This window comes from Oncorhynchus gorbuscha, linkage group LG01 (assembly GCF_021184085.1).
Source record: "Oncorhynchus gorbuscha isolate QuinsamMale2020 ecotype Even-year linkage group LG01, OgorEven_v1.0, whole genome shotgun sequence".
Taxonomy (NCBI): domain Eukaryota; kingdom Metazoa; phylum Chordata; class Actinopteri; order Salmoniformes; family Salmonidae; genus Oncorhynchus; species Oncorhynchus gorbuscha.
The window spans coordinates 3,127,615-3,185,115 of record NC_060173.1 but is presented as its reverse complement, the minus strand read 5'-3'; the positions used below and the strand labels follow the sequence as shown (position 1 = coordinate 3,185,115).

Below are 57,501 nucleotides of genomic sequence, written 5' to 3'. Positions count from 1 at the left end.
CGGTTCTATCACCCCTTTCACCAACAGATTATCTCTGTTCCTACGGTTCTATCACCCCTTTCACCAACAGATTATCTCTGTTCCTACGGCTCTATCACCCTCTTTCCGCAACAGATTATCTTTGTTCCTACGGTTCTATCACCCCCTCCCCAACAGATTATCTCTGTTCCTACGGTTCTATAACCCCTCCCCCAACAGATTATCTCTGCTCCTACGGTTCTATCACCCCCTTTCTCCAACAGATTATCTCTGCTCCTACGGTTCTATCACCCCCTCCCCAACAGATTATCTCTGTTCCTACGGTTCTATTCCCCAACAGATTATCTCTGCTCCTACGGTTCTATCACCCCCTTTCTCCAACATATTATCTCTGTTCCTACAGTTCCATCACCCTCTTTCCCCAACAGATTCTCTGTTCCTACGGTTCTATATCCCCTCCCCAACAGATTATCTCTGTTCCTACGGTTCTATAACCCCTCCCCCAACAGATTATCTCTGTTCCTACGGTTCTATTCCCCAACAGATTATCTCTGCTCCTACGGTTCTATCACCCCCTCCCCAACAGATTATCTCTGTTCCTACGGTTCTATAACCCTCTTTCCCCAACAGATTCTCTTTTCATACGGTTCTATTCCCCAACAGATTATCTCTGTTCCTACAGTTCTATCACCCACTTTCACCAACAGATTATCTCTGTTCCTACGGTTCTATCACCCCCTTTCTCCAACATATTATCTCTGTTCCTACAGTTCCATCACCCTCTTTCCCCAACAGATTCTCTGTTCCTACGGTTCTATAACCCCTCCCCAACAGATTATCTCTGTTCCTACGGTTCTATAACCCCTCCCCCAACAGATTATCTCTGTTCCTACGGTTCTATTCCCCAACAGATTATCTCTGCTCCTACGGTTCTATCACCCCCTCCCCAACAGATTATCTCTGTTCCTACGGTTCTATAACCCTCTTTCCCCAACAGATTCTCTTTTCATACGGTTCTATTCCCCAACAGATTATCTCTGTTCCTACGGTTCTATCACCCACTTTCACCAACAGATTATCTCTGTTCCTACGGTTCTATCACCCCCTTTCCCCGGCAGATTATCTCTGTTCCTACGGTTCTATCACCCCTTTCCCAAACAATTCTCTGTTCCTACGGTTCTATTCCCCAACAGATCTCTGTTCCTACGGTTCTATTCCCCAACAGATTATCTCTGTTCCTACGGTTCTATCACCCCCTTTCCCCGACAGATTATCTCTGTTCCCACGGTTCTATCACCCCTTTCCCAAACAGATTATCTCTGTTCCTACAGTTCTATAACACCTCTCCCAACATATTCTCTGTTCCTACGGTTCTATAACCCCTCCCCCAACAGATTATCTCTGTTCCTATGGTTCTATTCCCCAACAGATTATCTCTGCTCCTACGGTTCTATCACCCCCTTTCTCCAACAGATTATCTCTGTTCCTACAGTTCCATCACCCTCTTTCCCCAACAGATTATCTCTGTTCCTAAGGTTCTATCACCCCCTCCCCAACAGATTCTCTGTTCCTACGGTTCTATAACCCCTCCCCCAACAGATTATCTCTGCTCCTACGGTTCTATCACCCCCTTTCCCCAACAGATTATCTCTGTTCCTACGGTTCTATAACCCTCTTTCCCCAACAGATTCTCTTTTCATACGGTTCTATTCCCCAACAGATTATCTCTGTTCCTACGGTTCTATCACCCACTTTCCCCAACAGATTATCTCTGTTCCTACGGTTCTATCACCCCCCTTTCTCCAACAAATTATCTATGTTCCTACGGTTCTATCACCCCTTTCACCAACAGATTATCTCTGTTCCCCTTTCACCAACAGATTATCTCTGTTCCTACGGCTCTATCACCCTCTTTCCCCAACAGATTATCTCTGTTCCTACGGCTCTATCACCCCCCTTTCTCCAACAAATTATCTCTGTTCCTACGGTTCTATCACCCCTTTCACCAATAGATTATCTCTGTTCCTACGGTTCTATCACCCCTTTCCCCAACAGATTCTCTGTTCCTATGGTTCTATCACCCCCCTTTCTCCAACAGATTATCTCTGTTCCTACGGTTCTATCACCCACTTTCCCCAACAGATTATCTCTGTTCCTATGGTTCTATCACCCCCCTTTCTCCAACAGATTATCTCTGTTCCTACGGTTCTATCACCCCTTTCCCCAACAGATTATCTCTGTTCCTACGGTTCTATCACCCACTTTCCCGAAAAGATTATCACTTATGTCAGCCAGACGAAACCGAGTTAGTCTTTACATAGTAAAGTTGCACTGTCATTTTCACATAATAATAATACTTATTAGCCTTTTGGACTGTTTGCACCTGTGAAATAAAAAAAATCCTTTCATTATACTTTCTGAGATAAAGTTAGGATTTAAATACTGTTTGTCCACATAGGAGACCAAAACACACCAAAACAAAGTGCAATATAATGATTTCTTAAACACACCAGTCATGTCTTTGCTGTTGATCACTAAACCAAGGCATTACAACGACCAGATTTGCTATTACAAAGCGGTCAGTTGAAAACCTTCAACTGTGTTGTTTAAACAAATTCCACTTTAGGGCTAACTTCCTGATAGAAATGTCACACACACATTTAGCCTATCAAGTATCAACACAAGATTGCAGTTGAACAACAATGTGTATATCTTTCTTATTCAATGTCATGGTTGTAGGTGTAAAATACCAATTAGCAACAGTAGGCCTATATTTTCCAACCAACATTTTTTTTTTTTTTTTTAAACTCTCAGCATGTGAGGGCACTTAATAGGTGAAGCAACCTACTGTAAATAAAATCATAGCCAGAACACTGTCACTTCATCATAGTGGAAAAGTGCCTCTAATTTACTGAATCATACCAGGGGGAATTTGTTTAAACGAACATGAAAGACTAGTCCGTGTAGTCGTTCAGCTGTCAGTCAAATCAATAATCGGTAGTACAACATCTGAAAGCTTAGGCAGGCAAGGCAGTATAACAAAAAAAAAATGCATAATGGATATCAATTCAAAAAAGTTGAAAATACAAAGAGTACAAAACATTAGGAACACCTTCCTAATACTACTCTCAGAACAGCCTCAATTCTTCAGGGCACGACGCACTCTACAAGGTGTCGAAAGTGTTCCACAGGGATGCTGGCCCATGTTGACTCCAATGATTCCCACTGTTGTGTCCAGTTGGCTGGATGTCCTTTGGACCACTCTTGACACACAGGGGAAACTGATGAGCGTGAAAAACCCAGAAGCGTTGCAGTTCTTAACACAAACTGGTGCGCCTGGAACCTACTACCATACCCCTGTTCAAAGGCACTTCAATATTTTATCCACAGAATGGCACACACACACACAATCCTCTCCTTCATCTACACTGATTGAAGTGGATTTAACAAGTGACATCAATAAGGGATCGTAGCTCTCACCTGGATTCACCTGGTCAGTCTGTCATAGAAAGAGCAGGTGTTCCTAATGTTTTGTCCAAGCAGTGTGATTGGTTGTAAAAGCATAATTTGGTATCCCTTTTAGCTTGCAGGTATTATGTTTTATTACTTGTTATAAAGCATGTATATATATCTTTAATGTCTTATTATAAGGTTTATAATATGCTATGTTTCTGTGTAAAATGTACAACCCCACCTTTAAAATGGCTCTAAAATGACTGTTATTTGGTCACAATGAGATGATACGGAGACAACGCTGTATTAAGTCTTATAATTCATTATACCTGCAGGCTTTAAGTCAAGGGTTATTCCCCAGTTTACATCATTTGTAATATTAAATATGGTAATTACTGTTATTAAGGGACCAACATGTTTATCAAACCAACTACAAAAACACACTGCCTACTGACTGACAGCTTACGGAGATGTCGATGTGCTTCCTGACAGAACACAGCTGGACCAATGGCTGCCAATGGAACTCACTGAGCACAATGGGAGGAAACTATGGTGTCCAACATGGACCAAACAACAGGGTCATGTTCATTAGGCAGCAAAACGGAAGTAAACGGACTGAAACAAGGGAGGGACTTCTTGAAATTAATCCAATAAGTAACACGTTTTTAAAACGTTTTTGAAACTTTTTCCGTTCCACCTCCTAATGAATACGACCCAGCAGTAATCCTTTATAACAATCATTAACCCAAACAAAACAGGAAACTATTGTGGTCTGTTTTTTGTGAAACTCGAACAGTGTTTGGTTTGAACAGTGTACATTCTGTGTGTCTAGTTATTTGCAGGGTGTTCGTTCCCTTCAGTGACCGTTTCAACTGGTTTGTTATTTAGGGATTTCTGTGTATTTTTTCCTGAAAAGTTCTGAAACAGTTCAGAGTCAGAGTGTACATTTAAATAGTGAAAAAATAAAATAAACATTTTAAAACACACACGATTATTTTTCAATGAGTGTTGATTTATTTTTTGAAGAAAGTCAAAGATAGTAATTCATTGGTCTATCTACATTTTATGTCGTCTTTTTACAGTCATTTTTCCATCACAATTTCATATTTCAGTGAGATCAATGTTTTCAGGCTGCCGCCCAATCCCATATCATATATTTCTTTGCATAGATAAACATACACGACGATATTGTAATATATTCTGCAAACTGTACGATCGCTTATCAGAATGCACAGACAGACAGACACCATCAGAGGTGTCAAGGGCCATTCAAATTGGAAACATTTAAACGAGAGAGGATTTGACAGAACACCTGCAGTATTTCAATGTAAACATAACCCCATAACATACAGTGAAGACATGTAACGTTCATCCTTATATCACCTCTTATACATGGCCTTCAAACATCAGTAATTATGACAAATATGACCCCTATAACCTTTAAATGGGACTGGTACACATATAGCATTCTACGGGGCCAGCGGATACTGTATAACAGCATAGCCTGAACGTGTGTCCCAAATGGCACCCTACTCCCTATATAGTGCACTACTATAGACCAGAGCCCTATAGAACCCTATTCCATATATAGTGCACTACTATAGACCAGAGCCCTATAGAACCCTATTCCCTATATAGTGCACTACTATAGACCAGAACCCTATAGAACCCTATTCCCTCTATATAGTGCACTACTTTAGACCAGAGCCCTATAGAACCCTATTCCATATATAGTGCACTACTTTAGACCAGAGCCCTATGGAACCCTATTCCCTATATAGTGCACTACTTTTGACCAGAACCCTATAGAACTTTAGACCAGGGCCCTATAGAACCCTATTCCCTCTATATAGTGCACTACTTTAGACCAGAGCCCTATAGAACCTTATTCCATATATAGTGCACTACTTTAGACCAGAGCCCTATAGAACCCTATTCCATATATAGTGCACTACTTTAGACCAGAGCCCTATGGAACCCTATTCCCTATATAGTGCACTACTTTTGACCAGAATCCTATAGAACCCTATTCCCTCTATATAGTTCACTACTTTTGACCAGAACCCTATTCCTTAAAAAGTACACTCCTTTTGACCAGAGCCCGATGAGACATGTGCCCTACAAAAGGGAATTAGGGACGCCATTTGGGACACAGAGGTGAGTGAGGAAGTCCAGGAGATTTGAGTGCTTTCTGTCAGTCAAGATCACTGCAATAAAAAAGGGGGTCAGTGACAGACTTGGAGAGATGGAACTACAGCACTGGCCTAGCATATACTTCAGGCCATCAATAGCCATGTTAATCAATGGGAATCTACACTGGCATGACAAGAGGAGAGGGAAGGGCCAAGAGGGGATATATATATAAATAGGGCCCTAGGCATGGACCTATGTATCCTGTGAATCAATCAGGAAGACAAACTGGGAAAGGACCAGTCAAAACTTTGAACTACTCACTATGTTGTGGAATAATAGTGAAGACATCAAAACTGAAATAACACATATGGAATCATGGGGAGGCAGGGTGGCCTCGTGGTTGGAGCGTTGGACTAGTAACCGAAAGGTTGCAAGTTCAAATCCCCGAGCTGACAAGGTACAAATCTGTCGTTCTGCCCGTTCCTAGGCCGTCGTTGAAAATAAGAATTTGTTCTTAACTGACTTGCCTAGTTAGATAAAATAAAAAATGTAGCGCAGTTGCAATAACCATTAAGCGCTATGATGAAACTGGCTCTCATGAGGACCACCACAGGAAAGGAAGACCCAGAGTTACCCAGAGACCCAGAGTTACCTCTGCTGCAGAGGATAAGTTCATTAGAGTTAACTGCACCTCAGATTGCGGCACAAATAAATGCTTCAGAGTTTAAGTAAAAGACACATCTCAACATCAACTGTTCAGAGAAGACTGTGTGAATCAGGCCTTCATGGCTGAATTGCTGCAAAGAAACCACTACTAAAAGGACAACAATAATAATAATAATATGCCATTTAGCAGACGCTTTTATCCAAAGCGACTTACAGTCATGTGTGCATACATTCTACATATGGGTGGTCCCGGGAATCGAACCCACTACCCTGGCGTTACAAGCGCCATGCTCTACCAACTGAGCTACAGAAGGACCATAAGAAGAGACTTGCTTGGGCCAAGAAACATGAGTGGAAATCTGTCAATCTGTCATCATGAAGCTGAGAGAGAGAATGTCAAGAGTGTGCAAAGCTGTCATTAAGGCAAAGGGTAGCTACTTTGAAAAATCTAAAATAATATATTTTGTTTTAACACTTTTTTGGTTACTACATGATTCCATATGTGTTATTTCATAGTTGTGATGTCTTTACAAATTATGCTACAATGTAGAAAATAATAAAAAAAATATAGAAAAACCCTTGAATGAGTAGTAGGTGCACCCAAACTTTTGACTGTACTTTATGTCTTGGGACATAGGCATCATGTATAGACTAACAGACTTGTGTATCCATCTCCCTGACCCTCAATCCTATCTGGACTGGGCTCGAGGAATGACAGCCTCTGTCCCTGATCAAACATAACTCACCCGTCTCTAACGCCAGAAACAATATTTATTTTGCCGTCTCACAATTTGAATACAGACCTGGGGCCGTATGTAGCAAGTGTGTGCTGATCTAGGATCGGTTTCGTCTTTTAAAATGACTACAAGAATATGATTACACGGACTGTATGTTTAGGGTCAATTCCAATTTTTAATTCCAGTAAATTCAGGATGTGCATTGAAATTTCAATTCAAATTCAATGCTTTTCAGGTAGGAACATTTGGAAATGGGGTTTACATTCTGAATGGATTAGAATAGAAATAGAATTGATCCTAGATCAGCCCCTCCTACTCTGACAGGCTTCTTGGAACCAAAAATGGCACTGTGTCATAGATGGAAATAAAAAGACATTACGAAGACAGTTAGAATGTACCGGTCATTACTGAACTTACACGTGTCTTACTTTGGCCAACAACAAAGCAATCATAACAGGGTCTGGCTATTTTGCTCAGACAAGACACACCCACATACTTTACAACCTTCAGAATGTCCTCCTCCCAGATTTTCCCCGGAGGCTCATTCCCCATAGACTGGGTGATCATGATTCATACCCTATCATGTTACTCTCACGCCCCACAGTGAGCCGGGTGTCCTCTGCCATAGAGATAAAACGATAAGACATTGAGCTTCAAATCAGCGACACAAGCGGTCCGCGATCTTACCCAGATACAGTCCTGATAAGTTAGCTCAAAACATGCTAGTTTCAAACTATAGTGTAGCTTGTTCTATCTCCATGTCCTCTGTAGACTCCTCTTCACCTGTCCTCACAGCACACAGTGCCATAGAGTGGCCAGTGCCACTGCCAATCCAAGAGGCCGGAGGGCAGGAATGGGCTGTGGTTCGCTGACATCTGTCTCGGAACCGTCCCCACACATCCCATGAGTGGCCAGTGCCACAGCCAATCAAGATAGCACTAAAGAGGCTGAGAGAAGACGGAGGGCAGGAATGGGCTGTGGTTGAGAAAAGAAAACACAAACTGCTGACATCTGTCTGGTGTGACCAGGCGGAACCGTCCCCACAAACATCCCATGTGATCTGGTGTCCACCCCCAAGAGAGCAGGCGACCCCCTGGAGAGGAGAGATGAGGAGAGGAGGGTAGAGGACACTGGTCAGTTAGAGATAACAAACAGCAGATTACGACCCTGATCCCAGATCTGTACATGTTTGGCATGACAATGACCATAGGAGTTGGCAAGATAGCACTAACTGATCTGGTGTGACCAGGCTGAGAGAAGACAGCACAAACTGATCTGGTGTGACCAGGCTGAGAGAAGAAAACACAAACTGATCTGGTGTGACCAGGCTGAGAGAAGAAAACACAAACTGACCTGACATCATAGACTGGTCAGTTAGACCTGACATCATAGACTGGTCAGTTAGACCTGATATATACAGGACAACTAGCCTGACATGACATCGACTATAGGAGTTGGTTATACAACACAAGTATGTAGTAGGTAATACAACACATTGGTTATACAGCACTAGTTGGTAGTTGGTTAGTTGGTTATACAGCACTACGTTATAGCATTAGTTGTAGCTCAGTTGGTAGAGCATGGCGTTTGTTAACGCACAGGGTAGTGGGTTCACTAGTTGGATACCACTAGTTGGGACCACCTAGTTGGTAGTTGGTTATACATACTAGTTGGTTAGAATGTATGCACACATGACTGTAAGTCGCTTTGGATAAAAGCGTCTGCTAAATGGCATATATTATTATTATTATTATTATTATTATTATATTATTATTATTATATTACATCACTAGTTGGTAGTTGGTTATACAGCACTAGTTGGCAGTTGGTTAGACATCACTAGTTGGTAGTTGGTTAGACATCACTAGTTGGTAGTTGGTTATACAGCACTAGTTGGTTATACAACACTAGTTGGTTATACATCACTAGTTGGTTTTACAGCACTAGTTGGTTATACAACACTAGTTAGTTATATAGCACTAGTTGGTAGTTGGTTATACATCACTAGTTGGTTATACATCACTAGTTGGTTATACAGCACTAGTTGGTTATACAGCACTAGTTAGTTATATAGCACTAGTTGGTAGTTGGTTATACATCACTAGTTAGTTATATAGCACTAGTTGGTTATACATCACTAGTTAGTTATATAGCACTAGTTGGTAGTTGGTTATACAGCACTAGTTGGTAGCTGGTTATACATCACTAGTTGGTTAGACATCACTAGTTGGTTATACATCACTAGTTGGTTATACATCACTAGTTGGTAGTTGGTTATACATCACTAGTTGGTTATACAGCACGAGTTGGTAGTTGGTTATACATCACTAGTTGGTTATACATCACTAGTTGGTTATACATCACTAGTTATACATCACTAGTTGGTTATACATCACTAGTTGGTTATACAGCACTAGTTGGTAGTTGGTTATACAGCACTAGTTGGTAGTTGGTTATACATCACTAGTTGGTTATACATCACTAGTTGGTAGTTGGTTATACAGCACTAGTTGGTTATACATCACTAGTTGGTTATACATCACTAGTCGGTAGTTGGTTATACAGCACTAGTTGGTTATACATCACTAGTTGGTTATACATCACTAGTTGGTTATACAGCACTAGTTGGTTATACATCACTAGTTGGTAGTTGGTTATACAGCACTAGTTGGTAGTTGGTTATACATCACTAGTTGGTCATTGGTCAGACATCACTAGTTGGTTATACATCACTAGTTGGTAGTTGGTTATACATCACTAGTTGGTAGTTGGTTATACAGCACTAGTTGGTAGTTGGTTAGACTGCACTAGTTGGTTTTACAGCACTAGTTGGTAGTTGGTTATACAGCACTAGTTGGTTTTACAGCACTAGTTGGTTATACAACACTAGTTGGTTTTACAGCACTAACTAGTTGGTTATACAGCACTAGTTGGTTATACAGCACTAGTTGGTAGTTGGTTATACAACACTTGTTGGTTTTACAGCACTAACTAGTTGGTTATACAACACTAGTTGGTTATACAACACTAGTTGGTTTTACAGCATTAGTTGGTAGTTGGTTATACATTACTAGCTGGTTATACATCACTAGTTGGTTATACAGCATTAGTTGGTAGTTGGTTATACATCACTAGTTGGTTATACAACACTAGTTGGTTATACAGCATTAGTTGGTAGTTGGTTATACATCACTAGTTGGTTATACAACACTAGTTGGTAATACAACACTCGTTGGTAGTTGGTTATACATTACTAGTTGGTTATACAGCACTAGTTGGTAGTTGGTTATACATCACTAGTTGGTTATACATCACTAGTTGGTTATACAGCACTAGTTGGTTAGACATCACTAGTTGGTAGTTGGTTATACATCACTAGTTGGTTAGACATCACTAGTTGGTAGTTGGTTATACATCACTAGTTGGTTATACAACACTAGTTGGTAATACAACACTCGTTGGTAGTTGGTTATACATTACTAGTTGGTTATACAGCACTAGTTGGTAGTTGGTTATACATCACTAGTTGGTTATACATCACTAGTTGGTAGTTGGTTAGACATCACTAGTTGGTAGTTGGTTATACATCACTAGTTGGTAGTTGGTTATACATCACTAGTTGGTTAGACATCACTAGTTGGTAGTTGGTTAGACATCACTAGTTGGTTATACATCACTAGTTGGTTATACATCACTAGTTGGTAGTTGGTTAGACATCACTAGTTGGTAGTTGGTTAGACATCACTAGTTGGTAGTTGGTTATACATCACTAGTTGGTTATACATCACTAGTTGGTAGTTGGTTATACAGCACTAGTTGGTAGTTGGTTAGACTTCACTAGTTGGTAGTCGGTTATACATCACTAGTTGGTTATACAGCACTAGTTGGTAGTTGGTTAGACAGCACTAGTTGGTAGTTGGTTAGACATCACTAGTTGGTAGTTGGTTAGACATCACTAGTTGGTAGTTGGTTATACATCACTAGTTGGTTATACATCACTAGTTGGTTATACATCACTAGTTGGTAGTTGGTTATACATCACTAGTTGGTAGTTGGTTATACATCACTAGTTGGTTTTACAGCACTAGTTGGTAGTTGGTTATACATCACTAGTTGTTTATACATCACTAGTTGGTTATACATTACTAGTTGGTTATACATCACTAGTTGGTTATACATCACTAGTTGGTAGTTGGTTATACATCACTAGTTGGTTTATCACTAGTTGGTAGTTGGTTATCACTAGTTGGTTATACATCACTAGTTGGTTATACATCACTAGTTGGTTATACATCACTAGTTGGTAGTTGGTTATACATCACTAGTTGGTTATACATCACTAGTTGGTTATACATCACTAGTTGGTTATACATCACTAGTTGGTTATACATCACTAGTTGGTTATACATCACTAGTTGGTAGTTGGTTATACAACACTAGTTGGTTATACATCACTAGTTGGTTATACATCACTAGTTGGTTATACAGCACTAGTTGGTAGTTGGTTATACATCACTAGTTGGTTATACATCACTAGTTGGTTATACATCACTAGTTGGTTATACATCACTAGTTGGTTATACATCACTAGTTGGTTATACATCACTAGTTGGTTATACATCACTAGTTGGTAGTTGGTTATACATCACTAGTTGGTTATACATCACTAGTTGGTTATACATCACTAGTTGGTTATACATCACTAGTTGGTTATACATCACTAGTTGGTTATACATCACTAGTTATACATACACTAGTTGGTTATACATCACTAGTTGGTAGTTGGTTATACATCACTAGTTGGTTATACATCACTAGTTGGTTATATACATCACTAGTTGGTAGTTGGTTATACATCACTAGTTGGTTACATCACTAGTTGGTTATACATCACTAGTTTATACATCACTAGTTAGTTGGTTATACATCACTAGTTGGTAGTTGGTTATACAGTTGGTTATACATACATCACTAGTTGGTTATACATCACTAGTTGGTTATACATCACTAGTTGGTAGTTGGTTATACAACACTATTTGGTAGTTGGTTATACATCACTAGTTGGTTATACAGCACTAGTTGGTTATACAGCACTAGTTGGTAGCTGGTTATACATCACTAGTTGGTTATACAGCACTAGTTGGTAGCTGGTTATACAGCACTAGTTGGTAGTTGGTTATACAGCACTAGTTGGTTATACATCACTAGTTGGTTATACATCACTAGTTGGTTATACAGCACTAGTTGGTTATACATCACTAGTTGGTTATACAGCACTAGTTGGTTATACAGCACTAGTTGGTAGTTGGTTATACAGCACTAGTTGGTTATACATCACTAGTTGGTTATACATCACTAGTTGGTTATACATCACTAGTTGGTTATACATCACTAACTAGTTGGGAATACATCAGTCGTTTCTCAGATGTTGCATGGCCAGGCAATGAGGATTACACATTTACTCAACTAGAATAGGAAAAATGGTTGGGTATAAAACATTTTAAAAAATCAGATGACTTCAAAGTAGTCTGTGTAGATTCAAATAGGCGAACACACACACACACACACACACACACACACACACACACACACACACACACACACACACACACACACACACACACACACACACACACACACACACACACACACACACACACACACACACACACACACACACACCCCTTGGGGGCTCAACAAAAGTTAAACACACACTGCCATTCAGCTCCAGACAGTCTCTGCACCTTTCCTCTTCTTCTCTGTTCCCTCTCAGACAGCTGGTAAAGGAGCTTGTTGGTTTAGTGGGTGTGGTCCGGACAGGGCTGCATCACCGTGGAGACACGTGCCATGGCAACACAGTTCGGTTAACTAATAGGCCCCGTTGTCATGGCAACACAGCTCACATCTTCAAGCGTTCATTCTACCCATCCCAATGTTCTGTCTGTTTTCTGTTTCTTCCCCCATTTCTCTCTCCCTCCTTTCATCGACTGAATCCCTTTATCTCTCCATCTCCCTCTTATTTATTCTGACCAATGGATCAAAAGCCTCTGGGTTCTGTGTCAGCAGAGAGACAGATAAAACAAGTTGTCTCGGTCTCCCAGACCAAGATGTCTCCCAGGCCAAGATGTCTCCCAGACCAACATGTCTCCCAGGCCAAGATGTCTCCCAGACCAACATGTCTCCCAGGCCAAGATGTCTCCCAGGCCAAGATGTCTCCCAGGCCAAGATGTCTCCCAGGCCAAGATGTCTCCCAGGCCAATATGTCTCCCAGACCAAGATGTCTCCCAGACCAAGATGTCTCCCAGACCAAGATGTCTCCCAGGCCAAGATGTCTCCCAGGCCAAGATGTCTCCCAGGCCAAGATGTCTCCCAGACCAAGATGTCTCCCAGACCAAGATGTCTCCCAGACCAAGATGTCTCCCAGCAGGCAGCTTATGCCAGTGTGATATGACAACTAGGGCTGAGACCTCACCGTACCATATAACCATATATCGAATAATGTAGTGACTAAAAAAATCTATATTTTATATTTGAGATTCTTCAAAGTAGCCACCCTTTGCCTTGATGACAGCTTTGCACAGTCTTGGTATTCTCTCAGCCCGCTTCACGAGGAATGCTTTTCCAACAGTCTTGAAGGAGTTCCCACATATGCTGAGCGCTTGTTGGCTGCTTTTCCTTCCCTCTTGTGGTCCAACTCATCCCAAACCATCTCAGTTGAGTTGAGGTTGGGGGATTGCAGAGGCCAGGTCATCTGATAAAGCACTCCATCAATCTCCTCCTTGGTCAAATAGCCCTTACACAGCCTGGAGGTGTGTTGGGTCATTGTCCTGTTAAAAACAAATGATAGTGGGATTAAGTGCAAACCAGATGGGATGGCGTATCGCTGCAGAATGTGGTGTGCCTTGAATACTAAATAAATCGCAGACAGTGTCACCAGCAAAGCTTGTGTCCTTCAGTAGTGGTTTCTTTGCAGCAATTTGACCATGAAGGCCTGATTCACGCAGTCTCCTCTGAACAGTTGATGTTGAGATGTGTCTGTTACTTAAACTCTGTGATGCATTTATTTGGGCTGCAATTTCTGAGGCTGGTAACTCTAATGAACTTATCCTCTGCAGTAGAGGTAACTCTGGGTCTTCCATTCTTGTGGCGGACCTCATGAGAGCCAGTTTCATCATAGCGCTTGATGGTTTTTGCAACTGCACAAATGTTCCAGATTGACGGACCTTCATGTCTTAAAGTAATGATGGACTGTCGTTTCTCTTTGCTTATTTGAGCTGTTCTTGCCATAATATGGACTTGGTCTCTTACCAAATAGGGCTGTCTTCTGTAAACCACCCCAACCTTGTCACAACACAACTGATTGGCTCAAACGCCTTAAGGAAAGAAATTCCACAAATTAAAAACTTTTAACAAAGCACACCTGTTAATTGAAATGCATTCCAGGTGACTACCTCATGAAGCTGGTTGAGAGAATGCCAAAAGTGCGCAAAGCTGTCATCAAGGCAGCTACTTAGAAGAATCTCAAATAATAAAATATATTTTTGATTTGTTTAACACTTATTTGGTTATACAACACCTGCTTAAAACTCAAACACCTAGATATCCTAAATGCAGCTCACACTAACTCACACTCTCAAACACATAGATCCCCTTAAAACTTCTTGCGACTCTCAAACCCGGATCCGGGAGCGTAATCATCGCTTCAAACTAATTAGCATAACGCAGCGGACATAAATCTTCCTAGAAAATCTTCCTATTCATGAAAATCACAAATGAAATATATTGAGACACAGCTTAGCCTTTTGTTAATCACACTGTCATCTCAGATTTTCAAAATATGCTTTACAGCCAATGCTAGACAAGCATTCTCAAACACCTAGATCCCCTGAATGCAGTTCACTCTCCAGATCCCAATCACCTGAATTCTGATCACCTGTATGTCATTATCACACACTATTTAGTTCAGTTCTTTGCACCCCGTCATTGTGAGGTCTTGTTTGTTTTCTTACACATTCTATTCGGAGCTCTGTTGATTCCCATATTAGTCCTCCCGTGTATCATAGTGTTTGGTCATTCTCAATAACAACATTTTCTGCTTATCAGATTTCCTGTCATCAACCTCTTGGCACATCTCCCAGACTATGTTATTAGCCTTTTCCCCTGCCTGCACTGTTATCTTTTTGGATTCCCGGTGTATGACCTTCTGCCTGCCCCTGGACCCAGCTACCTGCCTCCTCCTGTGTATGACCTTCTTTCTGCCTGCCCCTGGACCCAGCTACCTGCCTCCTCCTGTGTATGACCTTCTGCCTGCCCCTGGACCCAGCCTCCTCCTGTGTATGACCTTCTGCCTCCTCCTGTGTATGACATTCTGCCTCCTCCTGTGTATGACCTTCTGCCTCCTCCTGGAACCAGCTACCTGCCTCCTCCTGTGTATGACCTTCTGCCTCCTCCTGGACCCAGCTACCTGCCTCCTCCTGTGGTCTTTTACAATAAACACCTGCTGCGCCCTGCGCTTGAAACCAGCTCTCTGTCTCCCCTCGTGTTCATTACAAGTTACTACATAATTCCATATGGGTTATTTCATAGTTTTGAAAATAGAAAATAGTTTTAAAAAATAAAGAAAAACCCTTGAATGAGTGCGTTGAAATGTGTACTGTATATGTTTTGCGATTCGATATTTTATTGAGATTTAATGCATAAACATATCACTATATGTCTGCTACTGCAGAGAGAAAATGAGTTTTGATCATGTAAAAACATGGCTCACTATTTAAAAAGAGTTTTCGTGCAGATACAGCCGACTAGCGCTAGCTGACGCAATTATTATTATTAAATACATTAGCTAGTATCTATAATATCGTCCAAAATAATATTTCGATCGACACCCCCCCTCCATCAATAATGATAACCTGTCAGGATTCTATGCCAACATGGCCACTGCTGTGCACACATCCAGTACATAGTGTACTCACATCTGTAGCCATTAAGTGCTTTGAAAGGCTGGTCATGGCTCACAATCAACACCATTATCCCAGAAACCCTAGACCCACTCCAATTTGCATACCACCCCAACAGTTCCACAGATGATGCATTCTCTATTGCACTCAACACTGCCCTTTCCCACCTGGACAAAAAGGACACCTGACCTGACTGCCCTCGACCAGCACGAAAACTTCCTGTGGCGGACTGCAATAGCATCGAATAGTCCCCACGATATGCAACTGTTCAGGGAAGTCAGGAACCAATACACACAGTTAGTCAGGAAAGCAAAGGCCAGCTTTTTCAAGCAGAAATTTGCAGCCTGTAGCTCTAACTCCAAAAAGTTCTGGGACACTAAAGTCCATGGAGAACAAGAGCACCTCCTCCCAGCTGCCCACTGCACTGAGGCTATGTAACACGGTCACCACCGATAAATCCATGATTATCGAAAACTTCAACAAGCATTTCTCAAAGGCTGGCTATGCCTTCCTCCTGGCTACTCCAACCTCGGCCAACAGCTCCCCCCCCCCCCCCCCGCAGCTACTCGCCCAAGCCTCTCCAGGTTCTCCTTTACACAAATACAGATAGCAGATGTTCTGAAAGAGCTGCAAAACCTGGACCCGTACAAATCAGCTGGGCTTGACAATCTGGACCCTCTCAATTCTAAAACTATCCGCCGGCATTGTCGCAACACCTATTACCAGCCTGTTCAACCTCTCTTTCATATCGTCTGAGATCCCCAAGGATTGGAAAGCTGCCGCAGTCATCCCCCCTCTTCAAAGGGGGAGACACCCTGGACCCAAACTGTTACAGACCTATATCCATCCTGCCCTGCCTATCTAAGGTCTTCGAAAGCCAAGTCAACAAACAGGTCACTGACCATCTCGAATCCCACCGTACCTTCTCTGCTGTGCAATCTGGTTTCCGAGCCGGTCACGGGTGCACCTCAGCCACGCTCAAGGTACTAAACGATATCATAACCGCCATCGATAAAAGACAGTACTGTGCAGCCGTCTTCATCGACCTTGCCAAGGCTTTCGACTCTGTCAATCACCATATTCTTATCGGCAGACTCAGTAGCCTCGGTTTTTCTGATGACTGCCTACTTTGCAGACAGAGTTCAGTGTGTCAAATCGGAGGGCATGCTGTCCGGTCCTCTCGCAGTCTCTATGGGGGTGCCACAGGGTTCAATTCTCAGGCCGACTCTTTTCTCTGTATATATCAATGATGTTGCTCTTGCTGCGGGTGATTCCCTGATCCACCTCTAGGCAGACGACACCATTCTCTACACTTTCGGCCCGTCATTGGACACTGTGCTATCTAACCTCCAAACCAGCTTCAATGCCATACAACACTCCTTCCGTGGCCTCCAACTGCTCTTAAATGCTAGTAAAACCAAATGCATGCTTTTCAACCGTTCGCTGCCTGCACCCGCACGCCCGACTAGCATCACCATCCTGGATGGTTCCGACCTAGAATATGTGGACATCTATAAGTACCTAGGTGACTGGCTAGACTGTAAACTCTCCTTCCAGACTCATATCAAACATCTCCAATCTAAAATCAAATCTAGAGTCGGCTTTCTATTCCGCAACAAAGCCTTCTTCACTCACGCCGCCAAACTTACCCTAGTAAAACTGACTATCCTACCGATCCTCGACTTCGGCGATGTCATCTACAAAATGGCTTCCAACACTCTACTCAGAAAACTGGATGCAGTTTATCACAGTGCCATCCGTTTTGTCACTAAAGCACCTTATACCACGCACCACTGCAACCTGTATGCTCTAGTCGGCTGGCCTTCGCTACATATTCGTCGCCAGATCCACTGGTTCCAGGTCATCTACAAGTCCATGCTAGGTAAAGCTCCGCCTTATCTCAGTTCACTGGTCACGATGGCAACACCCACCCGTAGCACGCGCTACAGCAGGTGTATCTCACTGATCATCCCTAAAGCCAACACCTCATTTGGCCACCTTCCGTTCCAGTTCTCTGCTGCCTGTGAACGAACGAATCGCAAAAATCGCTGAAGTTGGACACTTATCTCCCTCACCAACTTCAAACATCTGCTATCTGAGCAGCTAACCGATCGCTGTAGGTGTACATAGTCTATCGGTAAATAGCCCACCCAATTTTACCTACCTCATCCCCATACTGTTTATATTTATTTACTTTTCTGCTCTTTTGCACACCAATATATCTACCTGTACATGACCATCTGATCATTTATCACTCCAGTGTTAATCTGCAAAAGTGTAATTATTTGCCTACCTCATGCCTTTTGCACACAATGTATATAGACTCTCTTTTGCTACTGTGTTATTGACTTGTTAATTGTTTACTCCATGTGTAACTCTGTGTTGTCTGTTCACACTGCTATGCTTTATCTTGGCCAGGTCGCAGTTGCAAATGAGAACTTGTTCTCAACTAGACTACCTGGTTAAATAAAGGTGAAAAAAAAAAAAAAAAAAAAAAAAAAAAACCACCTATGTGAGAATGCTGTTCATTGACAACAGCTCAGCGTTCAACACCATAGTGCCCTCAAAGCTCATCACTAAGCTAAGGACTCTGGGACTAAACACCTCCCTCTGCAACTGGATCCTGGACTTCCTGATGGGCCGCCCCCCAAGTGGTAAGAGTAGGTAACAACACATCCGCCACGCTGATCTGGTGGAGGTGGTGTCAACGGTACGGGATGGTGACGGTGGTGTCAACGGAAAGGGCTGGTGGAAGTGGTGTCAACGGGTACGGGCTGGTGGAGGTGGTGTCAACGGAAAGGGCTGGTGGAGGTGGTGTCAACGGTAAGGGCTGGTGGAGGTGGTGTCAAGGGAAAGGGCTGGTGGAGGTGAAATGTTATTGTAGTTTCCTCTCTAATCCTTGTTCTTCTAGTTTCCTCTGTAATCCCTGTTCTTCTTCTAGTTTCCTCTCTAATCCCTGTTCTTCTTCTAGTTTCTGCTCTAATCCCTGTTCTTCTTCTAGTTTCCTCTCTAATCCCTGTTCTTCTTCTAGTTTCTGCTCTAATCCCTGTTCTTCTTCTAGTTTCCTCTCTAATCCCTGTTCTTCTTCTAGTTTCCTCTCTAATCCCTGTTCTTCTTCTAGTTTCTGCTCTAATCCCTGTTCTTCTAGTTTCCTCTCTAATCCCTGTTCTTCTTCTAGTTTACATTTACATTACATTTAAATCATTTAGCAGACGCTCTTATCCAGAGCGACTTCTCTAATCGCTGGCAGTGACAGTGTTTCTAAAGCATTTAACCCTTATTTTACCAGATAAATGTAACTAACTAGCTAACGTCGGTTTGCCTGAGGCTGATTCCGTGCAGATGTTTTTACAGCTAACGTCGGTTTGCCTGAGGCTGATTCCGTGCAGGTGTTTTTACAGCTAACGTCGGTTTGCCTGAGGCTGATTCCGTGCAGGTGTTTTTACAGCTAATGTTGGTTTGCCTGAGGCTGATGCCGTGCAGGTGTTTTTACAGCCAACGTCGGTTTGCCTGAGGCTGATTCCGTGCAGGTGTTTTTACAGCTAACGTCGGTTTGCCTGAGGCTGATGCCGTGCAGGGGTTTGTACACATGTATATACACACACACACTCTCATTCAAATAAACACAAACAAGAACACACACATACATGTAATAGTGCCAGACATGCACACAAACATATATAGTAGGCTGTTATGATTTTAGTTGTCCTTGATGTCCTGTTTTTTTTAATGCATTGTTGTTTTGCTGTTTTCTTCTGTCTGTCTTTTTTCTCTTTCGTTCATTCTGTTGTTGGTGCATTGTGGGGGGGGGGGGGGGTCTTGGGGGTGGGGAATGGAATACAGTTGGTCCCCTAAAAATCGGGAAACTATTTACAAAAAAGTGCTGTAATTTCCTAACAGTTCACCCAACATGGATGAAAATACCCTCAAATTAAAGCTGACAGTCTGCACATTAACCTTATAAGTACTGCTGGAGTACAGAGCCAAAACAACAGGTGTATCTGAACATGATATTAAAGTGGAACTGACAGCATTTTTAGCAGCATTCAATCTTATTCAAATCTGTTCATATACATGAAGAATGATACTTTTGTTTATGACAAGCGAGCACTTAGATATGTTCATTTTCACGTTTTCATGAATTCTTAATGTTTGGGAATTACGTATATTAACACGCTGACCACAACATTCTCGTCACGTGCGTTGCAAAATAAATATACACATACATGTTATTCAACCACACTGATCGCGCGAGCCAATGAGCGTCTGCGTTGCCAGCCGCTAAAATAGAAGTTTCTACTATTTATTGCACAGAACACGCTGCAAGTCCTGCCTCTCTCATCTCCTCATTGGCTTTTAGAAGCATTTGCCCACGTGCCATCTCCTCATTGGTTATATCCACGTGGGTGATTGAAAGATTAACTGAGGTTGTGATGGTAATACACCTTATGAAAGTTAGTTGCCAATCGCAATATAAAAGTCCAAAGAAGAAAAGGCCTGGAAGGAGGAGAGATGACTAGAAACGACTCAGTTGACTTGTGTGTGGATTAATTGTCGGAGTAGAGGACCTTGTGCATTTCAGGTAAAGTAACATATCCCGGGACAAATTAGCTAGCAACTACAAGCTAACTAGCTAAATTGCCATAAATGTTTAATGCTTTTCAACCGGTCCCCAAATTTAAATAATTGGTTCAGAGTTTGTTTTGATATTTCAACCTGAGCGTCGTGATCGCGTTTGGTGTGTGGGGTCAAAATCAATTTACGCGCGCCCGGTTTGGGCGTAAGGCGTTTGTGAAAATAGACACCGCAGTAAATTCATTAAACCTAAAAAACATCTGTCTCTTCCATGACTGCTCCATAGCCAATCATAACTACAGCAGGCCTTTAAGCAAATAAGGCATCTGCCACAGGAATGTTCTCTTGATCCATGCCAGATCGGAGGCAGTAGGGATGACCGGGGAAGTTCTCTTGATACATGCCAGATCGGAGGCAGTAGGGATGACCGGGGAAGTTCTCTTGATACATGCCAGGTCAGAGGCAGTAGGGATGACCAGGGAAGTCCTCTTGATACATGCCAGATCGGAGGCAGTAGGGATGACCAGGGAAGTTCTCTTGATACATGCCAGATCGGAGGCAGTAGGGATGACCGGGGAAGTTCTCTTGATACATGCCAGATCAGAGGCAGTAGGGATGACCAGGGAAGTTCTTGATACATGGACGTGTGTGAATTGGACCATTTTCTTGTCCTGCTAAGCATTCAAAATGTAACGACTACTTTTGGGTGTCATACATTTTATGGAGTAAAAAGTACATTATTTTGGGGGGGAAAGATAATGTAAAGTAAAACTAAAAGTTGTCAAACATATAAATAGTAAAGTACAGATACCCCCAAAACACTACTTAAGTAGTACTTTGAAGTATTTTTACACCACTGCACAAGAGATGGATAACAGTCGTTCAAGTTCTGCATAACTAGCTAGCAAAGCGATTTACATTTCCTGCTAACCAAACGACACCTGCGTCTAGCTGTAGCCATTGAAAAAAATGATTCAATGTTGCCATGACATCCTCCCAGCAGCTAGCTAGCTTACGTTAGGCTCGGTTTGTTTTAGCTTGCTCCATAAATAGCTTCATAAATAAATAAGTTAGCCTATTAGCCACATTGTCAACAACGCACCCACTGCCAGCTAGCCTACTTCAGCAGTACTGTATCATTTTAATCATTCTAGTCAATAAGATTCTTGATACGTAAGCTTAACTTTCTGAACATTCGAGACGTGTAGTCCACTTGTTATTCCAATCTCCTTTGCATTAGCGTAGCCTCTTCTGTAGCCTGTCAACTATGTGTCTGTCTATCCCTGTTCTCTCCTCTCTGCACAGACCATACAAACGCTCCACACCGCGTGGCCGCGGCCACCCTAATCTGGTGGTCCCTGCGCGCACGACCCACGTGGAGTTCCAGGTCTCCGGTAGCCTCTGGAACTGCCGATCTGCGGCCAACAAGGCAGAGTTCATCTCAGCCTATGCCTCCCTCCAGTCCCTCGACTTCTTGGCACTGACGGAAACATGGATCACCACAGACAACACTGCTACTCCTACTGCTCTCTCTTCGTCCGCCCACATGTTCTCGCACACCCCGAGAGCTTCTGGTCAGCGGGGTGGTGGCACCGGGATCCTCAGCTCTCCCAAGTGGTCATTCTCTCTTTCTCCCCTTACCCATCTGTCTATCGCCTCCTTTGAATTCCATGCTGTCACAGTTACCAGCCCTTTCAAGCTTAACATCCTTATCATTTATCGCCCTCCAGGTTCCCTCGGAGAGTTCATCAATGAGCTTGATGCCTTGATAAGCTCCTTTCCTGAGGACGGCTCACCTCTCACAGTTCTGGGCGACTTTAACCTCCCCACGTCTACCTTTGACTCATTCCTCTCTGCCTCCTTCTTTCCACTCCTCTCCTCTTTTGACCTCACCCTCTCACCTTCCCCTCCTACTCACAAGGCAGGCAATACGCTCGACCTCATCTTTACTAGATGCTGTTCTTCCACTAACCTCATTGCAACTCCCCTCCAAGTCTCCGACCACTACCTTGTATCCTTTTCCCTCTCGCTCTCATCCAACATTTCCCACACTGCCCCTACTCGGATGGTATCGCGCCGTCCCAACCTTCGCTCTCTCTCCCCCGCTACGCTCTCCTCTTCCATCCTATCATCTCTTCCCTCTGCTCAAACCTTCTCCAACCCATCTCCTGATTCTGCCTCCTCAACCCTCCTCTCCTCCCTCTCTGCATCCTTTGACTCTCTATGTCCCCTATCTTCCAGGCCGGCTCGGTCCTCCCCTCCCGCTCCGTGGCTTGATGACTCATTGCGAGCTCACAGAACAGGTCTCCGGGCAGCCGAGCGGAAATGGAGGAAAACTCGCCTCCCTGCGGACCTGGCATCCTTTCACTCCCTCCTCTCTACATTGTCCTCCGCTGTCTCTGCTGCTAAAGCCACTTTCTACCACTCTAAATTCCAAGCATCTGCCTCTAACCCTGGGAAGCCCTTTGCCACCACCTTCTCCCTCCTGAATCCTCCTCCCCCTCCCCCCCTCTGCAGATGACTTCGTCAACCATTTTGAAAAGAAGGTCGACGACATCCGATCCTCGTTTGCTAAGTCAAACGACACCGCTGGTTCTGCTCACACTGCCCTACCCTGTGCTCTGACCTCTTTCTCCCCTCTCTCTCCAGATGAAATCTCGCGTCTTGTGACGGCCGGCCGCCCAACAACCTGCCCGCTTGACCCGATCCCCTCCTCTCTTCTCCAGACCATTTCCGGAGACCTTCTCCCTTACCTCACCTCGCTCATCAACTCATCCCTGACCGCTGGCTACGTCCCTTCCGTCTTCAAGAGAGCGAGAGTTGCACCCCTTCTGAAAAAACCTACACACGATCCCTCCAATGTCAACAATTACAGACCAGTATCCCTTCTTTCTTTTCTCTCCAAAACTCTTGAACGTGCCGTCCTTGGCCAGCTCTCCCGCTATCTCTCTCTGAATGACCTTCTTGATCCAAATCAGTCAGGTTTCAAGACTAGTCATTCAACTGAGACTGCTCTCCTATGTATCACGGAGGCGCTCCGCACTGCTAAAGCTAACTCTCTCTCCTCTGCTCTCATCCTTCTAGATCTATCGGCTGCCTTCGATACTGTGAACCATCAGATCCTCCTCTCCACCCTCTCCGAGTTGGGCATCTCCGGCGCGGCCCACGCTTGGATTGCGTCCTACCTGACAGGTTGCTCCTACCAGGTGGCGTGGCAAGAATCTGTCTCCTCACTACGCCCTCTCACCACTGGTGTCCCCCAGGGCTCTGTTCTAGGCCCTCTCCTATTCTCGCTATACACCAAGTCACTTGGCTCTGTCATAACCTCACATGGTCTCTCCTATCATTGCTATGCAGACGACACACAATTCATCTTCTCCTTTCCCCCTTCTGATGACCAGGTGGCGAATCGCATCTCTGCATGTCTGGCAGACATATCAGTGTGGATGACGGATCACCACCTCAAGCTGAACCTCGGCAAGACGGAGCTGCTCTTCCTCCCGGGGAAGGACTGCCCGTTCCATGATCTCGCCATCACGGTTGACAACTCCATTGTGTCCTCCTCCCAAAGCGCTAAGAACCTTGGCGTGATCCTGGACAACACCCTGTCGTTCTCAACCAACATCAAGGCGGTGGCCCGTTCCTGTAGGTTCATGCTCTACAACATCCGCAGAGTACGAACCTGCCTCACACAGGAAGCGGCGCAGGTCCTAATCCAGGCACTTGTCATCTCCCGTCTGGATTACTGCAACTCGCTGTTGGCTGGGCTCCCTGCCTGTGCCATTAAACCCCTTCAACTCATCCAGAACGCCACAGCCCGTCTGGTGTTCAACCTTCCCAAGTTCTCTCACGTCACCCCGCTCCTCCGTTCTCTCCACTGGCTTCCAGTTGAAGCTCGCATCCGCTACAAGACCATGGTGCTTGCCTACGGAGCTGTGAGGGGAACGGCACCTCAGTACCTCCAGGCTCTGATCAGGCCCTACACCCAAACAAGGGCACTGCGTTCATCCACCTCTGGCCTGCTCGCCTCCCTACCACTGAGGAAGTACAGCTCCCGCTCAGCCCAGTCAAAACTGTTCGCTGCTCTGGCCCCCCAATGGTGGAACAAACTCCCTCACGACGCCAGGACAGCGGAGTCAATCACCACCTTCCGGAGACACCTGAAACCCCACCTCTTTAAGGAATACCTAGGATAGGATAAGTAATCCCTCTCACCCCCTCCCCCCCTTTAAGATTTAGATGCACTATTGTAAAGTGACTGTTCCACTGGATGTCATAAGGTGAATGCACCAATTTGTAAGTCACTCTGGATAAGAGCGTCTGCTAAATGACTTAAATGTAAATGTAATGACTGACTTGTGATCATTTTTTGGGGGGGACTACCAAGAAATGTATTGGTGAATTATAGTTATAATGCATTGAACTGCATCCATCTATTCGGCCAACAATGCCTTACTTCACGTAACGGAATTGTGAGTCGAATATAACTTATAATTAAAACCTCTTATAAAGTTGTTGCATAAACTGAGAATTTGACATTTAACTAATATTATGATTGTCTTTTGCATATCTGTAAAGTAGTTAAAATGCTGTAAAGGCTCTACTGTAAACAATCTATTTACATTCAACAAACTCTATTCAACCTGTATTTAAACTCTACTCAAACTCTATTCAGCCTGTATTTAAACTCTATTCAGCCTGTATTTAAACTCTACTCAGCCTGTATTTAAACTCTACTCAGCCTGTATTTAAACTCTACTCAGCCTGTATTTAAACTCTACTCAGCCTGTATTTAAACTCTACTCAGCCTGTATTTAAACTCTACTCAGCCTGTATTTAAACTCTACTCAGCCTGTATTTAAACTCTACTCAGCCTGTATTTAAACTCTACTCAGCCTGGATTTAAACTCTACTCAGCCTGTATTTAAACTCTACTCAGCCTGTATTTAAACTCTACTCAGCCTGTATTTAAACTCTACTCAGCCTGTATTTAAACTCTACTCAGCCTGTATTTAAACTCTACTCAAACTCTATTCACACACTGTACAGGTCTGCGTCCCAAATGGCACTCTGTGTACTATATAGTACACTACTTTGGAGTAGGACCCACTGGGCTCTGGTCAAAAGTAGTGCACTATATAGGGAATAGGGTTCTATAGGGCTCTGGTCTAAAGTAGTGCACTATATAGGGAATAGGGTTCTATAGGGTTCTGGTCTAAAGTTAAAACTTCCGTGTGATTGTTCTTGTGTTTGACTCTTCTCATTAACACAGAGCAGCTTGGTTAATTAACCCCGTCAGTGACACATATTCTGCTTATCATATACTGTGTGTGTGTGAGTGATTAGACTCGGCCAGTGATACTCGTCTTCCCTATAAGTAATTACTTCCTGTCGACAAAGATTATAATTCCTATAGGGCGACACAGTTATAATCCAAACCCTTGAATTGGCCTCAAGCGTCAACAAAATAATTAACATTTCACCCTGATGTTAAACTGTAAAGCATTATATCTCTCTCTCTCTCGGGCGGTGGCCCGTTCCTGTAGGTTCATGCTCTACAACATCCGCAGAGTACGACCCTGCCTCACACAGGAAGCGGCGCAGGTCCTAATCCAGGCACTTGTCATCTCCCGTCTGGATTACTGCAACTCGCTGTTGGCTGGGCTCCCTGCCTGTGCCATTAAACCCCTACAACTCATCCAGAACGCCGCAGCCCGTCTGGTGTTCAACCTTCCCAAGTTCTCTCACGTCACCCCACTCCTCCGCTCTCTCCACTGGCTTCCAGTTGAAGCTCGCATCCGCTACAAGACCATGGTGCTTGCCTACGGAGCTGTGAGGGGAACAGCACCTCAGTACCTCCAGGCTCTGATCAGGCCCTACACCCAAACAAGGGCACTGCGTTCATCCACCTCTGGCCTGCTTGCCTCCCTACCACTGAGGAAGTACAGTTCCCGCTCAGCCCAGTCAAAACTGTTCGCTGCTCTGGCCCCCCGATGGTGGAACAAACTCCCTCATGACGCCAGGACAGCGGAGTCAATCACCACCTTCCGGAGACACCTGAAACCCCACCTCTTTAAGGAATACCTAGGATAGGATAAAGTAATCCTTCTCACCCCCCCTTAAAATATTTAGATGCACTATTGTAAAGTGGCTGTTCCACTGGATGTCATAAGGTGAATGCACCAATTTGTAAGTCGCTCTGGATAAGAGAGTCTGCTAAATGACTTAAATGTAAATGTAATGTTACTAATTCTTTAAAAAGGTCCTGTCTGTCACGCCCTGGTCTTAGTATTCTGTGTTCTCTTTATTATGTTGGTTAGGCCAGGGTGTGACATGGGTGATTTATGTGGTTTGTGTTGTCTTGGGGTTTTGTAGTTTATGGGATTGTGTTTAGTATAGTATTCTAGGTAAGTCTATGGTTGCCTGGAGTGTTTCTCAATCAGCGGCAGGTGTTTATCGTTGTCTCTGATTGGGAACCATATTTAGGCAGCCATATTCTTTGAGTATTTTCGAGGGTGATTGTTCCTGTCTCTGCGTTTGTTGCACCAGATAGGGCTGTTTTTCGGTTTTTCACATTTCTTTTGTTTTGTAAAGTGTTCGTATTTTCATCTTTATTAAAGATGTTTATAAATAACCACGCTGCATTTTGGTCCTCCTCTCTTTCACCGGAAGAAAACCGTAACACTGTCCAATCAAACATGTCTATTGAATTCTATGCATATAATTCTATTCATCAATTCCATTCCATATTTGGACATGTGTCACATCAACTGTAATTAACCTCACCAACATTTGGATAAAAATGTTTAAAAAAAGGGGGTTTCATAGCTAACTAATTATTTAAATTTCAATACATTTCTTAAGGTATTTAACATTGTATTGAGGCAGAATGGAAATCGGAAGGGGAGACAGGTAGTGGAAGAAACAGTGGGGAGGATGCAGGGATTGATGCTCAGTCTCCAGCAGGCAATTTGTACGTGACTTACCCCTCAACCACTAATTATTTCAACATTCCACCCAGAGGATTGTCATTTTGCATTAGACGGGAGAATCCTTCACTTATTGAAGAAGAAGAAGGCGAGGAAAACCCCATCAAATATTCATTTTTCCCCATAATGCCACATTAAGCCTTGCACGTATTTTTGTATTCTGGTTGGTTCCCCAAACCAGGAAGGAAGAGCACAGTGTACTGTAGTAACTAAACATGAGTCACGCATAAGAGCCAGCTGCAATCCATAGGGCTCTGGTCAACAGTAGTGCACTATATAGGGCATAGTGTCTCATTTGGGACACGTCCCATTTCAGTCACTTGCACTTAGTGTAGTGAAAACAACATGCTTTAAAAAAAACTGACCCATTTTCCAAACTCCCCTGTCCCCTCCTCTCCCCTAGCTTCCTCTTAGTGGGTTGACAGAGTACATTTTAACATTCATTCATCATCCAATTATTTTGTGGAAAGTCTATTTATAGCCAAATACAGTAGAATAACACCACAAATAATTTGTAGTTTCAATGACTGCGTTGAACAATATATAAATACATACCTACTATGGCAAGGTTATGTTCAGATCCACAGGCAATCTGTGGAGAGAAATGAAAGATCTGATGAAGTCTTTACATCATATGAATTGGTTGAATGTCAACCTGTCTATTCCTCACATGGTCATGTAGGCTAGACAGGAAACGCACTCTCCCCAAGGACAGTCAACATTCCGATTTGTCCGTCAGACTGCCAGATGAAACGCGAGTCATCACTCCAGAAAACGCGTTTCCACTGCTCCAATGTCGGTGTACTTTACACTGCAGCCGGCGATTGGCATTGAGCATTGAGAAGTTAGGCTTGTGCGCAGCTGCCCGGCCATGGAAACCCATGAAGCTCCCGACGAACAGTTCATGTGCTGACGTTGCTTCCAGAGGCAGTTTGGAACTCGGTAGGCGGTCCCGTTCTGTGAAGCTTGTGTGGCCTACCACTTCGCGACTGAGCCGTTGTTGCTCCTAGACATTTCCACCTCACAATATCAGCACTTACAGTTGACCAGGGCAGCTCTAGCAGGACAGAAATTGAACAAACTTACTTGTTGGAATGGTGGCATCCTATGACGGTGCCACATTGAAAGTCACTGAGCATTTCAGTACGGGCCATTTTACTGCCAATGTTTGTCTATGGAGATTGCATGGCTGTGTGCTCGATTTTATACACCTGTCAGCAACAGTGTGTAAATCTGTCGTTCTGCCCCTGAACAAGGCAGTTAACCCACAGTTCCCTGGTAGGCCGTCATTGTAAATAAGAATTTGCAGGTAACTAACTTGCCTAGTTAAATAAAAGACTGATGATACAGGTGTGGGTCTCTGGCGTGTTTTCATTCGCTATAAATCTGTCCAGTGTTCCCAGATTTGACCAATAATATAATAAGGTAACAACCAACGCACCAGTACAACAACCTGACATCAAGACAGTGATACAGGTACCAACCAACGCACCAGTACAACAACCTGACATCAAGACAGTGGTGCAGGTACCAACCAACGCACCAGTACATCAAGACGTTTACTCTGTGGAAAACCACCTTTATATCCAGGGACTCCGTGTTTTAGTTTCTGCTGCCCTCTGCTGCTGGACTGGGGCCGAAGTTCTCTTCAAGAGGTTTGTGAAATCATTGATCATTCATTTCTGTAGCGCGACTGCTGTTAACACGACCACTGTTGCAAACACACCCGTGACCCGTCTCGCCCGTGACCCAAGACCAGTCTCTCCCGTGACCAGTCTCTCCCGTGACCCGAGACGCCCGTGACCCGTCTCTCCCGTGACCTGTCTCGCCCGTGACCTGTCTCGCCCGTGACCTGTTTCGCCCGTGACCTGTCTCGCCCGTGACCTGTCTCGCCCGTGACCTGTCTCGCCCGTGACCCAAGACGCCCGTGACCCAAGACGCCCGTGACCCAAGACGCCCGTGACCCGTCTCGCCCGTGACCAGTCTCACCTGTGAGGCTCCACAGAGGATCTTGACTTCTGCAGGGACACATGTCCATTGGCTGGCAGCTCCTCTCAATGCACTACTTGACTGCTGATCTGTACTCTGATTGGTCAGTTCTGTCCTCCCCAGCTGTCCATAATTGCCTCTGCCCCAAGTGAAGACACGGCCGCTCTCTGGAAGAGAGTTGCGGATCATTATAAACTGGTAGTAAGACACTAACAGGGTCCTACTGTATATAGACACTAACAGGGTCCTACTGTATATAGACACTAACAGGGTCCTACTGTATATAGACACTAACAGGGTCCTACTGTATATAGGTCCTACTGGTATATAGACACTAACAGGGTCCTACTGTATATAGACACTAACAGGGTCCTACTGTATATAGACACTAACAGGGTCCTACTGTATATAGACACTAACAGGGTCCTACTGTATATAGACACTAACAGGGTCCTACTGTATATAGACACTAACAGGGTCCTACTGTATATAGACACTAACAGGGTCCTACTGTATATAGACACTAACAGGGTCCTACTGTATATAGACACTAACAGGGTCCTACTGTATATAGACACTAACAGGGTCCTACTGTATATAGACACTAACAGGGTCCTACTGTATATAGACACTAACAGGGTCCTACTGTATATAGACACTAACAGGGTCCTACTGTATATAGACACTAACAGGGTCCTACTGTATATAGACACTAACAGGGTCCTACTGTATATAGACACTAACAGGGTCCTACTGTATATAGACACTAACAGGGTCCTACTGTATATAGACACTAACAGGGTCCTACTGTATATAGACACTAACAGGGTCCTACTGTATATAGACACTAACAGGGTCCTACTGTATATAGACACTAACAGGGTCCTACTGTATATAGACACTAACAGGGTCCTACTGTATATAGACACTAACAGGGTCCTACTGTATATAGACACTAACAGGGTCCTACTGTATATAGACACTAACACACTGTATATAGACACTAACAGGGTCCTACTGTATATAGACACTAACAGGGTCCTACTGTATATAGACACTAACAGGGTCCTACTGTATATAGACACTAACAGGGTCCTACTGTATATAGACACTAACAGGGTCCTACTGTATATAGACACTAACAGGGTCCTACTGTATATAGACACTAACAGGGTCCTACTGTATATAGACACTAACAGGGTCCTACTGTATATAGACACTAACAGGGTCCTACTGTATATAGACACTAACAGGGTCCTACTGTATATAGACACTAACAGGGTCCTACTGTATATAGACACTAACAGGGTCCTACTGTATATAGACACTAACAGGGTCCTACTGTATATAGACACTAACAGGGTCCTACTGTATATAGACACTAACAGGGTCCTACTGTATATAGACACTAACAGGGTCCTACTGTATATAGACACTAACAGGGTCCTACTGTATATAGACACTAACAGGGTCCTACTGTATATAGACACTAACAGGGTCCTACTGTATATAGACACTAACAGGGTCCTACTAGACACTAACAGGGTCCTACTGTATATAGACACTAACAGGGTCCTACTGTATATAGACACTAACAGGGTCCTACTGTATATAGACACTAACAGGGTCCTACTGTATATAGACACTAACAGGGTCCTACTGTATATAGACACTAACAGGGTCCTACTGTATATAGACACTAACAGGGTCCTACTGTATATAGACACTAACAGGGGTATATAGACACTGTCCTACTGTATATAGACACTAACAGGGTCCTACTGTATATAGACACTAACAGGGTCCTACTGTATATAGACACTAACAGGGTCCTACTGTATATAGACACTAACAGGGTCCTACTGTATATAGACACTAACAGGGTCCTACTGTATATAGACACTAACAGGGTCCTACTGGACACTAACCTACTGTATATAGACACTAACAGGGTCCTACTGTATATAGACACTAACAGGGTCCTACTGTATATAGACACTAACAGGGTCCTACTGTATATAGACACTAACAGGGTCCTACTGTATATAGACACTAACAGGGTCCTACTGTATATAGACACTAACAGGGTCCTACTGTATATAGACACTAACAGGGTCCTACTGTATATAGACACTAACAGGGTCCTACTGTATATAGACACTAACAGGGTCCTACTGTATATAGACACTAACAGGGTCCTACTGTATATAGACACTAACAGGGTCCTACTGTATATAGACACTAACAGGGTCCTACTGTATATAGACACTAACAGGGTCCTACTGTATATAGACACTAACAGGGTCCTACTAGACACTAACAGGGTCCTACTGTATATAGACACTAACAGGGTCCTACTGTATATAGACACTAACAGGGTCCTACTGTATATAGACACTAACAGGGTCCTACTGTATATAGACACTAACAGGGTCCTACTGTATATAGACACTAACAGGGTCCTACTGTATATAGACACTAACAGGGTCCTACTGTATATAGACACTAACAGGGTCCTACTGTATATAGACACTAACAGGGTCCTACTGTATATAGACACTAACAGGGTCCTACTGTATATAGACACTAACAGGGTCCTACTGTATATAGACACTAACAGGGTCCTAGACACTAACAGGGTCCTATATAGACACTAACAGGGTCCTACTGTATATAGACACTAACAGGGTCCTACTGTATATAGACACTAACAGGGTCCTACTGTATATAGACACTAACAGGGTCCTACTGTATATAGACACTAACAGGGTCCTACTGTATATAGACACTAACAGGGTCCTACTGTATATAGACACTAACAGGGTCCTACTGTATATAGACACTAACAGGGTCCTACTGTATATAGACACTAACAGGGTCCTACTGTATATAGACACTAACAGGGTCCTACTGTATAGAGACAGTAGACACTAACACGGTCATATTGTATCTTACTTCAGGATTTAGGATCTCTTTCAACAGTATCATCCACAGCACCATTAATACTGATATTTAAACTCTAGTTAAGAGTCGATGCCCCCCCCAAAATATTGATTGTGTGTTCCATAAGGCACACCGATTTGAACAATTTTGCTACTGAAAACAATCTCTTCTTATTAGACACGTTCAGGTAATCCCTGCCCATTCCAAAACATTTTCTCCCTACTAAAAACAGGTCTTTGTGTCTCTCTCTCTCTCACCTGTTTGGGCCACCAGGTGTGTCCAGCCACTGTGAACGTGGGTAACCTTCTCTCCACCCAGTGGTGAGCGGTCTAGGAGGACAGGTCTGGGTAGGAAGGAGTCTGTACTGCTACTGGTCAGCTGGCCGTGCTTATTACTGCCCCACAGGAACACATCTCCCTCAGCTAGAACAGAATACAGATAGACTGGTGTTACTCACTATCCTAGACACGACCCCCTGTTATAACACAAGACATGATCCCCTGCTATAATACAACACACGACCCCCTGCTATAACACATGACCCCCTGTTATAACACATGACCCCCTGTTATAACACAACACATGACCCCCTGTTATAACACATGACCCCCTGCTATAACACAACACATGACCCCCTGCTATAACACATGACCCCCTGTTATAACACAACACATGACCCCCTGCTATAACACAACACATGACCCCTGTTATAACACAACACATGACCCCCTGCTATAACACATGACCCCCTGTTATAACACAACACATGACCCCCTGTTATAACACAACACATGACCCCCTGTTATAACACAACACATGACCCCTGTTATAACACAACACATGACCCCCTGTTATAACACAACACATGACCCCCTGTTACAACACATGACCCCCTGCTATAACACATGACCCCCTGCTATAACACATGACCCCTGCTATAACACATGACCCCCTGCTATAACACAACACATGACCCCCTGTTATAACACAACACATGACCCCCTGCTATAACACATGACCCCCTGCTATAACACATGACCCCCTGTTATAACACAACACATGACCCCCTGTTATAACACAACACATGACCCCCTGTTATAACACATGACCCCCTGCTATAACACAACACATGACCCCCTGCTATAACACATGACCCCCTGCTATAACACATGACCCCCTGCTATAACACATGACCCCCTGCTATAACACATGACCCCCTGTTATAATACAACACATGACCCCCTTCTATAACACATGACCCCCTTCTATAACACAAGACATGACCCCTGCTATAACACATGACCCCTTCTATAACACAAGACATGACCCCTGTTATAATACAACACATGACCCCCTTCTATAACACAAGACATGACCCCCTGCTATAACACATGACCCCCTGTTATAACACATGACCCCCTGCTATAACACATGACCCCCTGTTATAACACAAGACATGACCCCCTGCTATAACACGACACATGACCCCCTGCTATAACGACACATGACCCCTGTTATAATACAACACATGACCCCCTGTTATAACACATGACCCCCTGTTATAACACATGACCCCCTGCTATAACACAACACATGACCCCCTGCTATAACACATGACCCCTGTTATAACACATGACCCCCTGTTATAACACATTACCCCCTGTTATAACACATGACCCCTGTTATAACACATGACCCCTGTTATAACACATGACCCCCTGCTATAACACATGACCCCCTGCTATAACACAACACATGACCCCCTGTTATAACACAACACATGACCCCTGCTATAACACATGACCCCCTGTTATAACACATGACCCCCTGCTATAACACAACACATGACCCCTGTTATAACACAACACATGACCCCCTGTTATAACACATGACCCCCTGCTATAACACATGACCCCCTGTTATAACACAACACATGACCCCCTGTTATAACACAACACACGACCCCCTGCTATAACACATGACCCCCTGCTATAACACATGACCCCTGCTATAACACATGACCCCCTGCTATAACACATGACCCCCTGCTATAACACATGACCCCCTGCTATAACACATGACCCCCTGCTATAACACAACACATGACCCCCTGTTATAACACAACACATGACCCCCTGTTATAACACAACACATGACCCCCTGTTATAACACAACACATGACCCCCTGTTATAACACAACACATAAACCCCTGCTATAACACATGACCCCCTGTTATAACACAACACATGACCCCCTGCTATAACACAACACTGAGACGCAGACAAACATGCCAAGATGAATGCAAGCATAAAGACCATCACCAAGGAAAGCGTAAATCAATGGAGAATGTATGTAAACCAGTGATGTCGTGGTAGAAAGAGGTGGGTAAATGCTGATTCATTTTCACAGTGAGTAATATAACACCACACACAACCCCCCCACCATGTCTATTTCTATAGGGACAAGCACTGTTCATGACACAAACTGTCAGGTTTAAAGTTTATTTCCTGCGATTCTACACATTTTGTCACGGGGTTGTCGAGAACATGTTACAGTTTTAAAAATATAATTTGCTTGCAATTCTACACATTTTTCCATGTCTAATGTGTATTCATGTGATATTTGAGTGACTCAAGAGTTACAACGAAATCTATTGGCTTAAAAACAAACGTTAGTTGACATGGGACTAGTTGATCTGGGCATTTCTGACTAGTTATAAATATCTCTGTAAGGTCTGTAATGTCTAACATGATGAGAGGAACTGATGATGATGATGATGATGATGATGATGATGATGATGATGATGATGATGATGCAATACCCAATTTAGATATCACACCTTGTGCTTTCTACTATTACAACTTTGAAGAGGAAGTTGAAGGTCGGACTGAGTTTTTAATAAAAAAAAAAAAAAGAAGTTTGGGACTCACTGCTCTACTACATAATAAAGAAAAATACACAAGCATCAAATGGTCTCTGTTGTTCTGAGGTAAAATTATTTTCTGTGGGAGCAATTCACACTCTCTTAAATCATTCATTCAAGTAAAGCACGTGGATCTCAAGTCAGAATAGCCGACTGGAGACTAGCAGAATAGCAGACTAGAGACTGGCAGACTGGAGACTAGCAGAACAGCAGACTGGAGACTAGCAGAATAGCAGACTGGAGACTAGCAGAATAGCAGACTGGAGACTAGCAGAATAGCAGACTGGAGACTAGCAGAATAGCAGACTGGAGACTAGCAGAATAGCAGACTGGAGACTAGCAGAATAGCAGACTGGAGACTGGCAGACTGGAGACTAGCAGAATAGCAGACTGGAGACTAGCAGAATAGCAGACTAGAGACTGGCAGACTGGAGACTAGCAGAACAGCAGACTGGAGACTAGCAGAATAGCAGACTGGAGACTAGCAGAATAGCAGACTGGAGACTAGCAGAATAGCAGACTGGAGACAAGCAGAACAGCAGACTGGAGACAAGCAGAACAGCAGACTGGAGACTAGCAGAACAGCAGACTGGAGACTAGCAGACTGGAGACTGGAGACTAGCAGAACAGCAGACTGGAGACTAGCAGAATAGCAGAACAGCAGACTGGAGACTAGCAGAATAGCAGACTGGAGACTAGCAGAATAGCAGACTGGAGACTAGCAGAATAGCAGAATAGCAGACTGGAGACTAGCAGAACAGCAGACTGGAGACTAGCAGAATAGCAGACTGGAGACTAGCAGAACAGCAGACTGGAGACTAGCAGAACAGCAGACTGGAGACTAGCAGAATAGCAGACTGGAGACTAGCAGAACAGCAGACTGGAGACTAGCAGAACAGCAGACTGGAGACTAGCAGAACAGCAGACTGGAGACTAGCAGAATAGCAGACTGGAGACTAGCAGAATAGCAGACTGGAGACTAGCAGAACAGCAGACTGGAGACTAGCAGAACAGCAGACTGGAGACTAGCAGAACAGCAGACTGGAGACTAGCAGAACAGCAGACTGGAGACTAGCAGAACAGCAGACTGGAGACTAGCAGAACAGCAGACTGGAGACTAGCAGAACAGCAGACTGGAGACTGGAGACTAGCAGAACAACAGACTGGAGGCTAGCAGAACAGCAGACTGGAGACTAGCAGAACAGCAGACTGGAGACTAGCAGAACAGCAGACTGGAGACTAGCAGAACAGCAGACTGGAGACTAGCAGAACAGCAGACTGGAGACTAGCAGAACAGCAGACTGGAGACTGGAGACTAGCAGAACAACAGACTGGAGGCTAGCAGAACAGCAGACTGGAGACTAGCAGAACAGCAGACTGGAGACTAGCAGAACAGCAGACGGGAGACTAGCAGAACAGCAGACTGGAGACTAGCAGAACAGCAGACTGGAGACTGGAGACTAGCAGAACAACAGACTGGAGGCTAGCAGAACAGCAGACTGGAGACTGGAGACTAGCAGAACAACAGACTGGAGGCTAGCAGAACAGCAGACTGGAGACTAGCAGAACAGCAGACTGGAGACTAGCAGAACAGCAGACTGGAGACTAGCAGAACAGCAGACTGGAGACTAGCAGAACAGCAGACTGGAGAGCAATAACAGTCACTCACCAGTAAGGCTCACAGAGTGGGCGGAGCCTGCAGCAACACTGTGCGAAATCACCTGTTCCAGACCTGGGACCAGACAAGGTACCTTGGAGGTGAAGTGTTCTGGGACAGGCTGTGGACTCAGAGCTCTCTTAGCCTGGCCAGAGAGACCCATACCCCACTGGTAAACACTACCTGTAGCTGGAGATAGAACAACACAAGGAGCAAAACGTATTGGTGATTGTTGTGCCCCATAAGAAAGAAAGCATTGATGATAGTACATTTACATTTGAGTCATTTAGCAGACACTCTTATTCAGAGCGATGTACAGTAGTGAGTCATTTAGCAGACTCTCTTATCCAATACAGTAGTGAGGACACACTACACAGAACCACACACAGCAATGAGGACACACACTACACAGAACCACACACGGCAATGAAGACCACAGTTAGTGTAAGTTAAATTCAGAGATTGGATCTGTAGTCAGAATTATAACATATTTATGAATGTCATTTGGAGGCTCTGTGGCTGTGAAGTCAGTGAACAGGTATGTCTTACCAGTGACAGGTATGTCTTACCAGTGACAGGTATGTCTTACCAGTGACAGGTATGTCTTACCAGTGACAGGTATGTCTTACCAGTGGACAGGTATGTCTTACCAGTGGACAGGTATGTCTTACCAGTGGACAGGTATGTCTTACCAGTGGACAGGTATGTCTTACCAGTGGACAGGTATGTCTTACCAGTGGACAGGTATGTCTTACCAGTGAACAGGTATGTCTTATCAGTGAACAGGTATGTCTTATCAGTGAACAGGTATGTCTTATCAGTGAACAGGTATGTCTTATCAGTGAACAGGTATGTCTTATCAGTGAACAGGTATGTCTTATCAGTGAACAGGTATGTCTTATCAGTGAACAGGTATGTCTTACCAGTGACAGATAGTGAATGTCTGAGTCCTGCTGCCACTCTGATCACTGGCTCCCTTACAGACTGAATGGGCAGCAGCACCACAGAATGAGGGATTGGCTCTGAGACACCCAACTGGCCGTATGCATTAGATCCACACGTCAGGACCTGGCCACGATCTGAGAGAGGAGAACCAAAACATGTTGATATAAAATGACAAGCGTGAACACCTAGATATCCGTCAAGACATTCAGGTCTCTGGTTTTGACAACTAAAGGTGTTGTGATGACTGTCACAGAGACCTCACCCAGGTCAGAGCTGCTGCTCCAGTTTCGCTACTGTACATTCTCTGCCTCTCTCCCCAGAGAGAATGAGCAGTACATTCTCTTCCACTCACCAGTGAGGACGAGTGTGAAATCCCAACCACATGACACGTGTGCAACCCTCTGACCAATGAGAGGACAGAGATGAAAGGTGGTGACCTCTAAACAGTGACCCAGTCCCAGCTGACCTCTGTGGTTCTGGCCACACACCAGCAGCTCTCCTTTCTCTGGAGGGTGGAGGAAGAGGCGGTGGGGGAAGAGGAGGAGGAAGAGGCGGTGGGGGAAGAGGAGGAGGAAGAGGCGGTGGGGGAAGAGGAGGAGGAAGAGGCGGTGGGGGAAGAGGTGGAAGAAGAGGAGGTGGAGGAAGGGGACGTGGAGGAGGACGAGGAAGTGGAAGAGGCGGTTGAGGAGGAAGAGAATGAGGGAGGTAGAAAAAGAGAAGGATAATAACGTATTAGTTGTATATACTGTGTAATGCATACGCAGAAAAATGTTATTCACATAGCTTTATTGACACACCAAAAGTAGAAGCCATATGTCCAGCAGAGAGAGACAAAGTCAACCCCCTTTGCAGATATTAGATAACTTTCTTCATGACAACAAAAATGGCATCATGAGCCACACGCACCAGAGACCACAGCCGAATGCCCACCACCTCCACTGAGTTGGCGCACCGCCCCCATCTGTAGGGCTCCATCGGCGCGCCTGGGCACTGACAGGTCTTCAACATGGCCCTGTCCTAACTGCCAATAGCTGTTGGTTCCCTGTAATGTTTCAGGAGGTATTGACAGTGCGAATTGAGATGCAGTTCCAACTGTGTTCATATTTAACATATGACATCGCTTCAGTAAATCACCGGTACACAACTGTCAGAGACGGAGAGATTGTACTACTCTAGTTCACTTTCACTAGTTAGATAATTATAGTTAGTTAACGTTAGCTAACTGGCGCTAACATGAGTTTTGGTAGCTAGCATTCTTGAAACTAGTGTGCTTGACAAAACGTAGCTAGCTAACGTTAGTATCACAAACAAACTGGATCTTATTAGCTAAATACGAGTGTCTTGATACATACAAAAAAATTGGTTGATATAGAAACTTACCCACGTGTAGACACATAATTCTGTCAGCAAGCTTGTATCCATAGCATGGGGGATGCCAAATGCAATTTACGACAGTAGATCGTGGTTGCTGTAAAGTAGTTTGTTTACATACGTCAGTGGTTTTCCACCATGTTGAGTGTGGCTAAAGAGGGTGGTCACTAGTTTCCACAGCGACAAAGTCGAAATGGCTATCCTAAAAATTCATGAAAAGAAACATGTGTTTTTTGCTCTTCATTCGGGTTAGACATACGGTTAGGATTAGGTTTAAAATCAGATTTTAAGAAGATAAATGGTGGAAATAAGCGTGGTTCAGACGTAATTATGACTTTGTGGCCGTGGTAACTAGTTACGACCCAAAAAGAGGTACATTTACATTTACATTTAAGTCATTTAGCAGACGCTCTTATCCAGAGCGACTTACAAATTGGTGCATTCACCTTATGACATCCAGTCACTTTACAATAGTACATCTAAATATTTTAAGGGGGGGGGGTGAGAAGGATTACTTTATCCTATCCTAGGTATTCCTTAAAGAGGTGGGGTTTCAGGTGTCTCCGGAAGGTGGTGATTGACTCCGCTGTCCTGGCGTCGTGAGGGAGTTTGTTCCACCATTGGGGAGCCAGAGCAGCGAACAGTTTTGACTGGGCTGAGCGGGAACTGTACTTCCTCAGTGGTAGGGAGGCGAGCAGGCCAGAGGTGGATGAACGCAGTGCCCTTATTTGGGTGTAGGGCCTGATCAGAGCCTGGAGGTACTGAGGTGCCGTTCCCCTCACAGCTCCGTAGGCAAGCACCATGGTCTTGTAGCGGATGCGAGCTTCAACTGGAAGCCAGTGGAGAGAGCGGAGGAGCGGGGTGACGTGAGAGAACTTGGGAAGGTTGAACACTAGACGGGCTGCGGCGTTCTGGATGAGTTGTAGGGGTTTAATGGCACAGGCAGGGAGCCCAGCCAACAGCGAGTTGCAGTAATCCAGACGAGATGACAAGTGCCTGGATTAGGACCTGCGCCGCTTCCTGTGTGAGGCAGGGTCATACTCTGCGGATGTTGTAGAGCATGAACCTACAGGAACGGGCCACCGCCTTGATGTTAGTTGAGAACGACAGGGTGTTGTCCAGGATCACGCCAAGGTTCTTAGCGCTCTGGGAGGAGGACACAATGGAGTTGTCAACCGTGATGGCGAGATCATGGAACGGGCAGTCCTTCCCCGGGAGGAAGAGCAGCTCCGTCTTGCCGAAGTTCAGCTTGAGGTGGTGATCCGTCATCCACACTGATATGTCTGCCAGACATGCAGAGATGCGATTCGCCACCTGGTCATCAGAAGGGGGAAAGGAGAAGATTAATTGTGTGTCGTCTGCATAGCAATGATAGGAGAGACCATGTGAGGTTATGACAGAGCCAAGTGACTTGGTGTATAGCGAGAATAGGAGAGGGCCTAGAACAGAGCCCTGGGGGACACCAGTGGTGAGAGCGCGTGGTGAGGAGACAGATTCTCGCCACGCCACTTGGTAGGAGCGACCTGTCAGGTAGGACGCAATCCAAGCGTGGGCCGCGCCGGAGATGCCCAACTCGGAGAGGGTGGAGAGGAGGATCTGATGGTTCACAGTATCGAAGGCAGCCGATAGGTCTAGAAGGATGAGAGCAGAGGAGAGAGAGTTAGCTTTAGCGGTGCGGAGCGCCTCCGTGATACAGAGAAGAGCAGTCTCAGTTGAATGACTAGTCTTGAAACCTGACTGATTTGGATCAAGAAGGTCATTCTGAGAGAGATAGCGGGAGAGCTGACCAAGGACGGCATGTTCAAGAGTTTTGGAGAGAAAAGAAAGAAGGGATACTGGTCTGTAGTTGTTAACATCGGAGGGATCGAGTGTAGGTTTTTTCAGAAGGGGTGCAACTCTCGCTCTCTTGACGTAGCCAGCGGTCAGGGATAAGTTGATGAGCGAGGTGAGGTAAGGGAGAAGGTCTCTGGAAATGGTCTGGAGAAGAGAGGAGGGGATAGGGTCGAGCGGGCAGGTTGTTGGGCGGCCGGCCGTCACAAGACGCGAGATTTCATCTGGAGAGAGAGGGGAGAAAGAGGTCAGAGCACAAGGTAGGGCAGTGTCTGAGGTGTGACATACAACTCTTTATTATATTCTATCCTATTCTATCAGGAAGAATATGTTTAGCAAATTTACAATTTCATTCTCCATGAATGTTAAACGTTCTGTTTTTTCCTCCAGTGAAAATCTCTGTTGATAGGACGACAACTCTAGAGAAGTCGCTATAAAAATGCATAGTCACAGTATGCTCTTCATGAAAAGTCTCTGGTATATAATTTTAAAACTAAAATCGTATTTATTAATTCATAAAACACACACAAACATTTAGACTTATACATAACCAGTTTAGCTTTCTTTACAGTAAACACATTGTGGAATAGATTATCACGTTTGAATAATGTTATTATATTTTACACCCTTAAATTCATCCCAGCAACAACTCAATATTATATACACAAACATGGGAGGAATATGTGGTGTATTCAGGAAAGTATTCAGACCCCTTCCCTTTTCCACATTTTGTTGTTACATTACAGCCATATTCTAAAACTGATTAAAACAATACACAATACCCCAAAATGAAAAACCAAAAACAGGTTTTTAGATTTTCTTTGCAAATGTATATTTAAAAAACAACTGAAATGTCTGCAGCATTGAAAGTGGCCTCCATCGTTCTTAAATTGAATAAGTTTCGAACCACCAAGACTCTTCCTAGACCCGGCTGCCCGGCCAAACTGAGCAATCGGGGGAGAAAGGGCTTGGTCAGGGAGGTGACTAAGAACCCGATAATCCCTCAGACAGAGCTCTAGAGTTCCTTTGTGGAGATATAAGAACCTTCCAGAAGGACAACTATCTCTGCAACACTCCACCAATCAGGCCTTTATGGTAGAGTGGCCACACGGAAGCCACTCCTCAGTAAGAGGCATAACCCTAACCCTAACCCTAATGCCCACTTGGTGTTTGCCAAAAAGGCACCTATAGGACTCTCAGACCATGAGAAACATGATTCTCTGGTCTGATGAAAACCAAGATTGAACTCTTTGTCTTGAATACCAAGCGTCATGTCTAGAAGAATCCTGGCACCATTCCTACGGTGAAACATGGTGGTGGCAGCATCATGCTGTGGGGATGTTTTTCAGCGGCAGGGACTGGGAGACTAGTCAGGATCGAGGGAAAGATGAACGGAGCAAAGTACAGAGAGATCCTTGATGAAAACCTGCTCCAGAGAGATCAGGACCTCAGACTGGGGCGAAGGGTCACCTTCCAACAGGACAACGACCTTAAGCACACAGCCAAGACAATGCAGGAGTGGCTTCGGGACAAGTCTCTGAATGTCCTTAAGTGGCCCAGCCAGAGCCCGGACTTGAACCCGATCAAACTTCTCTGGAGAGACCTGAAAATAGTTGTCATTATGGGTTATTGTGATGTCATTATGGGTTATTGTGATGTCATCATGGGTTATTGTGATGTCATCATGGGTTATTGTGTGTAGATGGATGAGGGGGGGGGGCAATTTAATCAATTTTATAACAAGGCTGTAATGTAACAAAATGTGGAAAAATTCAAGGGGTCTGAATACTTCCCGAATGAACTGTATTGGACACCCATATGATCCCCAGTAATTAAATTACCTTCTGGATAAATTGATGATAAGGGGTGGGTGTAATAGAGAGATGGATTACAACACAGGAGGCTTCTGAGGGGAGGACGACTCATAATAATACCTGGAAATAAGCAAATGGAGAGATCTGAAAAATGGGAGGCAGGTAGCCTAGTGGTTAGAGTGTAGGGGCGGCGGGTAGCCTAGTGCTTAGAGTGGAGGGGCGGCGGGTAGCCTAGTGGTTAGAGTGTAGGGGCGGCGGGTAGCCTAGTGGTTAGAGTGGAGGGGAGGCAGGTAGCCTAGTTGTTAGAGTGGAGGGGAGGCAGGTAGCCTAGTGGTTAGAGTGTAGGGGCGGCGGGTAGCCTAGTGGTTAGAGTGTAGGGGCGGCGGGTAGCCTAGTGGTTAGAGTGGAGGGGAGGCAGGTAGCCTAGTGGTTAGAGTGGAGGGGCGGCAGGGTAGCCTAGTGGTTAGAGTGGAGGGAGGCAGGTAGCCTAGTGGTTAGAGTGGAGGGGAGGCAGGTAGCCTAGTGGTTAGAGTGGAGGGGCGGCAGGGTAGCCTAGTGGTTAGAGTGTAGGGGCGGCGGGTAGCCTAGTGGTTAGAGTGGAGGGGAGGCAGGTAGCCTAGTTGTTAGAGTGGAGGGGAGGCAGGTAGCCTAGTGGTTAGAGTGTAGGGGCGGCGGGTAGCCTAGTGGTTAGAGTGGAGGGGAGGCAGGTAGCCTAGTGGTTAGAGTGGAGGGGCGGCAGGTAGCCTAGTGGTTAGAGTGGAGGGGAGGCAGGTAGCCTAGTGGTTAGAGTGGAGGGGCGGCAGGTAGCCTAGTGGTTAGAGTGGAGGGGAGGCAGGTAGCCTAGTGGTTAGAGTGTAGGGGAGGCAGGTAGCCTAGTGGATAGAGTGGAGGGGAGGCAGGTAGCCTAGTGGTTAGAGTGGAGGGGAGGCAGGTAGCCTAGTGGTTAGAGTGTTGTGCTCGTAACCCGAAAGTTTGCAAGATCGAATCCCCGAGCTGACAAGGTAAAAATCTGCCATTCTGCTCCTGAGCAAGGCAGATAACCCACTGTTCCTAGGCTGTCATTGAAAATACACATTTGACTTGCCTAGTTAAATACATTTTTTATCCTTTTTTTTTAAAGAATGGAATGGAATCAAACACATGGAAACCATGTGCTTAATGTATTTGACACCATTCCACCTATTCTGCTCCAGGCTTTACCACAAGCCCGTCCTCCCTAATTAAGGTGCCACCATCCTCCTGTGGATTACAAGTATGGTATTTATTTACATTAGAGATACCACAATAATTATGTGTACATGGCAGGTATGGCTTGGGGGAGGCCCAGATCAATGACCATGGGGGATGGCAGATCATTCAATCAATCAAATGTATTTATAAATCCATTTTTACATCAGCTGATGTCACAAAGTGCTATAAGAAAACCTAGCCTAAAACCCCAAACAGCAAGCAATGAAGATGCAGAAGCATGTTGGCTACAAAAACTCCCTAGAAAGGGAGAAACCTAGGAAGAAACCTAAAGAGGAATTTGGCTCTGACGGGTGGCCAGTCCTCTTCTGGCTGTGCCGGGTGGAGATTATAAGAGTACATCGCCAATAAGGCCAGATTGCTCTTCAAGATGTTCAACGTTCATAGACGACCAGCAGGTTCGAATAATAGTCACAGTGGTTGTAGGGGGTGCAACAGGTCAGTACCTCAGGAGTAAATGTCAGTTGGCTTTTCATAGCCAAGCATTCAGAGGTTGAGACAGCAGGTGGGGTAAAGAGAAAGAGAGAAAGTCGAATAGGTCAGGGTTCCATAGCAGCAGGCAGAACAGTTGAAACTGGAGTAGCAGCACGACCAGGTGGCCTGGGGAAAGCCAGGAGTCATCAGGCCAGGTAGTCCTGAGTCATGTTCCTAGGGTTCAGGTCCTACGGGAGGGGAGAGAGAGAGAGAGAGAGAGAGAGAGAGAGAGAGAATTAGAGGGAGCATACTTCAATTTACACAGGACACCAGATAAGACATTAGAATTACACCAGATATGACTGAATATATATGACAGATATGACAGACTGAACCTAGCCCCCCGGCATATATACTAATTGCAGCATAGATACTGGAGGCTGAGACAGGGGTAGGTCGGGGAACACGGTGGCCCGTCTGATTATGCCCCAGACAGGGCCAACCAGGCAGGATATAACCCCACCCACTTTACCAAAGCACAGCCCCCACACCACTAGAGGGATATCAACAACAACCAACCTACTATCCTGAGACAAGGCCGAGTATAGCCCACGAAGATCTCCTCCACCGCACAAGCCCAAGGGGGTACAAAACAGATATGGCTTGGGGGAGGCCCAGATCTGTTCTGTTGGTGCCATCTATCTGACATACAGTCAGATAGACAGTGAGACAGTGAGAGAGAGAGAGAGAGAGAGAGAGAGAGAGAGAGAGAGAGAGAGAGAGAGAGAGAGAGAGAGAGAGAGAGAGACAGAGAGAGAGAGAGAGAGAGAGAGAGACAGAGACAGAGACAGAGAGACAGAGAGAGAGAGACACACAGAGAGAGACACAGAGAGAGAGAGAGACAGACAGAGACAGACAGACAGACAGACAGACAGACAGACAGACAGACAGACAGACAGACAGACAGACAGACAGACAGACAGACAGACAGACAGACAGACAGACAGTGAGAATGTGAGAATGTGTGTGTGTGTGGAAGAAGTAAGGGAGGTGGAGGAGGAGGAGGAGGAGGAGGGAGTGAAGGAGGAGGGGTGGAGGTGGTGGATGAGGAAGAGGAAGTGGAGGAGGAGGACATGGTTGAGGTGGAGGAGGAGCTGGAAGTGGAGGAGGAGCTGGATGAGGCGAAAGTGGAAGAGGAGGTGGAGGAGGAAGAGGAGGAGGTGGTGGTGGAGGAGGGGATGGTGGGGGGGAGGAGGAGGAGGAAGTGGAGGAGATGGTGGTGAAGGTGGAGGAGGAGGAAAAGGTGGTGGTGGAGGAGGAGGTGGTGAAGGTGGAGGAGGAGTAAGAGGTGGTGGTGGTGGTGGAAGAGGTGGTGGTGGTGGAGGAGGAGGAGGAGGAGGAGGAGGAAGAGGTGGTGGTGGTGGTGGAGGAGGTTGAAGTGGAGGAGGTGGAATGTGCAGGAGGAGGTGAGGGAGGTGGAGGAGGTGGTAGAAGTGTGGGAGGTGGTGGTGTTGGTGGTGGTGGAGGAGGAGGAGGAAGAGGTGGTGGTGGTGATGGTGGAGGAAGAGGAATACGTGATGGTGTTGGTGGTTGTGGAAGAGGTGGTGGTGGAGGAGGAGTAGGTGAAGGTGTAGGAGGAGTAGGTGAAGGTGGAGGAGGAGGAGGAGGTGGTGGAGGAGGAGGTGGTGGTGGAGGAGGAAGAGGTGGTGGTGGAGGAAGAGGAATACGTGATGGTGTTGGTGGTGGTGGAAGAGGAGTAGGTGAAGGTGAAGGAGGAGGAGGTTAAGGTGGAGGAGGTGAAGGTGGAGGAGGAAGAGGTGGTGGTGGTGAAGGTGGAGGAGGAGAAAGAGGTGGTGGTGGTAGAGGAGGAGGAAGAGGTGGTGGTGGTGGGGGTGGTTGAGGAGGAGAAAGAGGAAGATGTGGTGGTGGTGAAGGTAGTGAGGAGGAGGTGGTGGAGGAGGTGGTGGAGGAGGTGGTTGTGGAGAAGGAGGAGGTGGTGAAGGTGGAGGAGGAAGAGGTGGTGGTGGTAGAAGAGGAGGAATTGGTGGTGGTGGAGGAGATAGAGGTGGCGGTGATGAGGTGTTTGTGGTGGAGGAGGAGGAGGAGGAGGTGGTGGTGGTGGTGGTGGTGGTGGAGGAGGAATAGGTGGTGGTGGTGGTGGTGGTGGTGGAGGAGGAGGAGGAAGATGTGGTGGAGGAGGAGGTGGTGATGGAGGAGGAGGAGTTGGTGGAGGAGGTGGTGGAGGAGGAGGTGGGGTGGAAGTGGTGGGGAAGGTGGAGGAGGAGGAGTTGGTGGAGGAGGTGGTGGAGGAGGAGGTGGTGGTGAAGAGGTGGTGGTGGAGGAGGAGGTGGTGAAGGTGAGGATGAGGTGGTGGAGGAGGAGTTGGTGGAGGAGGTGGTAGAGGAGGAGGAGTTGGTGGAGGAAGAGGAGGAGGAGGTGGGGGTGGAAGTGGTGGTGAAGGTGGAGGAGGAGTAAGAGGTGGTGGTTGTGTGTGGGGTGGAAGTGGTAGGGAAGGTGGAGGAGGATGAAGAGGTGGTGGTGGGTGAGGAGGTGGTGGTGGGGGAGGAGGCTGAGGAGGAGGTGGTGGAGGTGGTGGTGGAGGACGAAGAGGTGGTGTTGGAGGAGGAAGAGGTGGTGAAGGTGGAGGAGGAGGTGGTGAAGGTGGAGGAGGAGGAGGTGGTGGAGGAGGAGGAGTTGGTGGAGGAGGTGGTGGAGGATGAGGAGGAGGAGGTGGGTGTGGAAGTGGTGGTGAAGGTGGAGGAGGAGTAAGAGGTGGTGGTTGTGTAGGAGGAGGAAGAGGTGGTGGTGGTGGAGGAGTAAGAGGTGGTGGAGGAGGAGGAGGTGGTGGAGGGTGAGGAGGAGGTGGTGGTGGAGGAGGCTGAGGAGGAGGTGGAGGAGGCTGAGGAGGAGGTGGTGGTGGAGGAGGCTGAGGAGGAGGTGGTGGTGGTGGAGGAGGCTGAGGAGGAGGTGGTGGAGGTGGAGGTGGTGGTGGAGGAGGCTGAGGCTGAGGAGGAGGTGGTGGAGGAGGCTGAGGAGGAGGTGGTGGTGGAGGAGGCTGAGGCTGAGGAGGAGGTGGTGGAGGTGATGGTGGAGGAGGCTGAGGCTGAGGAGGAGGTGGTGGTGGAGGAGGCTGAAGAGGAGGTGGTGGAGGTGGTGGTGGAGGAGGCTGAGGAGGAGGTGGTGGTGGAGGAGGCTGAGGCTGAGGAGGAGGTGGTGGTGTTGGTACAGAAGGAGGGTTACACCATGTCTAGACCGGACACGCGCATGCGCCATTGTGCGCAAATTGATTTTGTCCCCCCACACCAAACGCGATCACAACACGCAGGTTGAAATATCAAAACAAACTCTGAACCAATTATAGAATTTTGGCGACAGGTCGAAAAGCACTAAACATTTATGGCAATTTAGCTAGCTAGCTTGCGGTTGCTAGCTAATTTGTCCTGGGATGTAAATGTTGAGTTGTTATTTTACCTGAAGTGCACAAGGTACTCTACTCTGACAATCAATCAACACATAAAATGGTTAACCTTACAGGCTTTTTCTTCTTTGGACTTTGCATGGCGATTGGCATCTAACTTTCATAGTATTACTACGACCGACTGACCGACCTCTTCATCTTTCAATCACCCACATGGATATAACCAAGATTGCACGTGGGTATGTACGAGGAGATGAGAGAGGCAGGACTTGCACTGCGTTCAGCGTCACAAATAGAACTGACTTCTGTGTTAGCGTTTGGCAACGCAGACGCTCGTTGGCGTGCGTGAGCAGTGTGGTCAGCATGTTAGTTATGACAACATGACGACCAGGTGTTCTACCTGCACAGGTGAGGAGGAAGAGCGTGGTGGAAAACACCATGTTGACTCTCTACAGAGTGTTGACTCTCTACACCGACAAAAGAAGATGAAGTATTATAATGGTGCCACCATGGGGGTCAAAATGTGACAATGTTCATTATTCATTTACTATCCACTGGCACCTATATGTAGTGCCTCTATCTCTCCCTCCTTCTCTCTCTCCCTGTCCCTCTCTCTCTATCTCTCCCACCTTCTCTCTCTCCCTCTCCCTCTCCCTCTCCCTCTCCCTCTCCCTCTCCCTCCTCCCTCTCTCTCCCTCTCCCTGTCCCTCTCTCTCTATCTCTCCCACCTTCTCTCTCTCCCTCTCCCTCTCCCTCTCCCTCTCCCTCTCCCTCTCCCTCCTCCCTCTCTCTCCCTCTCCCTGTCCCTCCCTCTCCCTCTATCTCTCCCACCTTCTCTCTCTCCCTCTCCCTGTCCCTCCCTCTCCCTCTATCTCTCCCACCTTCACTCTCTCCCTCTCCCTGTCCCTCCCTCCCTCTCTATCTCTCCCACCTTCTCCCTCTCCCTCTCCCTCTCCCTCTCCCTCTCCCTCTCTCTCTCTCTCTCTCTCTCTCTCTCTCTCTCTCTCTCTCTCTCTCTCTCTCTCTCTCTCTATCTCTCCCACCTTCTCTCTCTCCCTCTCCCTGTCCCCCTCTCCCTCTCTCGCTCCCCCCTCTCTCTCTCACCGGCCAAACACAGTAAGCTACTCTGCCTGCCTAGATGTCATACCAAGTTACCTGAATGAGATGGGTCAGTTGTGCTGAACAGCCCGTGCTTGCTGTAAACCAGGAATTGGCACTATGACGCCTCATGATGAGTTCTGTTTTATTGTGGCTCCCACCCCTCATTAAAGTTACCAATCCCTGCTGTGAATCACCCCCCCCAATAGCATCCACCTTCTCCTCGCCCTGCTCCCCCCTCTCTGTCCAGGGGTGGTGAGGTGTTGCAGTCCATGACAGGAGAGTCCCTTGGGGAGGACGACTCGATGCAGGAGTTGTCGACGTCCACCTCCTCGGCGCCATCCAACACTGTGGTTCTTGTTTAACCAAAAAACAGGAAGGGTAAGGTGAGTCTGTCAATACAGATAGCTTGCTTAGAATTCCGCTGCATTATTTTTATGAAGTAGTACGAAGAATAAAATGAAACATTGCAGAATATTTACTGTTGTTTATGCGACTCTAATGATGATTTGAAAAGAGTCGGATGAAAGGCATGATCTATGCTTTGTTTCTTGAGCAGGCTGCACACACTTCATCAGTCTCTCATTCACAATTTGACAAGCACTTGATAATATTCTCACCAGGCCTCGAATTTCCCGATGGCATCCCACTTGTCTGGTTGTAAATGCCCCCTAAAAACATGCCATTCCTTTTGTGGCCATAGTGGCCGTTGTGTCCTTGGGCTGAATATAATAACTATAATTCCCCTTATAAATCACCTCTCACTCACTTGGCTCTCTCTGATATCTCAGTTCTTATTGGCCAACAGCCATCACATGATCAGGTCCTTCTCACAGTCATCTCAGCTCTGAAGTAGGCTACAAATGAGGACAGGCACATCGGGGACGCAACTGCGCATGTCCATCTAATCAAATATTGAAGATGTTAGAAGACTGTCCACATTGACTTTTCGTCAGCCAACCAGACGAATAATAGGACTAACGAACAGAAACTCCACTAGCCTCTACCTATGAGGCAGAGCACAATTGGCCCAGCGTCGTCCGGTTCAGAGGAGGGATTGGCTGGCCGGGTTGGCCTTGTCCCATCACGCTCCAGTGACTCCTGGGGCTGGGCCGGCGCAGTGCACACTGACACGGTCGCCAGGTGTATGGTGTTTCCTCCGATACATTGGTGCAGCTGGCTTCCTGGTTAAGCGAGCATTGTGTCAAGAAGCAGTGCGTCTTGGTTGAGTTGTGTTTTGGAGGACGCATGGCTCTTGATCTTCGCCTCTCCCGAGTCCGTATGGGAGTTGCAGTGAAGAGACAAGACTGTAACTACCAATTCGATATCACGAAATGCAATTTTGCCTCTACACCGGTTGTAAAGAGGATTAATGTGCTTAATTGTAAGATTCTATTATGCTACTTTAGTTTAAACATATAGGTCTATGGGTTAGGCTACATGAGGAGGTGGGACTAGGATTTGAAAAAGTCACACAAAAAAGGCCTGCGCTGTTTCTTTCCTTACTACACAAGCTGGGCATCATTCACAAGGGATAATACGTCATACACAAGGAATAATATTGTCATCCATCAGACTATTCTTAATTTATTCTTGTCTTTACATACACTAAATAATATATATGTGAAGTTAGTTTTGATTTAGAATGGACCATTATCATATACCTGGACTGATAAACATGTCATCTCCGTATACACTTGCATAGCGAATGGAGGACACTTTTCCCCTGGTTCATTTTCATGCCAGGTAGGTAGGCTATACTTCTGTTGTAAAGAGAAACAATGTGCTTAATATTAGGAAAGTTGAGAAATAAATATAGAAGGCATGGCCTGTAGAAAGCTGATGGGATCCTCCTCTTTTTAATAGAGACCATGTTAGTGGAATTTTAAATTCCCATATGTTTTGTAGCCAAAACCAAATTCTCACTCATTCTAATTCATTAATGAGTTGTAAGTTAATTAATTATGCATGAAGTAGATTGAGACCAGTCTTAAAAGCCAGGTAACAGCGTTTAATTCCAGAGAGTACTGCCACATACACATATTTCCACAGGTTATAAACTGAAAATGACGTCAGCGTTTTCTAAACATTCTATCTATTTCACCAGTAGAGGGGTCCTTTAGCTCTCGAGCCTTCGCTCCACGCCTGAAGTCAAGGTCAGTCAGTATAAATCAACATTCTAGACAGTCTGGAGATGGGCCGTTCCTGCCACCTGGAGATTGTACAAATGAATGAACTAAGGAACAGACCTTCATTGTTACTAAACTCCTGACTACATTATATACAATTGGGAATGGGAGCAAGAGAGAAAATTCATATGTACAATACATTATAGCATTTGGACTAGTCAGTTCTGATTGGAATTTATACATAATTAGTCATTTCAACCATTATTTCCTCTAACAGGCCATCAATCAGTTTTCTTGTGCAATTGCATAGCCTACAACAGGATAGACAATAACCCGGAGCAGCAGCGTATGTGGTGAGTCAAAAGAGTTAGTGGAAAAGTGCCTGATGAACGAAGTTAACTCACATGTAACAATCGGTGACAAGAATACTGGGCAATACTGGGTAAAACCCGCAATCCACCCTGAACCAAGGTGAAAGGAACATAAGCATTGTGGGTCAAATCACCAGGGGAAGCAAATCCAGAAAGAAAAAAAATGTTTACGAAAATGTTCTACTAAACAAATTATTGACTGATTTAGAACCACAGAGAGTTAACAAAAGCCGCAAAAGAAAATAGGAGCTGCCTCCACTATTCCACCACCATTTCAACTTCAACATTTCAACATCATCTAATCATCTATGCTTAGTCTAATACAGTGACAACTAAAAGATACCAAAAACTATTTTTGTCCAATCACCGTAAGCTAAATATGATGTAGCTGTGTGTGTGTGTGTGTGTGTGTGTGTGTGTGTGTGTGTGTGTGTGTGTGTGTGTGTGTGTGTGTGTGTGTGTGTGTGTGTGTGTGTGTGTGTGTGTGTGTGTGTGTGTGTGTGTGTGTGTGTGTGTGTGTGTGTGTGTGTGTGTGTGTGTGTGTGTGTGTGTGTGCAAGTAGAAAAACATGTTGACTCACCGTACTTGCAGAGAAACACCAAATGCCATCCTCCTCTCTTTCATGTTGCCGAAACGGTCTGTCATACAGTACATGCTTTTATTTGTTATTGTCCTAGGCTAAAATGCATGCTCGATAGCCTAACTTCCTTTCATGGGCAGTGATGAGCCAGCTAGTTAACATTAGTCTACAACATCTAGCTACATATTGAACTTCCATCCTCTCAGACCAGGGAACAACAACTGATTTTATGGTTGGATCAGAATCGTTGTTATAATCATTGGCCAGTACAGTGATTGAAGTAAAAATAAGTAAATAAATAAGGGGGGAGGGATGGGTGAAGGGAGGAAGAGAGGAAAGGAGGTAGGTGGGGATGGGTGAAGGTAGAGGGGGGTGTAGGAAAGTGGAGGGAGGGGGAATGGGTGAATGTGGAGGGAGGGGGTGGGGATGGGTGAAGGTGAAGGCTGAGAGAGGGGGAATGGGTGAAGGTGAAGGTGGAGGGAGGGGAGTGAGTGAAGGTGGAGGGGGAGGGGTGGGTGAAGGTGGAGGGAGGGGGTGGGGATGGGTGAAGGCGGAGGGAGGGGGATGGGTGAAGGTGAAGGCTGAGAGAGGGGGAATGGGTGAAGGTGGAGGGAGGGGGTGGGGTGGGTGAAGGTGGAGGGAGGGGTGGGGATGGGTGAATGTGAAGGCTGAGAGAGGGGGAATGGGTGAAGGTGAAGGTGGAGGGAGGGGAGTGAGTGAAGGTGGAGGGGGAGGGGTGGGTGAAGGTGGAGGGAGGGGGTGGGGATGGGTGAAGGCGGAGGGAGGGGTGGGGATGAGTGAAGGCGGAGGGAGGGGGGATGGATGGATGGAGGTGAATCAAAACCAATAAAATCAAATATATTTATAAAGCCCTTCTTTCATCAGCTGATGTCACAAAGTGCTGTACAGAAACCCAGCCTAAAACCCCAAACAGCAAGCAATGTAGGTGTAGAAGCACGGTGTCTAGGAAAAACTCCCTAGAAAGGCAAACACCTAGGAAGAAACATAGAGAGGAACCAGGCTATGAGGGGTGGCCAGTCCTCTTCTGGCTGTGCCGGATGGAGATTATAACAGAACATGGCCAAGATGTTCAAATGTTCATAAATGACCAGCATGTTCAAATAATAATAATCACAGTAGTTGTCGAGGGTGCAACAGGTCAGCTTTTCATAGCCGATCATTCAGAATATCTCTACCGCTCCTGCTGTCTCTAGAGAGTTGAAAACAGCAGGTCTGGGACAGGCAGCACGTCCGGTGATCAGGTCTGGGTTCCATAGGCACAGGCAGAACAATTGAAACTGGAGCAGCAGCACGGCCAGTTGAACTGGGGACAACAAGGAATCATCATGCCAGGTCTTACGGCATGGTCTTAGGGCTCAGGTCCTCCGAGAGAGAGAGAAAGAGAGAGAAAGAAAGAGAGAAAGAGAGAATTAGAGAGAGCATACTTAAATTCACACAGAACACCGGATAAGGGAGTAATACTCCAGATATAACAGACTGACCCTAGCCCACCAAACACATAAACTCCTGCAGCATAAATATTGGAGGCTGAGACAGGAGGGGTCAGGAGACACTGTGGCCCTATCCGATGACACCCCCGGACAGGGCCAAACAGGCAGGATATAATCCCACCCACTTTGCCAAAGTACAGCCCCCAAAGCACTAGAAGGATATCTTCAACCACCAACTTATCATCCTGAGACAAGGCTGAGTATTGCCCACGAAGATCTCCGCCACGGTACAACCAACGCGTAGGGCGCTAACCCAGACAGGAAGACCACGTCAGTGACTCAACCCACTCAAGTGACGCACCCTTCCTAGGGATGGAATGGAAGAGCACCAGTAAGCCAGTGACTCAGCCCCTGTAATAGGGTTAGAGGCACAGAATCCCAGTGGAGAGAGGGGAACCGGCCAGGCAGAGACAGCAAGGGCGGTTCGTTGCTCCAGAGCCTTTCCGTTCACCTTCACACTCCTGGGCCAGGCTACACTCAATCATATGACCTACTGAAGAGATGAGTCTTCAGTAAAGAATGAAAGGTTGAGACCGAGTCTGCGTCTCTCACATGGGCAGGCAGACCATTCCATAAAAATGGAGCTCTATAGGAGAAAGCCCTGCCTCCAGCTGTTTGCTTAGAAATTCTAGGGACAATTAGGAGGCCTGCGTCTTGTGACTGTAGCGTACATATAGGTATGTACGCCAGGATCAAATTGGAAAGATAGGTAGGATCAAGCCCATTTAATGCTTTGTAGGTTAGCAGTACAACCTTGAAATCAGCCCTTGCCTTGACAGGAAGCCAGTGTATAGAGGCTAGAGCTGGAGTAATATGATACATTTTTTTTGGTTTTAGTCAGGATTCTAGCAGTCATATTTAGTACTAACTGAAGTTTATTTAGTGCTTTATCCGGGTATCCGGAAAGTAGAGCATTGCAGTAGTCTAACCTACAAGTAACAAAAACGTGGATACATTTTTCTGCATCATTTTTGGACAGAAATATTCTGATTTTTGCAATATTACGTAGATGGAAAAAAGCTGTCCTTGAAACAGTCTTGATATGGTCGTCAAAAGAGAGATTAGGGTCCCGAGTAACGCCAAGGTCCTTCACAGTTTTATTTGAGACGACTGTACAGCCATCAAGATTAATTGTCTGATTCAACAGAAGATCTCTTTGTTTCTTGGGACCTAGAACAAGCATTTCTGTTTTGTCCGAGTTTAAAAGTAGAACGTTTGCAGTCATCCACTTCCTTTTGTCTGAAACACAGGCTGCTAGTGAGGGCAATTTTGGGACTCATCATGTTACATTGAAATGTACAGCTGTGTGTCATCCGCATATCAGTGAAAGTTAACATTATGTTTTCAAATGACATCCCCAAGAGGTAAAATATTATATATATAATATATATATAATATATTTTCACCTCGGGATGAAAAGCGTGCCCAAATTAAACTGCCTGCTACTCAGGCCAGTAAGTTAGGATATGCATATAATTAGTAGTGTTGGATAGAAAACACTCTAATGTTTCCCAAACTGTTAAAATAATGTATGTGAGTATAACAAAACTGGTATGGCAGGTGAAAACCTGAGGAACATCCAACCAGGAAGTACTATTATTTTGAATAGCTGTTTTTAAATTGAAAGCCTATCCACCATACAAGCTCACGAGCTCTATGGCTTCCTCTACATGTGGCCAGTCTTTAGGCGTTGTTTCAGGCTTTTACTCTGAAAAATGAGGGAGATACTGTCAGCGTCAGTGGTGTGTAGGTGAGGAAGGAGTCAAGCGCAGGAAACAGAACTGAGTAAAATAACGTACAATAAATCCATGAAGGCGTAACAAACGCTAACACGCAAAACTAACACATAACAGGAACAATCACACACAACACATAATGAGAACCAGAGGGTTAAATCGGAAATAATAATAACGTGGTGGGAACCAGGTGTGTACAATCAAGACATAACAAATGGAAAACAGAAACATGGATCGGTGGCAGCTAGAAAGCCAGTGACGATGAAATAAACGCCGCCCGAACAAGGAGAGGCACCAACTTCGGCGGATGTCGTGACAGATACGTTTAATGAGTGGACAGTGGAAATTTCCAGACATCAGCCACGCACCTGATCGGGAGTGCACCTTTTGTTTCTCCTTTTCGATAGACAAAGCTTTTGTCCGGATGAAATATTATTTATTATTTATGACAAAAACAACTGGAGGATTGATTTTAAACATTGTTTGGCATGTTTCTACAAACCTTTATTGTACTTTAAAAAAACCTTTTGTCTGGATTACTGGACAAAACGCGTGAACAAAAAGGACGTTTTTGGTCATAAAAAGGGACATTATCGAACAAAACTAACATTTATTGTCTAACATGGAGACCTGGGAGTGCCACCAGATGAAGATCATCAAAGGTAAGTGATTCATTTGAATGCTATTTCTGACTTTTGTGACACCTCTCCTTGGTTGGAAAATGGCTGTATGGGATTCTGTGGCTAGGCGCTGACCTAACATAATTGCAAAGTGTGCTTTCGACGTAAAGCCTTTTTGAAATCTGACACAGCGGTTGCATTAAGGAGAAGTTTATCTTTATTCGTATGTTTAACACTTGTATCTTTTATCAATGTTTATGATGAGTATTTCTGTAATTTGATGTGGCTCGCTACACTTTAACCGAATGTTTGTTTGAGACAATGCATTTATTTCCATCTTCACCTTCACCCACCCACCTTCCTCCCTCCCTACACCTTCACCCATCCCCACTCCCTCCCTCCATATTCACCCATCATTCCTTCACTTTATCGAACAAAACACACATTTATTGTGTAACATGAAGTCCTGTGAGTGCCATCTGATGAATATCATCAAAGGTCAGTGATTCATTGAATCACTATTTCTGACTTTTGTGAGTCCTCTCCTTGGCTGGAACATGTCTGTTTGGTTTTCTGTGACTAGGCTACTGATCTAACATAATCGTTTGGTGTGCTTTTGCCGTAAAGCCTATTTGAAATCGGACACTGTGGTTGGATTTACAAGAAGTGTATCTTTAAAATGGTGTATAATACTTGTATATTTGAGGAATTTTAATTATGGGATTTTTGTTGTTTTGAATTTGGCGCCCTGCAATTTCACTGGCTGGTGTCGAGGTGGGACACTAGCGTCCCACTTGTACCAGAGAGGTTAACACGTGCATTCTCAGTGCTACGATGGGGTCTAAAAGTGGGCTGAAGCATTTCTTATATTAAAAGCTCATTTACCACCTTCAGGAGTGCAGTCTCAGTGCTATGATGGGGTCTAAAACCAGACTGAAGCATTTCGTATACATTGTTTGTCTTCAGGAAGGCAGTGAGTTGCTGTGCAACAGCTTTTACTTTTTTTTTAAAGGAATGTAAGATTCGATATAGGCCGATTGTTTTTCATTTTTTCTGGGTCAAGGTTTGGCTTTTTCAAGAGAGGCTTTATTACTGCCACTTTTAGTGAGTTTGGTACACATCCAGTGGATAGAGAGCCGTTTATTATGTTCAACATAGGAGGGCCAAGCACAGGAAGCAGCTCTTTCAGTAGTTTAGTTGGAATAGGGTCCAGTATGCAGCTTGAAGGTTTAGAGGCCATGATTATTTTCATCATTGCGTCAAGAGATATAGTACTAAAACACTTGAGTGTCTCCCTTGATCCTAGGTCCTGGCAGAGTTGTGCAGACTCAGGACAACTGAGCTTTGGAGGAAGACGCAGATTTAAATAGGAGTCTGTAATTTGCTTTCTAATGATTATGATCTTTTCCTCAAA

At 45.3% G+C, this 57,501-nt stretch overlaps 1 protein-coding gene across 2 annotated transcripts; it reads right to left on the bottom strand.

Moving 5' to 3' along the window:
• Positions 1–6,457: 6,457 nt before the first annotated feature.
• Positions 6,458–39,446, bottom strand: sergef (secretion regulating guanine nucleotide exchange factor). Of its 2 annotated transcripts, XM_046343718.1 has the most exons (10): positions 39,328–39,446; positions 38,854–38,989; positions 38,300–38,452; positions 37,926–38,081; positions 37,015–37,191; positions 32,679–32,843; positions 29,479–29,645; positions 28,045–28,081; positions 8,035–8,061; positions 6,458–7,879 (listed from the first exon to the last, which is right to left on the bottom strand). In XM_046343718.1, the coding sequence occupies exons 1-10, from the start codon at positions 39,367–39,369 to the stop codon at positions 7,758–7,760; spliced, it is 1,182 nt and encodes a 393-aa protein (XP_046199674.1). In that variant the 5' UTR covers positions 39,370–39,446; the 3' UTR covers positions 6,458–7,757. The 2 variants fall into 2 exon arrangements, with proteins under 2 accessions (XP_046199674.1, XP_046199667.1); XM_046343711.1 differs by lacking the exons at positions 6,458–7,879; positions 8,035–8,061 and adding an exon at positions 13,754–13,795.
• Positions 39,447–57,501: the final 18,055 nt, after the last annotated feature.

What these genes read in the sequence shown, in the direction of transcription:
- sergef (XM_046343718.1), bottom strand. Translation starts at nt 39,369, where the DNA reads ATGGATACAAGCTTGCTGACAGAATTATGTGTCTACACGTGG. An exon ending in AATTATGTGTCTACACGTGG is followed by an intron (nt 38,990 to 39,327) that starts GTAAGTTTCTAT and finishes GAAACATTACAG; the next exon opens with GGAACCAACAGCTATTGGCA. An exon ending in GCATTCGGCTGTGGTCTCTG is followed by an intron (nt 38,453 to 38,853) that starts GTGCGTGTGGCT and finishes TCCACCCTCCAG; the next exon opens with AGAAAGGAGAGCTGCTGGTG.